This window comes from Pyrus communis, chromosome 15 (genome assembly GCF_041283825.1).
Source record: "Pyrus communis isolate YQ-2024b chromosome 15, ASM4128382v1, whole genome shotgun sequence".
NCBI classification, from domain to species: Eukaryota; Viridiplantae; Streptophyta; class Magnoliopsida; order Rosales; family Rosaceae; genus Pyrus; species Pyrus communis.
Genome location: NC_142579.1, coordinates 9,983,565 through 10,055,653, shown reverse-complemented (window position 1 = coordinate 10,055,653; position 72,089 = coordinate 9,983,565). Strand labels below are relative to the sequence as shown.

The window sequence follows — 72,089 nt, the reverse complement described above, 5'->3', positions numbered from 1 at the left end:
AGTTATTACTTAATTTCGTCCAACATTGGGTTTAAGGTCAGAAACTGCCTAGTTAGTGTTTTTAGGCAGTTTTGAGTCTTTTGAACTTGTTTTGAGTCCTTTGAGTCTTTGTGAACATTTTTAACTTTGTTTTTACGTTTTTGAGTCAAATCCAAGTGGTTAACAATCCCTCCTAATCCCCGGTCTAGAACGATCCCTACTTATACTTATACTACAATTGACAAAAAGAGGGTTTAATTTGTGTGCGTATAAATCTCGCATCACTTTACTTGCTAATTTTCAAGTTAGGCCAATTTTAGTTGATCGTGTGCTTGAAGCTAAGGTAGCTGATGAGGAAACTCAAGAAATAATCCAAGCAAGGAATCAGGGGAAGAGGAAAGACCTTAGAGTTCGTGAATCGGATGGCATGCTTATGCAGGAAGGTAGGATGTTTGTGCCTAATAATTTGGATTTAAAGAAAGCAATTCTCGATTAAGCACATATCTCAGCTTATGCTATGCATCCAGGAGCTACTAGAATGTATCATACCATTCGACCATTTTATTATTGGCCAGGTATGAAGAGGGAGATAGCTGAGTATGTGAGTAGATGTGCCGTGTGCCAGCAAGTTAAAGCTGAGAGGAAGAAGTCGTTTAGGTTATTGCAGCCGCTTCCCGTTCCAGAGTGGAAATGGAAAACATTACTATGGATTTTGTGTACAAGCTTCCATGTACGCATAATGGTTTTGACGGCATTTGGGTGATTGTTGATCGGCTTACTAAGTCAGCACATTTCATTCCAGTGAAGGAGAAGTATTCTTTGGGCCGATTAGCTGAGTTGTTCATTTCGAAGATCGTGAAGTACCATGGTGTTCCTGTGAGTATTGTTTCGGATCGTGACCCAAGATTTACTTCTAAATTTTGGGTGGCTTATCATGAAGCTTTGGGTACGAGCTTACTCTATAGTACGGCATATCATCCTTAGACAAACGGATAGTCAGAGAGAACTATTTAGACGTTGGAGGATATGTTGAGATCTTCGGTGTTACAGTTTGGCGATGCTTGGCACAAGCGGTTGGATTTAATAGAATTTGCCTACAACAACAACTTTCATTCAAGTATCGGCATGACACTATTCGAGGCGTTGTATGGTAGATCTTGTCGCACACCCTTGTGTTGGTCAGAGGTCGGAGAAAGAGTTTTGGTGCGCCCGGAGATTGTTGAGGAGACTACTCAAAATGTTTAGGTAATTAAGTCTAACCTGAAGGTGGCCCAGGATCAACAAAAGAGCTTAGCAGACCAGCATGTTACAGACATAGTGTATGACGTTGGCGATTGGGTATTTCTGAAGCTTTCATCGTGGAGAGGTGTTGTGCGGTTTGGAAAGAAAGGTAAGTTGAGTCCTAGGTATATCGGACCGTACATGATCACTAAGCGAGTTGGTGAGGTGGCTTACAGGCTGGAGTTGCCTTCTGAGCTAGCTAAAGTACATAATGTTTTTCATGTGTTTATGCTTCGACATTATGTTACGGATCTGTCTCATGTGATACCCCATCAACCCTTGGAAATTAATCCGGATTTGACTTATGATGAGGAACCAGTGATGATTCTGGATTGGAAGGAAAAGGTTTTGAGGAACAAAACTGTGAATTTGGTGAAAGTTTTGTGGAGGAATCATTCAGTGGATGAGGCTACTTAGGAGACTGAAGATCGGATGAGAGATTTGTATCCTCGGTTGTTCTTTAATCGCTAATGGTTGCTGTGAGTGGTTGTTATGAATTTCGGGACGAAATTTTTTTAAGTTAGGTAGGTTGTGACAGCCCGTCCCAGATTTTTCGTACTGTAGGGGTAAAATGACGGTTTTGCCCCTAGTATTTTTGTTTCGTTGTGTGGTTATTTTTGGTTAGTTGTTTTGGACCACACACACACACACACCCACACTCATCCTCATCATTTCCCTGTCCCGTATCTGTCTCTCTCTCCCTTTCCTTTCTTCCTTGTACGGACAAGAACCAAAGTGTTCGAAAACGTGGTAGATCGAGGAAGCAAACTACATATTTGTGCTCGTGAGGTCCTTAGGAGTTCAACCATACCCATTTCAGGTAAGGGACCCTTTATTTTCACGTCGAACCCGAGATGTTCAAATCAGGGTACCGTTCATGCACACGTAAATTCATGTGTTTTTGGGAATTTCAAGTTTGTAGGAAGCTTGGTGAGGTCCTTAGGAGGCTCGGGGTGGTTCGTTTTAAGGTTTTGGACGTCGAGATCGTGAGTTGCAGGTTTGGCCGGTTTTGGTGGACTTTTCCCGGAAAGATTCCGTTGGTTTTAGTGCTTGAAAGTGGTAAGGATTTGTTCCTCTAGTTGTAAGCTTCATTTTGGTACCAATTTCGTGAAATTTGGGTGAAAAACGAGTGAGTGATTAAGTTTAGGAATTTTCCCGATTTTCCGGCGACGGCGACGGCGCCGGAGGTTGGCCAGAGAAGACGACGGAATATTCCTAACGGCGTTAACGGAATCTGTCAAACTTAACGAAATATTCCTGACGGCGTTAACTGACGTTGTCAGTGTGCCAGGCACGTGCTTGCGCATGGGCGGCGCTTGTGGCTGTGCCTTGGCCGGCGCATGTGGTGTCAGAAAATTATTTTAAAAATATAAGGATGTTCGTGAGATTGAGTAGATCACGTTGGTTATTCACACACCCCATTTGAGCATTGTATGAGAAGTTTTTACCTAGTTTGGGTTATGTGCTTTAAAATTAACGTTTTTATAGTTGTTTCGCATATAGGTGAGACCTATCCCGAGGACGAGTGCAGTCACTCGAGGTAAGGGGGTTAGGACCCTTCTACATACCAGTGAGTGGGCTTTTTGTTTTACGTATATACCTATATACTTGTGATTTTCCCAGAAAATGAAATTAAAAGTTTACATGTTTTATATGCCATGCATTATGTTTGCCCATTTCATTATGCATTATTAGTTGCATATATATATGTTTGGTGCTGCGGACGCACAGGTAAGTGCCAGGTAAGTTATGGTTTATGTTTTATGTTTAGTAGTGATTTGAGATGCATAGAGAGCTCATAATCTGCACCCACAGTGTTAGTGCTCCCGCCCAGAGTAGGGCACAGTCCTTCACGTGATGTTCACCTCCCGCACCACATGCTCATCTTGGATCCAGGTTAGGTGCACAGTCCTGTCGTACAGACCACTATAGGTGGTTCCGACTGGTAGGTGACCTGCGATTATTCGCCCAGTCTTCACGTGATCGTAGCACTTGAGCGTATTTATTTACACCTAGTCCTGTCGTATAGACCACTTTAGGTGGTTCCGACTCGTGTACAAGTATAGTTAGTGAGTTGGGGATTTGAGCTCTAGATTTAGCCGTACAGGTCACGTTAGGTGACTCTGGTTGACAGATTACATGGCATTGATTAACATTACCTGAGTACTTGCATTTTGTTTAGAGGCATTCGACATGGCATATTTCTGAGCATGTTTATATATATATGTGCATACTCTATTTTCTGGGAAACTATACGGGTTTTACGACGAGAGGTTAGTACTATTGAAATTAAAATGATTTCGAAAAGCTTTGTTTTTGCCCACTCACGTTTTCTGTTTTGCGCCCCTCCAGGTTCTAATTTGAATAGCTCTGTTGGTGGCTCTCGAGGGAATTTCGGCATATCTGACAGATTATCACCAAAGTAGGACCACCTTTGGGTGTGTTTATTTAGTGTTTGTTTCCTCCCGGACTGCACTAGGTCTTCTGTGCTCTGAATATTGTTTTTCACACTTACGCTTGCACATGTATGTTATTTACGCAGTGTATAGCTTGATTTTTATTTATTCATACTTGTATTATTATTTCTTAGCTTCCGCACTGTGCACATGGTTACGTCACTTCCACGTGACGGCCAGCATGCCTTGATCTCGGTCGGAGTGTGTCATAAATTATTTTGCATGTATCATTACATAATTTAGTAGGAACTTATATTGTTATTGTATATATGTTGTGCAAAATAATTCACCTATGTTATATTTAAAATATTGATAATTTTGAATAAAATAACTTTTTTATATTTGTAGGATATACTAATTTACCTGTTAGCATCATGTGAAAACAACTATATAAGGAACATTGGTATCATGTAAATTTTTGTTATTAAATGCATAGGAATCATGACATTTAATTTTTTATTTTTTTTTCCAAATCCCCATTAGGTATTTGAAGACATTTAATTGAATGAAATAATGTAAAATAAATGTAGATAATGAGTGAGAGACCCAAAGTAAGTGTTATTAGAGGTAATTTGGACATCCAAAAATACAAATTTTGCCAAGTTAAACTAATTATGGATATTCCTTAGTTGGAGTCTCGTCATTGGGTTTTTGTTAGAGAAATTTACCATGATGGGTTTTAGTTAAAGAAAATTGAATTCTAAAAGGTGTACTCATAATTTTAAAATAATATATCTCACTTACAACTAAAGAAGTTTACTATTAAACTGTGATATTAGACGGCAAATACTCAACATTGCTTTGAATCTCATCAATGGAGTAACGTACAACCATGGTGCTCCTCTTCACCAAATTTCATTCATCAACTCACTTTGAATCTCAATTACTATTATTTTTTAATAAGTAAAATTTTAACATGTCATAAATATGTCATTTTGTGAATAAAATTATTGCATGTATTAATCAACAAATGTACGCCATTATTTTATGTGTAACAAAAATGATTTGACATTATGTGATTTATTCTTCTCTATATATTCCATGTAACAACTACAGAATAGATGAAAAAGAGTTAACAAATAAAAAATCGAAAAGAGTGCATTATAAGAAAAAGAAAGTGAGAATATTAATCTCCTTTAATTTATATCTCTCTTAATCTCATTATATTACTACCATATGAATATTTTTCATTTTTGCTTTTAAAATGGAAAGGAAAGGAGAGAGCACGTGGGAATGAGAGTGGGAAGAGAGGTTTTGTTTTTTATTTTTTATTTTTAAATATTAAATATATGTTAAAATCACATGTACATGGTACTTAATAAAAAATAGTAAACTTTAGTTTTATAAAATTATATTATTACCCATCATTTTTTTTTCTGTGATAGAAGACTAAATAGTCTTTTTACTATTTTTTTTATTGACAAAGAGCTCTATTAGTAAATAGTTTAAATTAAAATGACTGAAAACGTTTTTGGTGAGAATATATTTGGATTCTAAAAGCATTTGAAATGCTTCTTGCAAGAAACACTAGTTAGATACTTCTTGAAGGAAACACTTCAAATGCATTTTTACTAAAAGCTGATTCCAAAAATAGTTTCCTGACAAATACTTTCCTGACAAATGCTTTCAATCGTTTTAGAAGCATAAGAAGCATTTGAATTGATTTTGTAGATTTCGTTTGCACATTTATTAATAATTAGGTTAAAAAATAATTCACTCAAAAGCGTTTTTAATTATTTAAAAAATAGCGGTAAAATGGTGATGTAAAATATGAAATTGAAGAAAAGGGACCAAACTGATACTACAACTACCTTTCAAAACTCAATTCATCGGATCGAAGAGATAGAGTGATCCTCTGTCAGCGTCTTCGGCCACCTCTCTTTGTGAAGCATTTTTAGCTCATGGCTTCAACAATTGTTAACGTGGGACCCATCCAGGGTCTGGATTACGTTGGTCTCAGACCCGCCAAACCTCTGAAACTCAATTCGGGTCTGATCCAAATCAAGACCACCCGCCCACAGCGCCTTTTCACCATAAGAGCCAGCGACGGCGATGGATCAATCGGTAAGACCCGGCTCAGCGACGCCGAGTGCGAGGCTGCCGTTGTCGCAGGAAACCCGCCGCAAGCGCCGCCGGCGCCGCCTAAGGCCGCCGCCCCAGCTGGAACTCCAGTAGTGTCTTCGCTTGTGAGTTCCCGACTCTCTAAACAATTTTTTTGTGTTCGAAATGCGAAATTGTGTTCTGGGTTTTGATGTGTTTTCGTTTTGCATCAAATTTCACATTTTAAAAATTTGGGTTGTGGGTTTTGATGGGGATCGATTTTTATGCCAGCCGATCAGTCGGAGACCTCGCCGGAACCGAAGGTCGCCGTCGCTGAGAGCTGCGTTTCAGGAAACAAGTTTGTCTCCTGCCAATTTTGTGTATCCACTTTTTATCCATGAAGGTTGGTGCTTCCTTGCAACTCAATTTGGTGCTAAAAAGTTTTGCGTTTTACAATGTTTTCATGCTTAAGCCTCTGTCAATTCTGCATTTCTGTGTAAATCTTGCAGGTCAGGACGACGCCCCTATTGGGGCAATGCCGGGATGTTATAGGCTTGGGTGGAGACATGGACTTGTGGAAGAGGTGAGGTACCTCTAACTCATTAGCTCTTATCTGTTCTGTTTAAGCTTATTGTTACTGGTTCCGAGTAAGATTTGGTGTGGAGCAGGTTGCAAAGGCTCGAGATGTTGGTGTCAATAGTATTGTGCTTTTCCCCAAAGTTCCAGATGCTTTGAAGGTTTTACAATTACTCTCGTGCTTTTGCTCAACTGTTCTGTTGAATGTTGTAGTATAATTGGATTCGTTTCTGCCTTTTAGAATCCAACAGGTGATGAAGCGTACAACGATAATGGATTAGTGCCTCGAACAATACGGTTGCTCAAAGACAAATACCCTGATCTTGTAAGTTTACATAGTTTGTTGAGTCTTTTAAATCAAGTTGGCCTTATGTATTGACGTGTTCTCATGTGTGGGAGAATGTCATGTTGTTTAATTGTTGTGTGCGTCAGGTTATATACACAGATGTTGCTTTAGATCCATATTCCTCTGATGGGCATGACGGTATTGTCAGAGAAGATGGTAAGTCACATATGCCATGACCCATGAGAACTGATCTTTCTAGAAGAGGTATATATTTCGTTCATACATGCATTTTGTTATTGATTACAAAGCTCTTTTTTGATGCTGTAGGAGTTATTCTGAATGATGAGACAGTACATCAATTATGTAAGCAAGCTGTTTCCCAGGTAACTGTGGCAGATTAAGTCCTATATGTGTAATTTCTTAGTTGTGAATTATGTTGAATTGAGATATGTCAGTAACCTACTGTTTAACGTGTTTACCTCTTATCAATAGGCCCGAGCTGGAGCAGATGTTGTGAGTCCCAGTGACATGATGGATGGTCGTGTGGGAGCTATTCGAACTGCTCTTGATGCTGAAGGTTTTCAGCATGTTTCTATCATGTCTTATACAGCAAAGTAATTCGACTTGTCATTACAATATTTCTTTTGTTGATCATTTAAGGAAATTTCATTATTTTTTAAGAACATGTCATGCACTTTTAGCCATTTCTTACATGAACTTTCTGGAGTTGCACTTGCTGAGATTTATACTTGCATTGAAGAATGTACTTATGTTTCAAACAGGTATGCAAGTTCATTTTACGGTCCATTTCGGGAAGCATTGGACTCGAATCCACGTTTTGGTGACAAGAAAACGTATGTAGTTCATTGGAGTTAAACCTTATGCTAGTTTCAAATATAATTTAGCTATTGCTGACTTGACATATAAAATGTGGTTTGAAAAACAAAAGTTATCAGATGAACCCCGCAAATTATAGAGAGGCTATGGTTGAGGCAGATGAAGATGAGTCTGAAGGAGCCGATATCCTCTTGGTTAGTGTTGCTTGCTTTAAATATTTTTCCGTATCTACCCAATGGCAGCTAGTTCTAAAACTATGAAATCGTTCACAGGTGAAGCCTGCTCTACCATATTTAGATATCATAAGATTACTCCGCAATAACTCTCCTCTGCCTATAGCTGCATATCAGGTGAGTCTTGTCATAAATGATCTCCTTTATTCCATTGTGCCTTTCCTAACAGGAAGTTTGTTCTTGCTTTATTCCATTTCAAGCTTCAAAAACACAATTTACACTTCTTGAATTGATACGTATGCGAGTCCTGGAAACATGTCTTGTTTATTTGAAGCTAGACGATAGAATAGTTGTAGTGAGTTTTAAAATGTTATTGTTTCCTATATTGTGTACTGATTGATTAGCTAGAATCTCCTTTCCTGGCCCGTGTCTGTAAAATTGTTCTTATTTTATGTAAAATCATCAATGCAGGTTTCTGGTGAGTATTCAATGATCAAGGCTGGTGGAGTTCTGAAAATGATTGACGAAGAAAAGGTTATGATGGAATCGCTCATGTGTCTCAGAAGGGCCGGTGCTGACGTAATCCTCACATATTTTGCCCTGCAAGCTGCCAGAACTTTATGCGGTGAGAAGAGGTGAGACTTGTAATCTAGGAGATTGTTTATCGAGGAAAACCATCGAAGATTTCTGGAGCTTGCATTGTAAGTTGTAGAATGAAGTTCGTTTGTAAAAGAATGTGATTGACACAGAGTTTGTTGTTCAGACAAGAAATAAATAATTGTAGCTTCGAACTTTGGGTGTTTTATACCTTGTTCATTGTGTCAAAGTTTAATGTGCGCCACCGATATCATTACTCTTTTAGGGTTTAGTGAAAAAGAAACAAAAAGAAATATTCTTTTAATTGGTACAATGATAGTATCTACACTAAGGGATGAAAAAGTAGGCCACAATGGGTTTGTGAGAGCAAGTCCACCCCTAAAAAATTGTGCCAGCATTCAGCCCATTTAATCCACTCTAGTGAACAGTGATAGACCTAATGAACAGTAATTGGCCAAAAGCATCTCCATTCCTAAAAAATGCATTGGCACAAATGATCCTCATCCTTACAAAATGCGCAAGCACTCAGCCTATTTAAAATATTATTAGTTTTTTTTTAATAAAATAATAAATTAAAAAATGTAGTTTTAATTTTGGATAGAATTTTTAACCAATCTTGTCACGCCACGTGTCATTATCCGAACATACTATTTGATGGATAGATGTCTAATAACATTTTCAACCAATTCCGACGTGCCACATGTCACAATTTGTTTACAATAATTTAGCTAAGATTTCAATAAGATTTTCAACCAATTTTGTCATGCCACGTGTCATTATCCGAACATACTATTTGATGGATAGATTTCTGATAAGATTTTCAACTAATCCAAACGTACCACGTGTCACTATCTGTTTATAATAATTTAGCCAAGATTTCAATAAGATTTTCAACCAATCACATAGTGTCATGTGGCATTGTCCAGAACATCATCCTTTCCTTTTTTTTTTTTTTTTTTTCCATATAAACCCTACATCTCTACATCCATTTTCATTCACACACCAAACTCAATCTTCTTTTTTAGCTCCGAATCCTTCGTCATTGTTTTTTAATCTTGAGTTCTTATAATGTGTTTGTCAAGGAGATTGTATGAGCAACAAAAACAAGTGTTGGCACAACAAGAAGAATTGTTCAATCTCGAGGAAGGTGAAGATAAGGCTTTCGCAATGGAAGAGGATGAGGATGATGAACATAAAAGGCTTTAGGCCTCACATTCCTGTCATGTCATGGAAGCTATGGCTCAGATAGCCAAACCCAGATGTGCCGCAAACTTCGATAAAAAAAAGGAAAGACGAGGTAAAGATTTCTTGGAAGATTATTTTATTCCCTGATCATATTTTTAAACGTAGTTTTAGAATGCAACGAAGTTTGCTCGACAAAATCATGAGTGCTATTTGCAACCATGATCCATACTTTGTGCAAAAAGATGATGCTTTTCATGTTCCAGGTCTTATTCATGAGCAAAAAATTATAGCTGCCTTGTGAATGCTTGCATATGGAGCATCTGCAGATCAAGTGGATGAGATTGCGAGGATGGGAAAAACAACTGTTCTGGAGTCCCTGATGCAGTTTTGCTTTGCAATTGAAACCCTCTACACCAATGAGTACCTCCGGAAACCCACGCCAAGGGACATGTGAAGGCTTCTGAGGAAGGGTGAGATGCTAGGCTTCCCTGACATGATTGGAAGCATTGACTGCATGCACTGGACTTGGAAAAACTATCGAAGTGCATGGCAAGGAGCTTATGGCAACAAAAAATGAACCAAAAGTATCATTTTGGAAGCGGTGGCTTCATTTGATACATGGATTTGGCATGCCTTTTTTGGTGTTCCAGGAGTTCTGAATGACCTAAATGTCCTTACCTAATCTCTAGTGTTCGACGAACTGCTGCAAGGAAAAGCGTAGAGATGCACATATTGGGTTAATGGCCATAAATACGACGGAGCATACTACCTTGCAAATAGCATTTACCCAAGGTGGACAACATTTGTCAAAACAATGCCACATCCACATAGTGAGAAAGAAAAACACTTCGCAAAATGTCAAGAGGGGTGTAGGAAGGATGTGGAGTGCTGTTTTGGTATCCTGCAAGCTCGTTGGGCGATTGTCAGGGCTGTTGCTCGAATGTTTGATGCTGAGGCTCTTCAATCCATCATAATGATGTGTATTATTCTCCACAACATGATTGTGGAAGATGAGTATGATTATGATGTTGTTGATGAATACGAACCGGACACGATGAACAACTCAAGAACATGCATCTACTATGCTTATGACCGGACTGAAGATCCCGTGCAACACGAGCTATTGGAACGGGATGGACGTTACAATCAATCGATCGTTGAGCGGTACACTTCAATGCAAGAGCCATACTGGCACATAAGATGCCAGAGTGACTTGATTGAGCACCAGTGGGGATTGCAACAAGGTGAAGATAATTAAAATGAGCTTGTGGTGGAGAATAAACTATGTTTTTTTAAGTTTATGTAATTTTATTTAGTGTGATTTTTTTTTAAGTTTATTTGGTGAGGTTATGTAATTTTATTTGGTGTTTTTTTTTTAAGTTTATTTAGTGAGTTTATGTAATCTTATTTGATGTGTTTAAATAAAGTACAAAAAATAAATTTGAAATTACAAGTACTAAAAATAAATAAGAAATTATACAAAGTACTAAAAATAAATAAGAAATTATATAAAGTACTACCAATAAATAAGAAATTACATAAAGTACTAAAAATAATTAAGAAATTACATAAAGTACCAAAAATAAATAAGAAATTACACAAAGTACTAAAAATAAACAAGAAATTAAATAAAGTACTACAAATAAATAAGAAATTAAATAAAGTACTACAAATAAATAAGAAATTATACAAAGTCTTAGGAGCTAGGAAATGTGGCGTTAGGATCTTCATTGCTACGATCTGTGTAGCTAGAACCCCCTCGACTTTATTCCTTATCTCTTACACACCTCATTCGCACCACGTCATTTTTTTCCAATGTCCAAAAATATTTAGAATTCGGAGACATACCTACTAGAGACTTATTCATAGTATCACGATCTGCTTGAGCTGTCATTTCTTCTCTAAGCATTTGATTTTCTCGATTAAGTATTTCTCTTTGTCTCTCATTAGCCGCATCACGTCTCTTAGTAGTTGTTAAGATTGCTGCCATAGTCGCAACTTTTGCCTCATCTCTAGCCGCTTCTCGTGCCATGTTTAGTTCACTATTGCGAGCAAGTTCGTCCATATATTTAGTGTAGTTATTTTTGGAAGAACTACCTTTGTTCTTTGATGCCTTTTTACCTTGAGGCCTGAGGGACTAATGAGTTGGCTAGGTCTCTAACACTTCTTCAGGCGTCCCTTCTGTCTCTTCAAATGTGCTGCCTTCTTGTTCGGTTGTGTCTGCTTCTGGCGAATTGTGTAGACCTATGCCGTGCATGACAACATCTGGATTGGTTGCCACAATTCTATATATGGGGCAATCTTTGACAATTTGCCAACATTCCCATTTGCTGAATGATTTGTTGTGGTTCTTCGCATTGTAGAATGCTTGTGCTTATAGTGTCTATAAATGTGGGATAAGACAGTATTATAAAATGTGGGTGTAACACAAAAAAATAAATTATAATATTGATGTGGGTGGAATACATATAAATAAATAAAAATATTGTCACCTGATCCGCTAAACTTGTCCCATTACGCAGATTACCGGAAGCATGAGAGATAGCGTTTTTCCAACAAGTAAAGGACGCGTTGAGTTTTTTCCAACGACCTTGAAGACCTTGACTACTTCTGGCGCCTTTTCCATGTACATTGCAAAACGCTTACGTAATTTTACTCCACATTTCTCGTTTATCCATCTCATTACCTGTAATCAAGTCATGAGTAGTTTGAACACAGCATTCACACAACGTAACATCTTCGATGAGCTTCCACATAGTCATGTTTTTCCACAAAAAAAAAAATATATATATATATATATATGAAAGCTTTGGTTGAAAGTGTTGAAAATATTGAAATGTGGTGTAAGGTAGAAGATGATGGTTAGGTATTTTTGGAAATTTTTTTTTTTTTAATTTTTTAATTTTTTTCTGTACTTTAAAAAAAAATTAATTTTTTTTATTAATTTTTATTAACTTAATTAATTTGGACCGTTGGATTTGAAAAAGATTGAAATCCAACAACCCAAATGTTGACACGTAATATGATCGTTGTGCCTTTTTTTGTTTTTAAATTTTTGGGGTGAAAATTTTGGATCGTTGATCTATGGATCAAACAGTCCATATCACGCCACGTCACTAGCTGTTGGATTTTAAATTCAATTTTTTTTGATCGTTGGAAATCCAATGGTTTAGAAAACTAGCTGTTGGACATCCAACAGCCCATAAATAGCCATGTGGCCACTCACGAGCACAAATTGGTGCACTGCAACAGCGGGCCCCATGCACCTGACGCAAAAAAATTTCAGTGGGCTTTGACGTCAGGCTGATGTAAGCCTGACGTCAGATGGCCTGGCTCTTGGGTTTGTTGATTTTGGGTTGGCTTATTGCTTGGCTTGGGCTGGTGTGGGGCACAAAAAGGCAGACTGGTCCATTTTTTGAGCCGGGTGCCAGCCTAAAAAGTCCCATGTGGACTTGCTCATAATAATGCGGTTCAACTTTGCATTTGACGAGAATCGAACCTAAGACCTCTCACTTACAGTGAAGTAGACCGCAGTTCTAAGTGACACTTTTAGTTTTATTATTAAATTAGACTGCTCCTTGTGTGGCTTAGCTGAACTTCGTCTCTTCTTAGTGTAAAAATATGGATGTACTCATAGAAAAAAAAAGAACAACCTATTTCTAGAAAGAAAAAGAAAAAGTGCAAGGGAGAAACACGGAGTGCAAAAATTACCGTTAGACTTTGGTAAGTAGTTCGGGCATGTTTACTTGGTATGGGAATAAAAATGAATGAGTATGGGATAAACATACTCTGTATTTATCCTATACCTTCATTTTCAGGTATGCGGTATCTAAAATCAATGAGATTCACCTAGTTTTTCATTTTATTGGTTGTTAATAAACACATGAATAGAAATAATTCATTTCTCGTCGATCCATTTTTTATAAGTGAACATGCTTTCCTTATATTTGTGGACATTTGAGTCCTTTGAACGGTTGGTTGTTTGAGTAACACTCATTACACTGGTGAGAAGTGACATTTGATCAACTTTGTGGTAGTCGAGTGTTAGTGGGGTTTGGTATAATAAAAAGATGGTTTAACTGGAAGAATGATGACTTTATAATTAATATGGAGATTGGCAAACCTAAACATAAAAATTAAAAAAAGTAATGCTATTCTTACTATGATTTTATACTATATTTTTTTTTATCATTTTAGGTGGCAGATGAGTTAGACAAGTTGCATCATTTAATTTCAATATTTTTATTAATTAAAACACTTAAATAATCTTAGGTGGAAGATGAAAACTCCTCGTATACCACAATTATCATTTAATCAATAATCTTTTTATTAATTATTGATTAACATTTTGATTAAATGCTAATTAATTTAGATGATGTGGCTGTTCAACTCATTTGCCACCTAAGATGGTAAAAAAATGTAGTATAAAATTATAGTAAGAATAACATTATTGAATTAAAAATATTACAACTTACAAACAACATTCTAATACGCAGAAAATGCTGCTGCTTCTACTAGATGATACCTTTGCATCAAAGAAAAGAGGGACAAATCTTACCCTATACTTAGTCCCCTGATCCTAATTAATTAAGCACCCAAAATTTAAGGAGCACATCATCCTTGATTCCTTGTGCCCATCTGAGACAACATCATTACCAATAGCATTTGACCTAGCTGCTGGGTTTATTTAAAATAACCCGTCTGTGGTCACCCGCGACCGCTCGTTGAGGTACCTTTCTGCAATTGTCGCATGAGTTGCAGCCCCAATTGGCAAAACATCTTCGTCGATGAAAAAATAAGGAGAGTGGCCCGTGTGTGTGGAGCCCAAGGTCTCGTTCCTGATCCCGATGTAGAAGAAGCCAGCAGGGATGACCTCCGAGTAGAACGAGAAGTCCTCCGCCCCCATCATGGGTGGCACCACCCTGAAGTTGGTGGGGCCCAGCAAATCGATGGCCACTTTGCTCACATGCTCATGCATTTTCTCATCGTTCACTGTTGGAGGATAGATGGTGTTCTGGTTTTTGAAGAAGTCCACTGTTGCTGAGCATCTGTAAACACTTGCTTGCTCCACAATTACCTGCTTGCCAAAAATGCAGATTAACTGCGTCAACTTAGGATGGCAATGATTAACGTTATATAAAAGCAAGTATCTACCAAATAGAATTGAAGAACCTACTTAGATTGCGTTTACTAACATAAAAGAGCTTCATGCAACTGAAACATCGTGATTGTGATATTTCAAGTTCATTTTACATTTTTATACGAGACATTTAAACATATGATATTTGTATGATAGAATCAAGATACCATCACTGTGACGTCTTAAGTGTAAGTACGTTATTCTCTTACGTAAGTACACAAAAGCTGGAGATGAATCGTTATATCAAGTTATCCTTCTAATTTTTATAAGATAAATATAAATACTTTCATGTCGCGGGTTTAATGCACGCTTGTCCTTTATCTCTATTGTTCCCGTCCGCGAGGAGAGGGAGAAATAGGTCACGGGTTATTTTCCTATGTGTGATGTGGTCAGCAATGATAATTTGAGCTAGCCCCCCTAGAACCAAAGGTGGAGAAGATATAAAAAGTTACAAACCTCTTCAATTCTTTGAAGAATTCTGTAGAAGTTTGTGTTGGAGAAAGCCCTGAAAGTACCACCAAGTACCACAGTGTTGGGTATCATCCCAAGATCTTCGCCTCCATTGAATGCAGTTACGGAAACAACCTGAGTGCATGGTAAAACAACATGTTAGGGTTTATCTCAGTAACTTCTTCTCAAATTACAATTTTGCCATGTCGAGAGATAACCTAACGAACCTGCGAGTCCAAAGGGTTTGATTCACGGGATACGATGCCCTGCAAGCTGATGACGGTCGTGGCGGCCGCCAAAACAGGGTCAGTAGAGCCGGTGGTTCCACTGATAACAGCTCTGAAGAAGCCACAGCCAGCTAGCAAAGGACCAGGCCTTGACCCGATGACGCCAGTAGGGTGCTCATGGGATACATGAGCTGCAAATATGGCCTCCACATCCTCCAAAGCATCATCTCCGATCATTTGCTTTGCACCATTACCGGCTTCCTCCGCTGGCTGAAACAGCAATATTACAGTTCCCTGTGCATGCAGAGATGTATATTGTCAAGCGATATGTCAAGTCGAATCAACTTAAGACTTCCGGTATAATTCAAAGCATTGCTTATAGATGATGTAAACAACGAAAACTGAATATGTTGGGTAGAACTTGACGATAGGACGACTAAAAGTCTAGTTAAAAAATGACATGTGACTGGAAAATTAATCTTCAAATTTCAGGATATGTCATCTTTTTAATTGATTTTTTTTTTTTTTTATGTTAATCATCATTGTAGCATAACTAAAACAGCCCACCGAAATTTTTCTTGGTCGAGAAAAACTAATGTGATGAGAAAATGTCATTTCACTCTCCACAGAGTTAATGGCATCCGAGGCTAACGTATACATAGACTGTGCTAACGACTAATTTATTCTCCATTAGAGCTTAAGAACAAGCATCTTAACCTCAAATTGGCAATCATGTTATTAACTTATTGTATTGAGCAGTTTTTTTAAGCCAACGCCAAATGCAAAAACTTGAACAGTCTAACATGTATACTCATAGCTGACCTACCAAGCCCCTAAGATTCACACACCATTTTTAACCTTTCTCACATACTTTTTAATTTCCGATTATCAAATAAAAAAAATAAACGAGAATAAAAAAATATAAATTAACAAATTTTTAACATAAATTATTAAAATATAAAAAATAATGTGTGCATAACTCCATGCATGAGAAATGGTCCATAGAAATCTATGTGGTCCTTTACCAGTCCAAGTCCAGTTCTAGTTAAAGGACGACTAATCAATTTAGCAATCAATTTATTACTACTCTTCTCGATGTAAGCAATTTATGTAAAGAAATTATATTCACACATTCTAAATTATTCTCTTACATCTTTTTAATTTTTTAATATTTTTCTATTAAGTATTAATAGTGTGTAGAAAATATTAAAAAAATAAAAAAAAAATGTGAAAAAGTAGTTTAAGTTATGTGAATATAATATCCCTTTATGTATAAGTTTTTCTTCATATTTTTATAAAAATAATAGAGAAATTTAATTACACGCGTATAGTTTGGGCGGGCAGGTGCACATAGCAATTAAAATCGTTTTATTAAGCCTACGACCAGCTACCATAGAGGACAGACAGGGAATCAATGTCATATTAAAAACCACTAGTCATGTAAAGCTACTTTACATACTTAAAAAGTCTAAAATACCCTCAAGTTTGATGAAATCTCTACTGATTAATAAAACACTTATTGTCAACCAAAATCTTATGAAATTACCAGTTTAGCTCTTTAATTAAAAAATAACATGAATAAGAATTATGGGACATAAATGTAATTTCACACAACCAAATTTTGTTTTTTTTTTTTTAAAACCTCACCTACATGTAATCCTAACATATATCCAATTAAAAAAAAAAAAAAAAATTTCCACTTCCACATTTTCTATCACTCTTTTCCTATCTCCTTCTATTTCAAAAAACAAAAATAAAAAATGTTCTCACACACTTTATGTATACCCATATACTAGTAATTATAAATAAAACTACAACACAAGGAAAAAGAAAAGAAAAAAGAAAAAGAAAAAGAAAAAGAAAAGGAAACCAGATTAGTTGACTACGTGTTTAATAATAATAGCATCAATTGAAAACTAGTAAAGCATCAATAATTATTCCACTAAGTGAAAGTTTGGGAATAACAGAAATAGAATACCCTTTGACACAATAAATTTCAAGTGTAGTCCTTTATTCTTTTTCTTAACAAAATGAAGTTATAGAGGCTGAAATGTAACTGTGAGTTTTTCTGGCTACTAACTAATCCTCTTTATAAGGGAAAAAAAAAGTACACCATCATATGATAAAAGTATCAAATAAAAAAGGAATACTTGTCTCAGCTCAAACATGGAAGTCAGGATACAAAAAACACAAGTCAATTAAAAGATATGCGTTACTTGATTAAAAATCAATTAGATTATGTTAACTAAAAATACAATAATAACTTGGATTCCAATAATGAGTTTCATTTCTATGCTACGTAGAACTAAATAACACGATTATTGGATGATTTGAATTTATTGAATTAAAATAAAAACAATAATTCAAATCTATCTAGGCCATCAAAACTTGTAGCACAGAAGAACCTTTTCATAAATTGAAGAGAAAATCAGCTTTCTCATTTTTTTTTTCAATTTAATTACTTATATGGAAGAACCAACAAAAAAAACTTTGAAATGAAGCACATGTGAAACATGACATTGGGAATCGTGTTCATGGCCACAGTTTCTAGGGCACCCCTATCCTCTTGGCCACGGTAACCGAAGTCAGGTATAACAAGACAAATTCATTCTGCCATATCTGGACAAAGTGAGTTTGGACAGTGTCCTTTAAATTAAAGGTCGATACCTTTAATTATCTTTTCTGCCGTAACTTGCAAATGCATAAAAAATTTAGAACTCTTTAATTTTTCATCTGATATAATTTGTTTTTTGTTTTTTAACTAATTAAGGATTATGTAACTAATTGCTGCAAGAAATTATTAATCATTTGTTAAACCAAATTACCTTCAGAAGGTGTTCACGGTTCTTCAGGATCTTGGCAGCGCCAATTAGCATAGTCACATGCGCATCGTGCCCACATGCGTGCATTTTGCCGGCTACTTTGCTCTTGTGCTCCCATTCAACAGCTTCCTATATATAATTAATATTCCCACATTAGAGCTTACTTTTACATATATATTTTTTTCACAATGTGTTAGGTCGGGCCGATATTTTAATTTGTTTCCCTGACGAATATCATTCATATTTTCTCTTTCTACCTTTTAATAGTACACATTCTTTGTTGTACATGTACTTCTCTGACTCAAGAATCTAAGATAAGTATGTTTGTATTCATTGTACAATCTACATCGAATAAAGGATGTATACAAGAACTAGAGTAAACGACATTTGTACAATCTCCTGAACTTTTATTTTTGTGTTAGCATTAAAAGAGGAAAATAAAAACTTGAAATACTTCAAGTTATATTCGATTTTTCGACCTATGATGTTTTATGAAATTGAAATTTGTTTCTCTTTGTCAAATATTAGAATTCAAATGCAAGTATATTGCACGCATAACCAATCTAAGATACTTTATCTCAAATTCTTCTCAAAATTTGAAATTAGAAAGGATTTTCAATTTTTTATTTTAAGGAAAAAAAAACAAGAGAGAGAGAGAGAGAAAGAAAGAACGGTTCAAGCTTCGTCTACACTGCAGACACCTGTATTCAACTTCAGGTGAAAAAAATAACAAGATAAAAAAATACCTGAATTGGAAGGGCGTCCATGTCAGCCCTGACGGCGACAAATGGCGGACCGCCGGTTCCGATCCAAGCTCGGATTCCGGTTTTAGCCAAAGGATACCGGTAACCGATATCCAACCGGTCCAACTCATCCCGAACCAGCCGGCTCGTCTCGAACTCCTCGAAAGCGAGCTCTGGATGTTCGTGGATCCTCCGCCTCACCGTCTTCAACCACTCCACGTTATCCGGTCGCTTCGCCAGGCTCAAAACCGCTACCGAGCACGCCTCCGTCCAAACCTCACAGCTCTGAGGAGACGACGACGGCGGTGATGTTGGCGGAGAGGTTAGCGCTTGGAGGCTCAGATTCTTTCGAGCTTCGGGGCTTGCCTTGCAGCTGGGGCAACAGTCATCGAGCTCGAAGAACGGGTGGCTGTGATCGCCGGACGGCGTCGTCTCGGCGGGTGAAATTATCGAACCGAGGACGAAGATGGAGATTATTAATAATGAATTTGTGTAGATTAGTTTTGTTTTGGTTTGATTAAAATTCATTTTGAGAAAGAGAGAGAGAGAGGGTTTGGGGATGGAGTTGTGTGGGAATTATGAGAGAGAGAGAGATGAGGGGAGTAGAAGTAATGGGATGGGGAAATTTGAGCACGTGGGGATAAAAGACGGTAATAGAAGAAGAGATTTTCAGTACGTTCGGAATACTAATTAGTGTATTAAATGTCTTTATAATTTTATATAATGAAATTGGCATATTGAAAATTTTTATCATTGACGGACGAGGGAATTTAAGCACGTGGGGGAAATAATATTTCTATTATATAATTGTTTTTTTCTTCAAGGAAGTAGCTGAGAAGGGCGTGTGGCGTCGAAATTCGAACGCCAATTGTGGGGACCAGCACTCTCGGGATGGGTTTTCGATGAGACTCATTCACGGGTAACCTCCTATCGTGTCCCTCTTTTCTACTGTAACTTCCGCCGTTGCGACTTTTCGTACCAAAACGTTTACGTTGCTAATTTTATTTTATTTTAAGTGAATTGTTATTGATATTTCAAAAATTTCATTTTATATTTTAAATTTTTTATATTTGGAAAGAAAAATACTACAAGTATAGAATGAGATTTTTGAAATGACAATAACACTTCCCTATTTTAATCCTAAATGTAAAGTTTTACTTACTCTTATACGACAAAAAAAAAAAAAAAAAAAAAAAAAAAACAAACAGGGGACGCTACTTGAAAACTGTGCAACCAATGATGTATTTTTTTAGTGTGTAGAAAACACAATTTAGTATACTAAATATAATATAATTAATTTAAAAAAATTAAAAAATTAAAAATGTCAATTCATTATACTACGACACTTAAAGTATCAAATCGTATTTTTAGCGCAATGAATAATTTTTTCCTAACAATCGAATAAGACATTATATGAATATATGACAATCATTAATGTCGTAAATGGTGCAACTAGAAACATACATTAGTTGCAAAATAGTTTTTCTCCACCTAGTGAGGGTGCGTGCTATGTAAACTTAAAATGAAACTTTAGGGAATATCAAATACTGATTTAGATGAAATATAAGAATTTCTCTAATATTTAACTAATATGTCGGTAATATATGAAGAAATATGTTGATTTTAGCTGCAATTTAAAGTTTCTCTGACATATGATGAAATCTAGAGTTCACCCTCTTTCCATATCTTTCTCTAATTTTTTTTTTTTTTTGATATTTTCAAAAAAATATCAATTGTAGGGCGGAAATTTCAAGCCCTTGTAACAAGATTAAGAAAAATAAGTAGTGGAAGTTTACCTCCACTGAAAAGCAAACTCTTTCTATTTACTTTGCTTCATGCTGCTTGGTTGAACCGTCAATGTCAACTTGTCACGTTATTGTATCAATGAAAAATAAATGTCTAGTTCGAGAGATAAAAAATTGCAATTATAAAATCAAAGAGCTAAAGTTCGTTTGGTTGATGGCCAAAAGAAAAGAAAAATGTTCCTTTTTAATTACAGATACTGATATAGTTGATGTATCGAGACACATGATCGTAGAACACAACATAAATCAAAGATACAATTTTGCTTTTATATTTTTTGGTAAATGACAAAAAAACTACCTTAATTATTGGTGACGACACTTTCATAACTCATTTTTTACAAGTGACAATGTCATACCTAATCTTACAAATTTGTGGTAATGTTAGACCTCTATCAATTTTTCTGTTAATTTATCTGTTAAGTACTGACATGGTTTGAGACGGGGGCCACTCACTAATCTAATTGGTTTAAAATATAATTAAATATATTTTTAATAATTCAATATTATAGAATTAAAAAATTAAAAATAAAAAAAACAATTTTTTATTTTTCAAAATGGCCTAGGGGTGCGGGCCTCCTCTTTCCTCCACCTGTACCAACCTTATTCTTCTTCTCTTTGACAGCCACCAAAACCCAAAAACCTTCCTCCACCCGTCCCCCTAACCTTCCCTAACCCACCCCCATCCCCCACCTCTTCCTTTCCCTTACCTCTTCCCGTCCCTTTCGAACCCAAACCCTAACCCTAATTCCCCATTTTTAAATAGAAGCCCTCGACCCCATCGCTCTGATTCTCTCACAGAACCCTAATCCAGATCAGCATCCAGTCCCCTTGAGGTTCACCACCGAGAGCTACTCTATGGAGAGAGGACCTAGATACAGAGCCTACACGGAACTCAGAGAATCGTGACTAAGGAGGAAGTACATGAGCCCAGAGGAGTCCGAAGAACCCGAATCGAAATTGACCCCATTGAAGAAACAAGTCAAATTTCAGACCCATCTGACCGATTCGTGAAAAGGGTATTCCGTTCTCGCTCAATCAATGCTTGATTTCTCAGCCGTGTTACGGAAAGAGAACCGCAAGCAGTCATTGAGGCTTCCGTCGATGCAGGAGATGACTCCGCCGGCAAAGAGTTGGGCGAAAGCCAGGGGAATGACAGTCTTCCACACAACACATATAACAGAGAGAAGTCGCCGCCGACGATTTCATTACGTTGCTCGCTGCCACTACTAATTCCGCCACATGTCCCTTAGCTCTCTCCCTGCTTTATTTGATCCCCAATCCTCGGGCCCCGCACCATTTCTTCGGCGACCTAACGGCACCGTATTGTCACAAGTTCCCAGGCGAGCTCCATCAGCTACACTCTTCGCGATCATGCTTTGGCTGAAACGATGCCGCTGTCGGGCACTCCGCAGCCGAGTAAGCTGTGGAAAGGGGTTTTTGCAATGGCCGGAATCATGACCACGCTTGTCACCTACGACGTTCTCCAGGTCCCTAATTCCCTAGCATTTCTCTAATTCTTCAAATCGATCTCCGTTTTAGCGGCGGAAATGTTGAATCTTTTGCTTCGATTTCTCGCAGGAGAAGATCATAAGAGTGCCGTACGGCGACGACAAGGCATTTTTCAAGTACTCGCTTTTCCTTGTCTTCTGTAACCGCATCACGACGTCGGCGGTATCAGTCGGAGTTTTGTGGGCCAGAAAGAAGGCTCTGGATCCTGTTGCTCCGGTTTACAAGTACGGCCTCGTATCGATTTCAAACATACTAACCATTACAGGTGGAGGAAGGTTTCTGGGTTTTGGTGGCTATCAAAGAGAAGAAGAAGGTTGGTGCGGGTGGAGGAAAGGGGAGGCCCGCACCCCTAGGCCATTTTAATTTTTTTTGTTTTTTTTATTCTTAAATTTTTTAATTTTTTAATATTTAATTATTTTTTAATCCAGTTGGATTAGTAAGTAAACCCCGTCTCTAGCCACGTCAGCACTTAACAAAGAAATTAACAGAAAAACTAACGGAGGTCTGACATTGTCACAAATTCGTAAGATAAGGTATGATATTGTCATTTTAAAAAGATGATGTATGAAAGTGTCGTTCGACCCATAATTGAAGTAGTTTTATGTAATTTACCCTATATTTTTAGTCTACAAGTAGACAGCTTGAAGACGAAATAAAGAAACCCAATTACCAGAAACTCACAGAAACATAGAAAAATGGTGATCTTAATACCATGGACAAATTGAAAGCTTTGAAATTTAAAATGAAATGATGCAAAAAGAGAGAAGCTTTTGGTTTTGGGTTGGATTTGATTTGCGTATACTACCAACTAATGCTGGATAGCATGAAAATAACAGAAAAATGGAACCTGGAGTTGGGTTTGGTATTTTTCTGACCAGGTAGCCATGCCAATGCTGGATAGATGATTGAAGTTGATGATGGCGATGATGATGATGTTACAGCCCATCCTTTTCTTTTGCTTTTTTTTTTTTTTTTAATTAAAAAAAAAAAGATATATGTGTGTGTATGTCTATATATATGATGTTAGACTGTTCATTAATATGTGTGATTTGATTAAAATATGTGTAATTTGTATTGGAATGAAAAAATAAAAAAAAATTGTTAAAGGGTGTTAATTGATGACTTATTAGACTAACGGGTTGGATTTGGATAACTCGTTAACTAAACAGTTTGAGTTTAATGGGTCGGATTGAAACCAACCCAAATCCAATAAACCCGACCTGTTTACAGGTGTACTTACACGCGCATGACTTGTAAGAATATCTTCTCAGGAAAAAAAAAAAAAAAAAACTTCTAAGAATATAAAGAGAGCAAAATGATGAACAAATTTAATTTGGGTTGGGGGTAAATATAATAGTACAAACGTATTATTTTCTATACATGTACCTCAAAACACCTCACCTTTAATTTTATGAGGGAAAAAAAAGTTTTTTTTTTAATTTTTTTAATTTTTATTTTTTGAGAAAAGATTTGACCTTTAATTTAAAGTTTTGAACAAATGATATTTTCTATACTAAAAAGGAGGGGGAGGAGCTTAGCCTTATAATGAGCTAGTAATAATGTAGTTCAAATTTGCATTTGGTGATAATCGAATCTAAGACCTCTCACTTCCAAGTGAAGATGAATATCACTAGATCGTAATACTAAGTGAAAAAAAAGTAAAAATATAAACAACATATTAATAATATTTAGGGTAAAGTACAAAAAACTACCTCAACTATTGAGGTCACGACACTTTTATACCTCATCTTTTAAAATTGACAATGTCATACCTTATCTTACGAATTTGTGGCTGTCACATCCCGGCTCGGGGCGGATCACTTTCCGGGCCCGCTCCACCACCGTAGCACGATATTGTCCACTTTGGGCTTACCATTCCCTCACGGTTTTGTTTTTGGGAACTCACGAGCAACTTCCCAGTGGGTCACCCATCATGGGATTGCTCTAGCCCCCTTCTCGCTTAACTTCGGAGTTCCTACGGAACCCGAAGCCAGTGAGCTCCCAAAAGGCCTCGTGCTAGGTAGGGATGAGAATATACATATAAGGATCACTTCCCTGGGCGATGTGGGATGTCAGAATCCACCCCCCTTAGGGGCCCGACATCCTCGTCGGCACACCACGACCAGGATTAGGCTCTGATACCAAACTGTCACATCCCGGCTCGGGGCGGATCACTTCCCGGGCCCGCTCCACCACCGTAGCACGATATTGTCCGCTTTGGGCTTACCATTCCCTCACGGTTTTGTTTTTGGGAACTCACGAGCAACTTCCCAGTGGGTCACCCATCATGGGATTGCTCTAGCCCCCTTCTCGCTTAACTTCGGAGTTCCTACGGAACCCGAAGCCAGTGAGCTCTCAAAAGACCTCGTGCTAGGTAGGGATGAGAATATACATATAAGGATCACTTCCCTGGGCGATGTAGGATGTCAGAGTGGCAATGTTATACCTTCCATTAGCTTGACATGAAATTCTCAGTTAAGTGCTGACGTGGCTTGATTCAGGGCCCACTTTTTATTAAAAAATTATTAAAAACTAAAACAAAATCATTTAATATTTTTTAAATATTAAAATAATAAAGAAAAGTCAAAAAAAAAAAAAAAACAAAAAAAAAAACAAAACCAAACCTTTCGTCCCTCCCTCCCTCCCTCCCTCATCTACCTGCTGCAACCCAGAAAACAAAAGAAGGGAAAAAAAAAAAAAAAAAACTTCATCCCTTCCCCTTCCCCCCCCCCCCCACGTTCTTCTCTCTTCTCCCCCACCCCCTCTTCTCCCCACCCGAGCCTCTACCTGCAACCCAAAAAAAAAAAAAAAAAAAAAAAAAAAATCCCAGTTCGTCTTCCCCTCGCATCCACCCTCCGCACCCACCTTTGCATCCACCCCTCGCGGAATTGGCTTGGCGAACGGGATCTGGGTTTTCTTCTTCTTCTTCTTCTTTTTCTTTTTGGGTTGCAGGGGGTTGGATTTGTTTTGGGGGGAGGGGGGACAAATTGTGTTGGGGTTTTTGTTTTCTTCTTCTTCGGGGGGTTGGGGGTTAATGGGTTTTCAATTTTTTTTTTCTTTTTTTTTGGTTGAAGAGTAAGCAGGGAAGAAGATGAAGATGAAGATGGGGAGAGAGAGAAAGGGGGGGGGGGGCGGGGAAGGGGGTAGAAGGGACGAAAGGTTTTGATTTTTGTTTTTTAACTTTTTTTATTATTTTAATATTTAAAAATATTAAATGATTTATTTTTAGTTTTTTTAATATTATTTTAATTTTTTTTTATAGAAAGTGGGGTTTGGATCAAGCCACATCAGCATTTAATTGACAAATTAACGGCAGACTAACAGAAGGTATAACATTGGCACAAATTCGTAAGATGAGGTATGACACTGTCAATTTTAAAAAATGAGGTATGAAAGTGTTGTGACACCAATAGTTAAGGTAGTTTTTTGTATTTTACCCTAATATTTATGTTAAGTATAAATGTATTGTGACACCTAAATGCATTTAAAATAAACAAAAATTATAAATTCTACCACTACAGCTGGCACCCACTTCAAGTACCACCCAATTTCTCATTTCTCAAAATTTTTTATTTGTTTATTTTTATGTTTTGGAATAGGTCAATATGAATTTATGATGCGTGATTTATACGCACACAAATTAAACCCTCTTTTTATCAATTGTAGTAAGTATGTAAGTAGGGATCGTTCTGGACCGGGGATTAGGAGGGATTGTTAATCACTTGGATTTGACTCAAAAACATAAAAACAAAGTTAAAAACGTTCACAAAGACTCAAAGGACTCAAAACAAGTTCAAAAGACTCAAAACTGCCTAAAAACACTAACTAGGCAGTTTCTGACCTTAAACCCAATGTTGGACGAATTTAAGATTATGGCTTGATTCAAACGTAAAATAACAATATAAAACACTATACTAGACTCAAAGAATGCAAAACTAAACTTTTAAAACACTAAAACAAACCAAAAGACTCAAAACAACACAAACACACTCAAATCTGCCTAAAAACCACTTTCTGGGCAGATTTGAGCACAAACACAAATTTGGACGAATTTGTGTAACAAAATGACTCAAAACTCTTATAAACACAAACTAAGACACTTTCTAACTAAATTAGACAATAAAGTAAAGGGGGATTTTAATTTGACGAAAATTGAAATAACGAAACAAGTTTAATAAACTAGACAAAATGTAAATATGAATGCGATGAAAATGAATGGATGAATGCTAGCTAGAAGGTTCTTCTCCACACATGTTACACTTGCATAATAAAATGATTTCCAATTGCATTTCAATAAACCATGAATTCTCAACACCCCAAGTTAACCGTGATGCACTAATTAACCTTCAAATCTTCCTAACGTTATTGAATTGGATGGGTTAGCGCATACAACAATTCAAAACATTCCCCACAAGTCCCCTACATGATTGCATAATAGAGATACAAGCAAGAATCATTACGCTCTATGAAAATTATAAGTGTTGACGAGGCATTCGTTACTATGGAATACGCATGAAACTTATGCCAAGAATTCGTTTAACGCGATTGTTTATAAGCAACCTCCACTACTTGTGAATATAAGTTCGTAACTATTAGGTGAAACTCACTTATATTCTAGCGTCATATTCATGCATGAAAATTAAGCGTGCACTCTCAATAAACATACATAAATAAGTTATCAATCAAACGGTTAAACAAATTGAATCACAACTTATGAAACGCAATTAGAAGTAATCAAATCAAAATGCAAGCATAAACATATATTTCGAATTTCCTCATAACTTTGAAATCAAAGAAACACCTAAACATTCCAACAACTCAAACTTGAATTGTATGAACGTTTAGGCACTCTTCTCTTCCATTCCTCATACGTACAAAACAAAGAGTATTGAAATTAACATTGAAATCAAAGAAACACCTAAACATTCCAACAACTCAAACTTGAATTGTATGAACGTTTAGGCACTCTTCTCTTCCTCTTCGTTGTAGCACAAGGTCTAAGGATAGTTTGATGGTGTGAATGGTTTGGGGAGTGGTGAAAATGGAAGGATGGTGTTTGGATTGTAAGGGAAACTCACGGCACAAAGGGGGAAGTGTTGGTGGTATGTACAATGGAATGGAAGTGTTTATGGAATGGATGAATTTCTGGCACAAAGGCCTTATTTCTGTGGTGAATGGATCCCCCCCTTTGTGGCTGCAATGAAGGTTTATTTATAGGTGAAATGGGGGGAACATGACAGCTAGGAACTTGGTGGAAATCTGGAATGGTGATGGGAGATGCATGTGGCTGATTTATGCATGTGATTAAAGGGTGGAAATGCATGTGCAATGTTGGAAATCAGATGGGAGAAAGGTGGATGCATGTGTTGGCTGATTTAAAGAATGTGAGGGAATGATGAAAGGGGAAACATGACAGCTAGTATGAATGCATGTGAATATGCTAGAAATCTGATGGGAATGAATGATTAAATGTGAATGGCTGATTAGAATCTAGGGTGCATGTGGGTTAGAAATGCATGTGGGTGAATGTTTGAATGATTAAAGGGGAAACATGACAGCTAGGTTGGTTGGTGGCTGCCATGGAGGTGTGGAATGATGGAATTGCACAAGGGGAATGCATGTGCACGGTTTTGGTGTGGAGAAATGATTATGGATGCATGTGTTGAATGATTTCTTGGTGAGGGATGTGGAGTGGCTGGAATGATGAAAGAATAAAGGGTGCATGTGGGTTAATTAATTAAAGGGAGTGCATGTGCAATGTTGTTGTTGGTGCAATGATGGAGGAACAAGTGCATGTGGCTGAAATGTGGAAGGTGTGTGGCTACTTCAAGTAGGAATCCTTGTGACATCAACTCTTCAATTTCGTCCATTCCTTTTGCTCCAAGTATAAGTTATCCCTTCCAAGTCCAATTTTGCTCCAAAATGCTCCAAAATGCATCTTTTTGCTTCCTTAGCCACATGAACCTAAAAACACACGAAAATGGCTTAAACGCCAAAAACAACTATGAATTAACAATATAAATGCATGAAAACAAGCTAAGTAAGTCGCCTAAATATGCTCCTATCAATTTATACACTGCAATCCAATGTTTGTTTCATGATTCTAATTTTTACATTTGGATCCAGATGTTACATTGTCGTGTTAGTTTTCTGTTTTCGTTTTTCCATCACTCACACGCCTCCTACACTTCACACCTTGTGCGACTCTTTATTTTCACATTTGGGTTCAGATACTGCAATGCAGTGTTTGTTTCCTAATTTTTTTTTTTGTTTTTGTTTTTGTTTTACATTTGGATTCAGACATTATTACAATGCAGTGTCTATTTTCTTGTTTTGTTTTTTTACATTTTGATTCAGATGCTGCGTTTTAGTGTTTGTTTCATGGTTCCCTTTTTTTCCATCACTCACATGTTTCCTATGCTTCAGACCTCACGTGACTTTTGATTTTGACATTTGGATTCAGACACTGCAATGTAGTGTCCATTTCCTAATTCGGTTTTTTTACATTATTTTTACGTTTAGGTTCTGACACTGCAATACAACATCATTTTCCTGGTTCTGTTTTTCTACATTTTGATTCAGACCCTGCGTTGGAGTGTCCGTTTTCTTGTTCTTAAATGCATACCATTGAACTTTGTGCTCTCTCATCTCATCGTTACTCTCTTGGCAAGCTCTTCTACTTAACTGGACTAGCTCTCCTCTGCTTAATCTTCTATAAAATATTTATTCGCCGAATTAATCAAATCAAACCCCATCATCGTGGGCACCCCCCTCCCCCCACCCCTAAAATTCATCGTGGGCATGTGAGGCTCTTGGCCTTGACCTAAGGTGTTATTTGTTTTGTAGGTGCAATTTTGTTCAAGAACAAGAAGGAAAAAAATTTGCATCCACAAATTGTTGCTTTCATTGAGAGTTGAGTCACACACTCGTAGAAGACTCTTGCATCTAAGGTCTTTTGTTTTCTTGTTCATTTGAGGATTTTTCGTATGTTCTTATTCTTAGAATTTTTATTTCTAAAAATTATTTGGTAAAATGTAAAAGAAAAGTACAATGGCAAGGGATTCGAAAACCTCGACGAATGGAAATTCCAACGTTCAAGGATTAGGACTGCGACGATCTACAAGGCTTAACACAACGATGAGTGGAGCGGCACCACCCCCACGAGGCACCACCATGGTAACCATCATAGTGGTCACCATTGTAGCTACTTATGACTCGAAGGCCATGACCCAACCTGTGCCACTTCAACCTTCAAGGACCCAAGCCCTAGTCGAGTCAGCCCGTGCCGTCCAAACCTAATGCATTGCCAAGTCGAGCCCAAGCCTTGCACCCACGTTCACCACATGCCGAGCAGCCCACTCCCATGGCCCAACCTGCTCTCGAGGCTTTCCAAGTAGCCCTAATCGGTCCAAGATTAGTCCAACCATCCAGACTTCAAATTTCTGGACCCACGATTGAACCCAGAGCATTCTTACCACAATTCTCCGCGGATCTGACATTCTTCAATTCAAATCTCGCGCTCGGAGCCTACCACACTTCCACTGCTCAAGGTGATGCATTCCTTCCAACCTTTTCCAATCCAAATGGCGAATAACACTTGTCTTGACAAGTCATAGAGTTGACGAGCGCCCTTGCACAATAGACGACCTTGGTGAACAACATAAGCAGCACCCTTCACGAACGAGATTGAGCAGGTAGAACCTCCGCGCAAGTTTAGCATGCCACATTTCACATCTTTCAAAGGAGATGAAGATCTGGAAAGGCATTTGAAGCATTACCGAAGCGCAATGATCCTTTAATGGAACAACGATGCTGTTATGTGCAAGATATTCGCCATTATTTTGCAAGGCGAGGCACGAGATTGGTTCCGCACCTTGCCGCTGCAATCCATCCGTAGTTTTGATGATCTTTCCTTGGTTTTCACCAAAGAATACTTATTATACCGCTCAATCAAGAAAAAGTCCGACCATTTGTTCAATGTGAAGAAGAACCCAAAAGAGTCACTTCGTGACTACATGAAGAGGTTCAAAGCAGAAAAGGCGAAGATAGTCGGATGTGACAACTCGATAGCAAGTGCAACTTTCCAAAAAAGACTTCCAGCAGACCACTTACTGTTCGGAGAGTTGATTATGAAAGAAGATTTAACTCTGGCAGATTCTTTCGCTCTGGCAGAGAAGCATACATTATGGGACGAGGCTCGATGAGCAAATAAGGCGCCAGAGCAGCCTAAAAAAGAGTCGGCAGTGGCTTAAAAGAAGGTGGATGGGAAGCAGTCCGACAAAAGCAGGCTAGAGGCCAAGTGCAGGGACCAACCCACAACCAAGGAAGGCCTGACGACTAAGAACTACTCTAAGTTCTCAATCCCAATCCACCAAATCCTTCGCGACGTCAAGAATAAACCGTGGTTTAACCTACCAAAATAATCAAAGAGAGATACTTCCAAGTGAGATCACACCAAGTATTGCGCATTCCACTGAGGTCATGGTCACACAACCGACGACTGCTACACTTGGAAGAACTACCTAGAAAAACTCGTAAAAGAAGGCAAGGTTGATAGATACTTGGACAAGCCAGCTGTGCAGCCTAGAAGGAATACAAATGACGACCAATAACCACCAACCAAAACGATTCAGATCAATGGCATCTTCACCGAATCTGAGCACTTGGGGGCCACCAACAACTGCAAAAAGAGAAAGATCCAGCAGGCTCTACTAGTCTCACAGATCCAAGCAGTCGATACCTAACCTAGACCCATCATTGGCTTCACCGAGAAGGATGCAGAAGACGTTGACTTTCCACACGACGATGCACTAGTATTATCTGTCCAACTAGCCTATGCTATAGTCGACAGAATGATGGTTGACAATGGAAGTGCAGTTAACCTACTTCAGCTCTCAGTAATTTAGAAGATGGGCCTGGAAAGCACAATCATACGCCAAGAGGTGGTACTCATCAGATTCAACATGCACACCTCGACTGTTATCGGCCACATCACACTTGACGTGAAAACATCGTCAGTTGTCTCAAAGCAGAAATTCACGATCTTAAGCGACCCATCTCCCTACAATGAGATTCTTCGGAGACCTTGGTTGATCAAGTTGGATGCCGTCATTTCTGTTAAGTATAAAAAAAATTCGATTTCGTATCCCGGGAGGAAGAGTCAGAGAAATCAAGTTTGATTAGGCTGCATCTCGACGATGCACTATGTAACTATTGAAGGAATCAAAGAAGAGAACCTTTACCCTCGTAGACGCTACTGAGGTCCAAAGGGACGAAAAAGCTACCAAATAGCAATTACAGCAAGTAGATAAAGAAATTGGTGCTCAAACAGATGAGATAGGATGGAAACCCAAAGAGGATGCCAATGACATCATTTTTGATCCCCAGTAACCGAAAAAGATGGCTAGAATCGACTCACATCTAAGCCCAGTTGAGAAGGAAGAGCTCATGACTTTCCTTAGGGAAAATCGTGACGTCTTTGCATGGTCACCTTCTGACATGCCTAACATCGACCCCAAGATAGCTTGCCACAAGTTGCACGTTGACCCCGCTACCAAACCGATGATCTAAAAGAGAAGACATTTCGCACTTGAGTGAGTAGCGATCATCGAAGTGGAAATTGACAGGCTACTAGAGGCCAACCGAGAAGGAAGAGTTCACGACTTTCCTTAGGGAAAATCATGACGTTTTTGCATGGGCACCTTCCGACATGCACGTCATCAACTCTAAGATAGCTTGCCACAAGTTGCACGTCGACCCCGCTGCCAAACCGATGTTCCAAAAGAGAAGACATTACACACCCGAGCGGTAGCGATCATCAATGCAGAAATTGACAAGCTACTGGAGGCCAAATTCATAGAAGAGGTAGCACACTTTGCATGGTTTGCCAACGTTATGCTAGTCGTGAAGAAAGAGAAGGAGAAATTGACAAGCTACTGGAGGCCATATCCTTATCCGCTTCCCCGAATCGATCTATTGGTAGAACTTCTGGGAACTAACTGCTAGGCTTTTTGGACGCGTACTCCGGCTATAACCAAATAGCCATGTACGATCCCGACAAGGAGAAAACCTCATTCGTGATCGAGCGAGGCACTTACTGCTACAAGGTCATGCCCTTTGGCCTTAAGAATGTGGGAGCCACTTACCAAAGGTTAGTAAACATGATGTTCAAGAAAAAAATTGGGGTAACCATGGAGGTTTATGTCGACGACATCATGATAAAGGGCAAGCAGCGGCAAGACCATATCGGCAACCTAGCGGAAACTTTCAGCATCCTCAGAAACTACAAGATGAAAGTTAACCTCACCAAATGCACATTCGAAGTATCGTCAGACAGATTCTTAAGGTACCTAGTAATCAAACGAGGAATCGAAGCACATCCTAAGCAAATCCGAGCTATCCTAGAGATGAAATCTCCCACTACCTTGAAGGAGATCCAAAGCTTGACTAGACGAGTAGCCAATTTCAACTACTTTTTTTCGCGGTCCACCGATTGATGCAAGCCGTTTTTTAAGGCTATTAAGAGGGCACAACAAGACAAATGGGATGAAGAGTGCCAAAGAGCTTTCTAAGACCTGAAGAAATATCTTACATTACCTTCCTTACTATCCAAGCCGGAAGCAACGGAGGACTTATACATCTACTTGGAAGTCTCAGAAGTAGTAGTAAGCTCTGCCCTTATACGGAAGAGCTGGGGGCCCAACTACAGGTGTTTTACACTTCTAAAACTCTTCTTGATGTGGAGATTAGATACCCAAAGATCAACAAAATTAATTTTGGCACTAGTTGTTGTGGCTCGGAAGCTTAGACTATACTTTCAAGCTCATACAGTCATCGTCATGACTCAATATCCTCTACGATCAATCCTACATGGTCTGGACGCTTCTCAACGAGTGATGAAATATGCATTGGAACTTGGCCAATATGGTTTAGTTTTCCTGCCCTGCACGGTGATAAAGGCCTAAGCCTTAGCAGACTTCATAGCAGAATTGACGCTTAGCCTAGGCGATGCAACAGAGAGGCCCAACGACGCCACAGAAGCAGCTGAGCATACCTTAGTCGTGTCTGCTCCCTCCAACGGAGACTTCTGGTATTTGCATGTCGACGACACATCCAATTACAAAGGCTTAGGAGCAGGTGCGGTCTTTGTCACCCCAAATGGTTCAATGATCGAGTAGGCGATCACTTTTGGCTTCAAAACATTTAACAATGAAGTAGAGTAGAAGGCCCTACTAGTAGGCCTGTGAATGGCAAAAGACTTGGCGGTGAAAAAGCTCGCAATTCATTCCGATTCTTAGCTAATCACCAGCCAGACTTCTGGGAAGTACATGGAAAAACATCTGAAGATGGCGCAATACTTAGAGAAGGTACGCAAACAACTTGAGACATTTCTGACTTACATTCTTACTCAAGTTCAGCGAGTGGATAACACCCACGCAGACGCGCTAGTTAACCTAGGCTTCGCCTTCGTTCACTATCTCAAACGCTTTATTTCGGAAGAGTATTTAGACAAGCCAAGCATAGAAGCAGAGTCGGCAGCCAAAGTGTCACAGGTTAATATAACTCCCAACTGGAAAATTTCTATTTTAGACTACCTGGTCAATGGCACACTCACCACAGAAGGATTGGAGTCTAGAAAGCTCCAAATAAAGGCAGCACACTACTACTTGTGGAACGACATTCTTGTTCGAAGATCCTACACCAAACCACATCTCTGTTGCCTAGTGCTTCCCGATGGCCTAAAGGTTCTAAGCTCAATCCACGAAGGCATTTGTAATCACTCCAGAGGCTGATCATTAGCACAGAATGCTCTTAATGCAAGCTACTACTGACTACTATGTACCAAGATGCTAAGGAGTTAGTATAAAAGTGCAACTGCTGCCAACACTACAAGTCAGTATCAACACTGCCTGCCAGCAAACTTCACTCGTAAACGAGTCCTTAGCCGTTTTTGTAGTGAGCAATCGACTTGGTAAGGCCAATGTTGCCCGTTACTGAAGGCAGATGCATGATGATCGTGGCAACCGATTACTTCACCAAATGGGTAGAAAAAGAGCCTATGACAACCATGACTCAGACGGACATAGAACGCTTCATATGGAGGAACATCATCTGCCAGTTCGCCATCCCTTAGTCCATTGTCACTGACAACGACCCACAATTCGTGGGTAAAGATTTGGCAAAGTTCTTCCAAAAGTATGGCATTAAGCGGCATATTGTTGGAAGTATGCCCACAAAGCCACTCATTTGATGTAATAGCTTTTTGGAATACTTAATGTATTAAACTTTTATATGTTTAATGGAAGGCAAAGCTTATTGTTAATCACTATTTATTGTATCTTGTGTTTAAGCAATAAGGGAATCCAAGGAATGTATTTGATCTAAGAGATAAGTAATCTAAGTAAGTTAGATTTTCGAGACCTTTCTCTTATGATCATTCCTAAAACGTTCCTAGCCATAGGGTTGCCAATTGGGCATTGACAATCTGCTAAGGTTAGTATGTGTTATGTCGACTCAAGTATGGATATGACAAGTCTTAAGTCATTTAGTGTTGGACACTAAGACAAACACATAGGTGCTCGAAAGAGTAATCGAGTACATTGAACTATGATCAAAAGAGAGTTCAAACATACATGTCATGTAAGAACTCGATGGTTACAATATGCAAAGTAGTCCTTTGACCTGAGGCATCATAGATGTCTAATGGTTAGGTCCTTGATCTTTGATCGTGTCAAATGGCATTCCTTTGGAGTGCCCACGGCATGGTTGGGGTCAAGCTATCTAGTCATGTAGGCATATGAATGCACAACAAGGGATCTCTAACCTTCCATGGTGGAAGGAGAATACTCTAAGATATGATTCGAGAGTCTTTGGCCAAAGCATATAAATATGACTTAGGAAGTTTGTTCCAAATCTTATTCAAGCGAATCATATAGGGAAGTATCACATTGGATAGTAGACATGAAACAAACTATCACTTCAACAATGTGATTAAGAGTATTGTATTAGAGAATGACCGTATTGCATTGTAGTTGTAACTGGATAGGTTCTCCAACCACTTCTACTTAGCTTGGGTAACCATAACATGCTGCTAGGTGTCACTCATGGTTTGTGGAAGCCCTAAAGATTAGCAAACACTAATCTTAAGGGAGAATTGAAATATGGTTTCAATTCACAATCGATAGTTAAGAGTAACATCGCCCACTGCCTCGCTAATTGGAACCTAATGGATCGTACACCGAGTAAGGATGAAAGTGAAGTAATTAAATGAAATGGATAAGCAATTAAATGGTTAATTGAAGTATGGTCAAAGTTAATTAATTAGTTAATTAATTATACGAAACGTTCGTATTGGACTTCTAAGTTGGTTTTGGGTTTAGGGGCCCAAAAGTGTTTTGGTCCACAAGGCCCATTATGTTTAAGTTGTATGACAACTAAAACAAAATGGGCAATTAGCCCAAACACTTAGAGAGGGCCAGCCATGAATAGTGAGGGATACCAAACTTGTGTTAATTACAAGTTTGCCACTCACAAGAAATGAAGTATAAATTCAAAATTATAACTTTATTTCATTTAGGGTTTTTCTTGATGAAATTGGGTGAAATTATTCTCTCTATTTCAACAAGGGAGGCCGGCCACTTAGGGAGGGATATCTAGCAATTTCCTCTCCCCTAAGTCATCCAATTTTATCTTCACAATTAATCTTTGGTGTAGAGACTTGGAGACATCAAGCTTTTGGTGTTTTGGAGAACATATCCTCAAATCCTCAAGGAAGCAAAGGAGGTGACTTGAAGGCCCTCCACTTGGGTGAATCCCTTGTGTAATCAAGGATGAGCTACAAGGGTAATGATTCTCTAAATCCTTTCTTCTCTTTAATGTTGTTAAAGAGTTATGGTTCACCATATACTAGGCTTTGAAAGTCATGGGTTTTATGAATTGTTTTTGGATGCATGCCTACTTTAATTTGTTAATAGTTTGCCTATGTATTCAAATGTTCTTTACATGTTCTTAGCTAGGACATAAATTTTCTTTCAAGTGGTATTAGAGCCTAGGCCTAGTTTATGGTGGATCCTTTTGGGTTTTGTGATTTTTCATAATATGTGATTTAAATGTTGTAAATGTTACAAGCTTTGTTCTTGCTTTGAATATAAATTTTGTTTGAAAATTTAGCATCTCAAATGTTGTAGATGTAGTTCATATAATCATGAATATTGGAACTAAAATTTGGTGCCAAGTATTTTGGGATTTTCGGCCAAATCCAAAGGGTGATTTTTTGGGTTCATGTTAGGCTTGTTAAAATGGTTTTAAAGTGCTTTTTGGAACCCCTAAGTACCCTAGGATATTAACCCTCTTTTGAGTTGTGAAAAATTGAGTTTTGGTAAGTGAAAACATTCATGGAGCTATTATGAGTTTTCATGAGTGTTCTTCAATGTTCTTGAAGTTCTTGCCAAGAACAAAAAATTTTGAAGTTTTGATTCAAAAGTTTTTTTGTTTTTCATAAAGTTTTGATTATTAGTTGATGGGTGATGATTATTGGTGAGAAATGATTAAGTGGCTTTAATTATGTCAAAGATATATTTTCTTTTCAAACCATCCCCACCATCTTTAATCTCACCCACCAAAATCCACTTACAATTTTTTTTTTTTTTATCAAAAATCTCAATGATGCTATCCTTGGCCGGCCACCCCTCTAGTGGGGTACTTTTGTGCAATTATATAAAGTTTTGATACTTTTGTGTATTTGTATTTTGGCCCAAAGTTTGTGTTTTTGCAAAATGGCCCAAATAAAATGAGAACAAAAATTGTTTTGTCTCTTTAATGAGAATTGGATTTTCATTATATTTAGTTCCATTTAAATCAATTCTATGGATCCAAAAACCAATTGTTTAAAGTTGCTTTCTTAGTTAATTTGATTGATTAAGAAAAGGGTGACTATGAACCAAATGCCTCGATAATTGAGCTATGTGATTGGCCGCTTAACATTATGAATGTTTGGGTTTAGTAGTATAGATTTGAATGTAATTTGATTAATTCAAGTTTGTTGTAAAGGGCATAAGTCCTCCAATGTGTTGCAAAAGGGCATAAGCCCTTCTCTTTATTTCATGTATTCCTATTTGTTTAATTGTATGCAAATTGGAATAGTTGGGTCCAACGCCCAATAGGAAATAACGGTTTAATTAGATTAAACGCGTAACTAAAATCAACAAACTATCTACCTAAAACCCAAGGTCCAACACAAGGCTCGTGTTGGATCAAATCAATCGGTTCATAATCATCCTAAAACCTAAAACGACTATATAGTCCATATGAGGATGCAATGCGTTCGTTAGTAGTTCCATATAGTCTCGCTTGTTTCAACGAAACAGTGGGAGTATTATATGCTACTAATTCATATTAACTTGGACCAATAGTTGTGATAGGCCCATGTTCTTTTAATATGATTAAAATGTTTTTGATGTAGCCCAACACTACTCCCTCAAATAAAATGGATATTAAGTTGATAAGCGAGAGATGCTTTGAACATCTCTTCGTAGGCCTTCCACCGTGGTGGACTCCAATCGTTTGTGACTCCTACACCGGCTTCACCCTATCATGGGGAAGTTCAAAGTATGTGCTTACATTCAGGAGGAGTCCATATGTACATACATGATGTGGTGAGGTAGGCAACGAGGATAGCCAACATCGTATCATCGTGAGGTTATTCTTGAACCCTTACATGAACTAAGCATGGTGGGAATAACTTAACTAAGTGCAATGGTGCCAACATCGTATCATCGTGAGGCAACATTCTCTAGAGGCCAAACAAGATGGGTAATTACAAACGTTGTAAATGAGTAAAACGTTATTCTCTCATCATTATTTTTGCTAACCAACATCGTATCATCGTGAGGTGGGCTTGGTAATGGTGAGTCTCCTATACCCCGCTAAGAGTTCAATATAACTCTCGGATTCTATTGAGGGATATGGAATTTGCCAAAAATAGTGGGTGGTACTATTTGATTCAAGACCCAATCAAGTAGTTTATCAACAATCTAATACGATTTCTGTTATGTTATGTAGTGAATGACATGCCTAAAATTATACCCACCATTATACTTGACAAAAGGGGCCTTAGGGGCCAACGTTTCCTTGCTTGGTATTGCCACATTGAGAATGTCTCAAAGGTGAAAGACATATTGTATGTGCTTAAGCAATCCCCTCCTCATGTACCTCCTAAGAAACTAGCTTCGAAGGAAGAGTGTCATGATTATGCAAGACGCTATGAGGATGACTTACAAGCCAAATGCTTAATCCTCACTTCACTTAGTGAGGAGCTTATGAAGCTACATAAGCACATGGATACTTCATGTGCCATGGTTGAAAGTTTGCATAAGATGCATGACATTGAGACTAGTAAAGTACGATTCTCAAATGTTTGTAGTCTATTAAATGCCAAAATGGCAAAAGGGGCATCGGTCCATAAACATGGACAAAAGATGGAAAGGATCTTTCAAGATCTTGAAAGTTTAGGAACTTCCATCGATGGGAAAATGGCCCAAGATTTTTTCCTTGCATCTCTCTCGGATGATTTCACTAAGTTTATTGTAAACTATAAAGTGAATAGATTCGATCATACTTTTAACGAGATGATTGACATGTGCTGTAAATTTGAAAAAGGTTTCAAAAGGGACAGTGGGAGTGAGAATGAAAACACAAGGAAAAGGTTAAATAAGAAGAAGGCAAGAAAATCCAAAGGAACATGCTTTCATTGTGGAAAGGATGGACGTTGGAAGAAGAAATACAGGGTGCGCATTGCGAGCCTTATGACACGAACTTTTGAAGAGACTATTTCTGTCACAAAGAGTGCTTTTACAGTGAGCTCTAATTCCTGGATATTTGATTCAGGTGCTAGTCAACATATCTGTAATACGATACAGGGACTAGCAGGGAGCAAGACACTGCGCAATGGGGAGATGGTTGTGCGAGTTGGGAACGGCGCTAAAATCTCTGCAAAAGCAATAGGCACCTACATGCTTAACCTACCTTCTGGGGAAGTCCTGGAACTTAAAAATTGTTTATATTTTCCTTTTTGTATAAAGAATTTGATTTCTATCTCTAAGCTTTTACGAGATGGGCACTCAGTATTGTTTGACAAAATGAGTTGCACTTTATACTTGAACGGTCGTATTATCTCTCATGGTAATATGATAGAGGGACTTTTTCACCTAGAGACGAATAGTGGGATGCACTGTATTGAAAGTGGGAATACCTCAAAACCCAAAAGGGCTAGAGAAGAAGTTAACCAAGAAAGGATGTGGCATCTTAAACTTGGACATGTGAACCTTGAAAAGATTCGCAAGATGTCGAAAGACGGATATTTCCGCCCATTAGGTAATGACCAGATGGGTACTTGTGAATGCTGTTTGAAAGGGAAGATGACCAAATCTCCATTCATTGGGAAAGGAGCGCGTGCCACTGAAATTCTAGGGTTAATCCACACTGACTTATGTGGACCTATGTCTACTACGTCGAGAGGAGGTTTCTCCTACTATATCACATTCACCGACGATCACTCTCGGTTTGGCTATGTGTATCTTATGAAGTACAAGTCAGAATCCTTTGAAAGGTTCAAAGAATTCAAGAATGAAGTTGAGAAGCAAACTGGGAAACAGATAAAAATCCTAAGATCAGATCGAGGGGTGAATATCTGAGTAATGAATTCCTAGATTATCTCAAAGAGTGTGGAATAATATCACAGTGGACTCCACCGGGAACTCCACAACTTAATGGAGTTTCTGAAAGGAGAAATCGAACCTTGATGAACATGGTTCGTTCTATGATGAGTTCCGTTGATCTGCCAGTAACATTCTGGGGATACGCTCTATATACAGCAGCTTACTTGCTTAATAGAGTACCTTCCAAATCAGTTTCACAAACGCCCTATGAGATATGGCATGGAAGAAAGCCAAGTCTTAATCACATTAAGATTTGGGGTTGTGAAGCATATGTCAAGAAGCTTGAAGCTACTAAGCTTGAAGCGAGATCAGTAAGGTGCTATTTTGTGGGATATCCTAGAGAAACTATGGGATATGAGTTCTACCATCCTGACGACCAGAAAGTCTTTGTCGCCAGAATTGCTAAGTTTCTAGAGGATGAATTTGTTCTCAAAGGAACTATAAGTAAAACGATGGAAATTAGTGAGATTAAAGATGAACCACAAACAAGCACAAGACATATTGACAACCCTGTTCCTGGACCCCAAGCTCCACGTAGATCTGAAAGGGTTAGTAAGCCACCTAAGAGGTATGGCTTAGACAATGACTTTGCGGAATTGTACCTTCTGGGTGACAATGACACAAAGGAGGACCCTAGGGACTACAAAGAAGCAATGTCCGACATTGATTCAAAGAGATGGCAAGAGGCCATGAAATCCGAGATGGATTCCATGTATCAAAATCAGGTCTGGACTCTTGTAGACCCTCCAGAAGGTATAGTACCTGTTGGAAACAAATGGGTCTTCAAGAGGAAGATAGGCGTTGATGGGAACGTGGAGATTTATAAGGCTAGACTTGTAGCCAAGGGTTACAGGCAACGAGAAGGGATTGACTATGAAGAAACTTTCTCTCCTGTAGCCATGATTAAGTCCATTCGGATTTTGCTTGCTATAGCTGCGTACCATGATTATGAAATCTGGCAAATGGACGTGAAGACGGCCTTTTCTGAACGGCTACCTAGAGGAAGAGCTTTATATGGCTCAACCCGAAGGTTTCGTGTCCAAGTTTGCAAAGACTAAGGTATGTAAGCTTCTGAGGTCCATTTATGGACTTAAGCAAGCCTCAAGGAGCTGGAACATTCGTTTTGATACTGAAATCAAATCGTTTGATTTTACTCAAAACAAAGACGACAATTGTGTTTATCAAAAGGTCGTAGGGGATGCAGTGGTATTTCTAGTGTTATATGTAGATGACATATTACTATTCGGGAATGACACTGCAGTACTTTCTTCTATAAAAGTGTGGTTGTCCAAAACCTTCCACATGAAAGATCTAGGAGATGCATCTTATGTACTTGGGATAAAGCTCTATCGTGATAGAACCAGAAGACTAATTGCATTATCCCAATCTATGTACATTGATAAGGTGCTAAGTAGGTTCCAGATGGAACAATCTAAGAAAGGTTTTCTTCCTGTGAGACATGGAATTCACCTTTCTAAGTCCATGGGACCTAAAACTCCTGAAGAGATACGGCAAATGAATACTATTCCTTATGCTTCCGCCATAGGAAGTCTCATGTATGCCATGATATGCACAAGGCCTGATATCGCATATGCTGTGAGCATTACTAGTCGATATCAATCTAACCCAGGATCAGAACATTGGGCAGCTGTCAAGACGGTCCTTAAGTACTTAAGAAGAACTAAGGACATGTTCCTCGTTTATGGAGGAGCGACAGAGTTGCGAGTGGAAGGCTATACAGACGCAGATTTCCAATCTGACGTCGATGATAGAAGTTCCAACTCCGGATATGTATTCACTTTGAATGGTGGGGCTGTCAGCTGGAAAAGCAAGAAACAAAGTGTAATTGCTGATTCCACGACAGAGGCTGAATATGTCGCTGCAGCTGAAGCCGACAAAGAAGCGTTCTGGATGAAGAAGTTCATCACTGAACTTGGAGTGGTTCCAACCATTACATCACCAGTAACTTTGTACTGTGATAATAGTGGGGTGATAGCTCAAGCCAAGGAACCCAGGGCACATCAAAAGAACAAGCATTTTGATAGGCGCTTTAATATCATTAGAAGATATGCTGCCGAGGGGAAAGTCAACATCCTCAAAGTTGCTTCAGCCGATAACGTAGCAGATCCACTAACGAAGCCAATGTTTCAAATCCAACTTGACCGCCATATGGAAAAGATGGGTATTAGATACATGGGAGGATGGCTTTGAGTGCAAGTGGGAGATTGTTGGAAGTATGCCCACAAAGCCACTCATTTGATGTAATAGCTTTTTGGAATACTTAATGTATTAAACTTTTATATGTTTAATGGAGGGCAAAGCTTATTGTTAATCACTATTTATTGTATCTTGTGTTTAAGCAATAAGGGAATCCAAGGAATGTATTTGATCTAAGAGATAAGTAATCTAAGTAAGTTAGATTTTCGAGACCTTTCTCTTATGATCATTCCTAAAACGTTCCTAGCCATAGGGTTGCCAATTGGGCATTGACAATCCGCTAAGGTTAGTATGTGTTATGTCGACTCAAGTATGGATATGACAAGTCTCAAGTCATTTAGTGTTGGACACTAAGACAAACACATAGGTGCTCGAAAGAGTAATCGAGTACACTGAACTATGATCAAAAGAGAGTTCAAACATACATGTCATGTAAGAACTCGATGGTTACAATATACAAAGTAGTCCTTTGACCTGAGGCATCATAGATGTCTAATGGTTAGGTCCTTGATCTTTGATCGTGTCAAATGGCATTCCTTTGGAGTGTTCACGGCATGGTTGGGGTCAAGCTATCTAGTCATGTAGGCATATGAATGCACAACAAGGGATCTCTAACCTTCCATGGTGGAAGGAGAATACTCTAAGATATGATTCGAGAGTCTTTGGCCAAAGCATATGAATATGACTTAGGAAGTTTTTTCCAAATCTTATTCAAGCGAATCATATAGGGAAGTATCACATTGGATAGTAGACATGAAACAAACTATCACTTCAACAATGTGATTAAGAGTATTGTATTAGAGAATGACCGTATTGCATTGTAGTTGTAACTGGATAGGTTCTCCAACCACTTCTACTTAGCTTGGGTAACCATGACATGCTGCTAGGTGTCACTCATGGTTTGTGGAAGCCCTAAAGATTAGCAAACACTAATCTTAAGGGAGAATTGAAATATGGTTTCAATTCACAATCGATAGTTAAGAGTAACATCGCCCACTGCCTCGCTAATTGGAACCTAATGGATCGTACACCGAGTAAGGATGAAAGTGAAGTAATTAAATGAAATGGATAAGCAATTAAATGGTTAATTGAAGTATGGTCAAAGTTAATTAATTAGTTAATTAATTATACGAAACGTTCGTATTGGACTTCTAAGTTGGTTTTGGGTTTAGGGGCCCAAAAGTGTTTTGGTCCACAAGGCCCATTATGTTTAAGTTGTATGACAACTAAAACAAAATGGGCAATTAGCCCAAACACTTAGAGAGGGCCGGCCATGAATAGTGAGGGATACCAAACTTGTGTTAATTACAAGTTTGCCACTCACAAGAAATGAAGTATAAATTCAAAATTATAACTTTATTTCATTTAGGGTTTTTCTTGATGAAATTGGGTGAAATTATTCTCTCTATTTCAACAAGGGAGGCCGGCCACTTAGGGAGGGATATCTAGCAATTTCCTCTCCCCTAAGTCATCCAATTTTATCTTCACAATTAATCTTTGGTGTAGAGACTTGGAGACATCAAGCTTTTGGTGTTTTGGAGAACATATCCTCAAATCCTCAAGGAAGCAAAGGAGGTGACTTGAAGGCCCTCCACTTGGGTGAATCCCTTGTGTAATCAAGGATGAGCTACAAGGGTAATGATTCTCTAAATCCTTTCTTCTCTTTAATGTTGTTAAAGAGTTATGGTTCACCATATACTAGGCTTTGAAAGTCATGGGTTTTATGAATTGTTTTTGGATGCATGCCTACTTTAATTTGTTAATAGTTTGCCTATGTATTCAAATGTTCTTTACATGTTCTTAGCTAGGACATAAATTTTCCTTCACATATGTCCATGCCAAGATATTTTCAAGGCAATGGGTATACCGAAGCATCTAACAGGACGATCCTCGACTGCCTCAAGAAATCCCTTTCCAATGAGAAGGGAAAATGGCCGGACGAACTCCTCGATTGTCTATAGACATATTACATTACCAAGAGATGAGCAACCAATGAGTCTCTTTTCTCTTTAGCGTTTGGTTCAGAAGCAATCGTTCATCCCAATGTTATTGTGCCAAGTATTAGCACTCTACTACCAAGCATTGAGCAGAACAGTAAGGAGATGGCTGCAAGCTTAGATCTAGTAGAGGAGAAGTGCGAGTAGACCATCACTAGCATCGCAGCCTATCAGCAGCAGCTCATTTCTAGCTACAACAAAAGGGCCAAGATCCGGCAATTCCAACCTGGAGATCTAGTCCTAAGAAAAACCTTCATCACTGCTCGTAGAGAAGGCTCCAAAAAGATGGATCTTATTTAGGAAAGTCCGTACAAGATCAACATAGTAGATGGTAAAGGTAATTACACTCTTGCCACCATGAACGACAAAGAGATCGAAAACCAGTGAAACCCCTTCAAAGCAGCAAGCTCATATTCCAACTTATTGACTTTCTCGGCCAATGAGTAAGCTTCGGCTACCACAAATCTTGCCACCTCTTTGGCAACCTTGGTATCTTCTTGATTAAGGAACATGGATTCGGCTACCAGAATCGTCGTTTTCTACATCATGGCCAGCAGGGCAATCCTTCTATACTCGGTCGTTTGCTTCATGAAGGAACTTGGGCTAACAACCTCTTTGATGCCATCGACAAAGTTGGCACACACATCTATGTCCTCAAGCAGATTTGGTCCCAAAAGCGCGCAAATCTCAGCAACTTCCCCGAAAATAAACTTGTGGATTTCTCACAGCTATATGCACGAGTAGTTTCATTCTTCTCAGCAGATGAGTCGATCTTAGCAGTAGAGGGAACGAGTTTTGGTGCCATTTTAGTAGGCGAAGGCACCTTGTCACTTTTCATAGTAGCAAGCCTCTCCAAAGGTGAACCAGACTTAGCATTAGACGGACGTTTTGGTATAAATTTCGGCATTGGAGGCACGGAGGAACTTTTACGCTGAGCAATCCTATTAATAATTGAACTAGTAGCCTTCGGAACAGTAGGCTTCGCCGGCACAGATCTAGCAACTTCCTTTTTCTCGCCCTTGGAGGAAGTTAAGTCAATCACGAGCTTGGGTGCCTATGATTTAAGAACAGCCGACGAACCTTTGGGAGCAGCGAAAGTTTTTTCTCAGCCAGTATCTTTTCGGTAGGCAGGGAATATCTCTTTTTCCCACCTTCATTTGCAGCAGGCTCCATAACGGTGATCTGGTGAGCCAACATTTCTAGCTTAATTCTTTTTACCTCCTTTCTCGGGGGCAGCCCACCTTTTTCCCAGCGAAGAGGACTGAGCAGTCAACGCTACTCACGGTACTCGGAAGGGATACCTAGAGTAACATGTACCTTCTTTATGTCCAGAGAAATTTTAGGAGTTGAGCCAAATTCTGAATCTAAAAAAGCAGCGGGAGACATTCAGAAAATTAGAAAGCAGCTTAACGCAAAATACAAAGCAGTCGGGAGATTAAGCAGTTTACTTACCGGATATGAAAACCATTGGAACACGCAACTCAAGGGAAAAATCAGACTCCCATTCTCCACTTATCTTCAAAGTCTCCTTAGCCCACTCACGATCTTCCTTGCTCGAATTGTTAAAAGCCTATGGCGGGATTGCAGTTGCCCAAATCCTTCAATGTGGCCTATGCCAAAGAAGTATCAAAACTCATTGACAGTCAGATCCAAGTCAAAGAACTGACTTTGGTTGTGAAACTCCACCATTACACAGACCACCTTCGGAGAACATTGAGAGGGAGCACACTTCATAGAGCAAAGTAATTCGTGGAAAAAATAAGGCATGGGAAAAGTAAATCCTAACACAAAGTAGTAGAGGTGGAACTTGATGGCCCTCTGAGCCCCACTGCACGGCTTACGTCTGCTACCATCCTTGACACGTTTTACACGCACTCTCGACGGAATGACATGCCAATATGCCTCAAGCAAGTCTCTAAACAAGTTATTGGAGCTAATTTTGAAATGAGCAGCCTTGAAATAGCCAACCTTGCTTAAAGACCTATCTTGCGGCCCGCTGCTCTCTTCTTCTCCTTTAAGCACAGGCCTGAGCCCAGCTTAAATAAAAAACAAAGAAAAAAAAGGCCCACACCTTACTTAGCTCGACACTAGCTTGGTTTACGCCAAACCCAGACCGTAGCATCCCATCCAGGTCAACTTTCAGCCCAAGCAGAGATAGGAGATGCCCCTAACCACAAGGTTACCCAATGACAGCCCTTGTGCTGCAACCTCTCCAAACTCTTTTCACACATCCTCAACCCCCGTCCAGCCAAATTCCAAGCCCCGAGGCTCCCAAAAATTGAGAAGACAAGGGAAATTAATTTTTTCTTACCTTGAAGCAGTGTGAAGTCGAATCAAGCAACGAAAGACGATCCTTTGCACATGCAAGATGTAGAAGATTGCTAGAGGAGGGGGAACAAATATCCTCTAAGCTTTCTCTCTCTTGTAGGAAAAATAAATCACTTTCCAAAGTTGATTTAACAATCCACTTAAGGTGGACTTAAATAGGCTTTGAGAAAAAATTATTTCCTTTTCCTAGAAGGATTTAATTTCCAATTGAAGAGGGAATCTACAACAAAATAGGAAACAATCCTATGTTTCCTAAAGCAAGAAAATCTTTACACCTGCTGCCCTTTCCTACGAGCAGCCTAACAGGTGTGGGGGCATTTGTGGAGCAAAAAAAAATTGAGAAAAATATGGAGGCAACACGTGGATTCTAGGGTGAAAAGGACAAAATTACCCTCGAGGAATACCGTAACTCTTACGTGCAAGTAGTGGACAATCATAACTCAATCAAGGTCAAAAGTGCTCAAAATAGGTAATCATTCAAAACCTATTTCATCCATCCTCATCAAATCTTCTCCACAAGGTAACCCCCAAATCATGCCTTTGAAATTATGTTAGTTAGCTAATTAATTGATTTATTACTCAATTTATTTATTGATTAGCTAACAAATTATGAATCACACCCAAAAAACCATCTAATTGGCCGGTCCCCATCCTCTCAAAAGGGCCATCCATACCCCTATAAATACCACTTCATTTTCTCCAAAACTGAATTCAAACTCTTTTGCAAAATTCTCTAAATTCTTGGGCTCTTGGCCTTGACCTAAGGTGTTATTTGTTTTGTAGGTGCAATTTTGTCTAAGAACAAGAAGGAAGAAATTTGCATCCACACTAAGTCCTAGAGGGGCAAAAAAAAAAAACAAAGGTAAAGAAGCAAAGCTTAGTAAATCGTTTTCGTAATAGTTGTAACCCCTCACTGTAAAACAAGTATAGTTTCCCAAGAAAAAGTTATCAATTATAAGTTTACTGTATAGTACCTAACAAATGTAGTAATAAAAGGATACAGGTACATAACAGTAAAAGCAATAACAATAAAAAATAATCATTGCTCATTAGATTATGTAATTGATAGGAGCATATTTATGCTACTTAGTTATGTTTTTTCCTTGCATTTAGTTAGTTAATTACTACTTATTATAGTCTTTTAAGCTATTTTCGTATGTTTGTAGGTCCTAATGGCAAAATGAGCAAGAAAGTGCATTTTGAAGCTATTTGGAGCACTTTTGGGCATGAATTGGATAGCTTAACTATGGAGCAAAGTGGATGGACGAAATTGAAGTAAAGAGAGGCTAGGAAAGGCTACAAATCTAGAGAAGGAAGTTCAAATGCAAAGAAGATAAGGAAATAGCAAGAAATAAGGAACCTTATCCAACCTTATCTTACCTTATCTTAACCAACCTTATCCTATCCTATCTTATCTTATCCAAATCAGTTTGTGCCATAGTTCTAGCTATTTAGAAGGGATTAGATGTACATTTAAACACATAATTCAAATTCTAGAAGCCTCATCCCTTTGTATGCCGCATAGACACCATTCCTTCAAAGTTTGGGAGTTGTAGTTCATATCCTACACCTATGCCGTGTGTTCTTGTCCCTTTAGGTCTAGGAATCTGCCCTAAATACTCTTTCTAGAACACCCTATTTGTTCCTAATTTGGTGCCGCACCCCTTATACCTTCTAGAAGTCCAATTTCTGCCACAAAACACATTGTTTTTAGAATCCCTACAAAAGTGGCGCCTCTCCCTCTTCTAGAAGCTTTAGAATCTGCAATCCTTTTCCCATTCTTCCTTGGCCTTTGCCGTGGAATCCTAGTCCTTTTCCCCTAGGATTGTGCAAACCTTTTCCCACCTAATTTCTACCACACCCAAATGTGATTTCCCTAGGGTTTAAGCCCTATAAATACAACCCTATGCCGCACCATTCAAATCATCCATTCACTCATTCATTCATTCACACATTCAACCATCAAACACCATAATTCATACCACATCACCCTAGTGCCACAAGCAAGGAAGGAAGGAGATAGGGACTTGTGCAATCTGCCACCCAAGGGAGTGCCGTGCATGCCATTGGAGTGTGGAGTGTTTCTTGGTTATTTCTATCCTTAGTTTTAGTTCAATGTTTATGTTAATTTGGTTTTCAATTATGATGAACATGTGGAACTAATTTCTTTTTAGTTAGAGGTGAATCCGAAGCCATGATTATATGTTGTATATGAATTGATTACATCCAGTTATTGTTTCTTAAGCCTTGACTGTGATTTGCTTATCTAAGTTATTAAAACTTGTTTATGTGTGTTGGTTGGGGGTCAACACTTAATTTGCATGCATGAATTTGATGCTAGAGTATAAGGGAGTTTCACATAATAGTTATTCACTTATATTCACAAGTAGTGGAGGTTGCTAGTCACAATCGTGTTAAGTAAATCCTTGGTATGAGTCTCATGCGTTTCATAGTGATGAATGCCCTGTCAATGCTTATGATTTTCACAAAACTTAATGACTTTTCATATGTATCTTTATTATGCGTTTCATATAAGGAACTTGAGAAAGATAATTTGATTGTAATGTGTATTCATTCAATTCAATGAAATAAGGAAAATCTAATGGTTGATTGTGTGATGCAATTAACTTGGGGCGTTGTCATTCATAGTCTAAAGGAATAATAACTGGAAATTGGTTTGTATACATATATCATGTGTGGAGAAGGACCCTCTAACTAGCCTTTCACCCATTTAATTCACCCAAATTCGTTTTTACAAAGTGTTTTATACAAAATTTCTGTTTTAAGTTTTAAATTTTGCAAAAACAATCCCCCTTTCATTTAGTCTTGTTATTTGAGTCAAAATCTGTTTTCTTTTAGTCTTTTGAGTCAAGTTAAGTTCTATTTTCGTCAAAATCACTTGTTAGGTCTAAAATTGAGTCTTTTTGAGTGTTTGTTGCTGTTTTAAGTGATTTAGGTTAGTTTTGAGTCTATAGAGTATAATTTAGTGTTTTTGAGTCTTAATTGTATTGATTAGCATCCCTAGTTATTCCCCAGTCTAGAACGATCCCTACTTGCATATATACTACAATTGTCACAAATAGGGTTTAATTTGTGTTAATTTTCACATCAAATTTTGGCGCCGTTGCCGAGGATTAGCAAATTTGCTAATCCCTTTTGTTTGTGTCGTGTTGATAGAAGCATATTTATGCGCCTTAGTTAGCTAGTTCTTATGCATTTATGTTGTGTTTTCTTACTTAATTTAGTGTTTAAAGTCATTTTCGTGTGTTTATAGGTTCATATGGCTAAGGATGCAAAAGGATGCCTTTCGGAGCCTTTTGGAGCAAATTAGAGATTGGAATGGATTGCATATGCTTAAAGCCAAGTAGATGGACGAAATTGAAGACCAAAGGAATGAAAATGAAGAACAAAGAGTTCACATTCATCACCAACACAACCATGCATCCACACATTCTTTCTCCATCATTGCCGTGCAAAACACCATCATTGCAGCCACATGCACTTGTTCCCCTTTCATCATTCCCTTTATTCTTTCATCATTCCATCCACTCATTCATCAAACCACTCCCATCCATTTCATCATTGCAAACATTCAAACAAACACCACACAATGCCGTGGCTCCTATCCCATTTCCAGATTTCCCCTTTGCATTTCCCCTTCATAAATCAGCCACATGCACTTTAATCATTCAATCACACCAACACACATTCAATCTCCAACCTTTCACATGCATTCCATCTTTTAATTTAATCACATGCACATTCACCTTGCCTTTGCAAAAAATCCACTTCATAACACATGCATCTTGGCAGATTTCACATGCACTCATGCACATTCACCTTAATCATTCACATAACTTTAATTCACATGCATTTCCACCTAGATTTCCACCTCACAACCACCAGAAATCAACCAAAACCGTGCATTCCCTTTCATTTCTGTCAAAGCACATGCATTTCCACCCTTTAATCACATGCACAAACAGCCACATGCATCTCCCATCACCATTTCAGCTTTCCACCTAATTCCTAGTCATCATGTTCCCCCCATTTCACCTATAAATAAGCATGCATTGCAGCCACAAACAACACACTCTTCCATTTCAGAAAACCATCTCTCATACACATTCATTCACGCCAGAAATTCCTCCCCTCTCTCTAGCACTACCATACTTCACCATTCTTCATATTTTCTGCCCAAAAACACTCCTTACCTTCCCCTACATCCATCCCTACCCTAAACACATCCTTCTACATCATCCATAACCCCCAAAACTCACCAAAACCCCTTGTGCCGCAGCAACTAGAGGAGAAGAGGCCTAAACGTTCATACAATTCAAGATTGAGTTGTTGGAATTTTTAGGTGTACTTCGATTCTTGTTTTCAATATTTACTTTGTTATTACTCTCTAAGTTTGTTGTAATCATGAGTGGCTAAACCCCTAATTAGTTAGGGGAAAGTTTGAAGCCATGAACATGTTTGAAATATGAATTGATTTCTTCCAATTGTGATTTGTTAATTTGTGATTGCAATTCAATTATCATGTTTATTAAAGACTTGTTTTTGTATGTTGATTAGGGATGCATACTTAGTCTTCATGCATAAACTCGATGCTAGTTTATAAACGAGTTTCACCTAATCGTCACAAGTTTATAAACATGAGTAGTGAAGGTTGCTAGTCACAACCGCGTTAATTGAATTCTTGGCAAAAGTATCATGCATTCATAGTTACAATTGCCTCGTCAACACTTATAATTTTCATAGAGCATAATGATCTCTCATTGTATCTCTTCTATGCATTCATGTTGAGAACCATTGGAGAATGATTTGAATTGTCGCATGCATCATCCAATTCAATAACTTAAGGAAAATTTGAGAGTTAATTAGTGCATCACGGTTAACTTGGGGTGTTGAGCATCATAGTTAATGAAAAACAATTGGAGAATCGATTCATATATAAATGTGTCATGTGTGGAGAATGGACCTCTAACTAATCCATCCATCATCTTGTTTCTCAAATCCGTTTATATAATCTGCCTAGTTTATTAACTTGTTTTATTTAATTTAATTTCGTCAAAACCTTAATCCCCCTTTACTTTAGTGTCCAACTTAGTTAGAAAGTGTCTTAGTTTGTGTTTTTAAGTGTTTTGATTCAATTTGTTACACAAATTCGTCCAAATTCACCAAAGTGCTCAAAACTGCCCAGAAAGTGTTTTTAAGGCAGTTTTGAGTGTTTTGGGTGATGTTTGAGTCTTTTGGTTTGTTTTAGTGTTTTAAAGTTTAGTTTTGCATTCTTTGAGTCTAGTAAGTGTTTTATATTGTGTTCTTACGTTTTTGAGTCAATTTCACATTGATTAGCATCCCTAGTTAATCCCCGGTCTAGAACGATCCCTATTTGCTCATTTACTACAATTGTCATCCATAGGGTTTAATTTGTGTGTTTAACTATTTTCGCATCAAATTTTGGCTCCGTTGCCGGGGATTAGCAAAATTGCTAATCCCTTGTGTTTTTGCCGTATGTTTTTAGTGTAATTTACCTAGTTTTCTCATTTTGTTTTGTTTTCTTGGTTTAGGTACTAGTGCATGACGCGGAGTTCTCAAACTGTGCATGCACATATCTTAGACTTTAACGACGATTTTGAACGTGATTTGAGAAGAAAGAGGAGGCATCCCGAACCTAGTGAACCTAGTTCAAGTTCAGAGGCCGAATCTGAGTTTGAAAGTGTGGAAGAAGAAGTTATGGCAGCAGACAATCGGACCATTAAAGAGCTTTCGGCCTCGGGGTTGGCCAATGCCGCACCATTATGCATTCAATACCCCGCGGCTGCCCAAGGCAAGACCGATGAATTCGAGTTGAAGTCAAGCTTGTTGCACCACATTCCGAAATACCATGGGCTTTCCATGGAAGATCCCAACAAGCATCTCAAGGAGTTCGAGGTTGTTTGTTCGAGCATGACACCCATAAATGTCGATGGGAACATTCTAATGATGAAAGCTTTTCCATTCTCTCTTGTGGAAAAGGCTAAGGATTGGCTTTATGAATTGGCACCCGGGACCGTTACTTCTTGGGAGAGCATGAAGAGAGCGTTCTTGGAGAAGTTCTTCCCTACTTCAAGAGTCATTCTCTTGAGGAAGAAAATTAGCGGAATCCAACAAAGTCAAGGAGAAACTTTTCCGGCATACTACGAGCGTTTTAAAGCCCTTGTTGCATCATGTCCTCAACATCAAATGAAGGAGGAGCTTCTCCTTCAATATTTCTATGAGGGCCTTCTTCCCATTGAAAGGCAAATGCTCGATGCTTCGGCGGGAGGTGCATTGGTGGACAAAACTCCTATGGCAGCCAAGACCCTAATCGCAAACCGTGCTCTAAATGCACAACAATATGAAGGACTTGGGCAAAGGGACCCCCCACGGCAACAAGTGAATGAGGTAAGTTCTCAATCCGACCTTCAAACTCAATTAGCTAATCTTACTTCTATTGTGTCTCAGATGGCCGAAGGAATGAAGATACAAGGACCGATTGTATGTGGTGTATGTTCTATCCAAGGACACCCTTCGGAAAAATGCCCACAATTGATTGAGAATGGGGGATGGGAGAGTGCAAATGCTATTGGATTTCCGAGCCACAATCAACCAAGGAATGATCCATATTCCAACACATACAATCCGGGTTGGAGAGACCATCCAAACTTCAAGTGGAGGGAACCTCAACAACCTCAACAACAAGGCGGCTTTAGACAACAACCCCCGGGGTTCTACACCAAGCCATTCGGCCCCAATCCAAACCAAGCACAACCTGCCCAAAACAATCAAGGTACGTCGTTGGGAAATGAAACACTTCTTAAATTACTTACCAATTTGTCTCAGGGGCAAGAGGATCAAACCAAAGCCATGCAAAACCAAGACAAAAGGGTGGATCACTTGGAGAAACAAATTGGGCAGATTGCGGAATTTGTAGGACAATTCCGAGACAAAGGCAAGCTCCCTAGCTCAACCATTGTCAATCCAAGGGGAGGATTCGAATCTGCCAAGGCAATCATGTTGAGAAGTGGTAAGGAGGTCGGAACCACCCCAAGCACGTCCAAAACAAGTCAAGAAGAGGATGTGTTGCTGCAAGAAGAGGAGGAACAAGGAATAAAGGCCACGGCAAGGGTGAAAGAATCTTTGCCGCAGCCCCCTATTGTGCCAAAACCGTCCAACATGCCTAAGGTAAGTCCAAATTCGACCTTGTCAAGTTCTATTCCACTAAACGTGCCCTTTCCTAGCAGGTTTAGGCAATCAAAGAAGGAGGAGAGTGAAAAGGACATTTTGGAAACCTTTAGGAAAGTTCAAGTCAACATTCCGCTCCTTGATGCAATCAAGCAAGTCCCTAAGTATGCCAAGTTCTTAAAAGAGCTTTGCATCACTAGGAAGAGGATTTCGACCAAGGAAGTGGTGAAGGTAGGTGAGAATGTGTCCGCCATCTTGCAACGCAAACTACCTCCCAAATGCAAAGATCCGGGTAGTTTTACCATTCCTTGTGTCATTGGTAACACTAGATTTGAATCTGCCATGCTTGATTTAGGTGCTTCTATAAATGTTATGCCATATTCCATTTATGCATCTATGAACCTAGGAGTGTTGAAAAATGATGGTGTTATCATACAATTGGCCGATAGATCTAATGCTTATCCAAAAGGAGTTTTGGAAGATGTTTTAGTGCAGGTTAATCATTTGATCTTTCCGGCGGATTTCTATGTTCTTGAGATGGATGAATCGGATCATGCACCCTCGCTGCCCATTCTACTTGGAAGGCCATTCATGAAGACGGCCCGGACTAAGATTGACGTGTTTAATGGAACTTTGTCCATGGAATTTGATGGGGAAGTGGTTAATTTCAATCTTTCTGATTCCATTAAGTATCCTAGTGAAGATCATTCATGTTTCTCTATTGATATTGTTGACTCTTTGGCGCAGGGATATCTTGAAGATTTGAATGACGATGCACTTGAAAAGGTCATTACAAGAGGTGTAGAAGTCAAAACCAAGGAGGCAAGCTATATGCAAACCCACGGCACACTTGAACAAACCTATGCCGTGCCTCCTAGTGAGGAATTCCTTGAAGTAGTTGCTGCCCTTGAGTCATTACCTAAACATGAGGGAAAGTTTCCTAACCGTGAGTCCATTCCCATTTCGACTAACAAATTGCTTCCATCCATAATTCAGGGACCTATTCTTGAACTCAAACCTTTACCAAGTCATTTGAAGTACATTTTCTTGGGGGAAAACGAGACACTACCTGCCATCATCTCTTCCTCCCTCACGGCACAAGAGGAGGAGAAATTAGTTCGTGTATTGAAGGAGTACAAATCTGCCCTAGGTTGGACATTGGCCGATATTAAAGGTATAAGCCCTACAACTTGTATGCATCACATATTTCTTGAGGAGGGGGCCAAACCAACTAGAGAGGCTCAACGCCGTCTTAACCCTCCGATGATGGAAGTTGTGAAAAAGGAGATAATTAAACTTCTAGATTGTGGACTTATTTATCCTATCTCCGATAGTCGTTGGGTTTCACCTATCCAATGTGTGCCTAAGAAATCTGGGGTAACGGTTGTGGAGAATTCCGAGAATGAGCTTGTGCCTATGAGAATTCAAACCGGTTGGCGGGTATGCATTGATTATAGGAAGATAAATTCCACCACAAGGAAGGACCACTTCCCATTGCCGTTCCTAGATCAAATGTTGGAAAGGTTAGCAGGTCATTCCTTTTATTGTTTTCTTGATGGTTATTCGGGTTATAACCAAATTGTCATTGCTCCGGATGATCAAGAAAAGACCACTTTTACTTGTCCCTTTGGAACGTTTGCATATCGACGCATGCCATTTGGCTTGTGTAATGCTCCTGCCACGTTTCAAAGGTGTATGGTAAGCATATTTTCTGATTATGTTGAGAAGATTATTGAGATATTCATGGATGACTTTAGTGTTTTTGGTGATTCATTTGATCATTGTTTGGATAATCTCACTTTAATCTTGAAACGTTGTGTTGAAACAAATCTTGTTTTAAATTGGGAAAAATGTCACTTTATGGTTAAACAAGGTATTGTTTTGGGTCATATAATCTCTGAAAAAGGAATTGAAGTTGATAAGTCTAAAGTAGATCTTGTACGCTACTTACCCTCTCCTACTTCGGTTAGAGAGGTTCGTTCTTTTCTTGGTCATGCAGGATTCTATAGACGATTTATCAAGGACTTTTCCAAGATTGCACAACCCCTATGCCGCCTCCTCCAAAAAGATGTGTCTTTTGAGTTCAACGAGGCATGCGAGAAGTCATTCAAGCATCTCAAAGAGCTCCTAACCACGGCACCCATCATAACTCCCCCGGATTGGTCCATTCCATTTGAATTGATGTGTGATGCCTCGGATTATGCACTTGGGGCTGTTTTGGGTCAAAGGAAAAATAAACAGTCACATGTTATTTATTATGCTTCCCGCACTTTAAATGATGCTCAATTGAATTATTCTACAACCGAAAAAGAACTCTTGGCGGTTGTATTTGCTTTAGATAAGTTTAGATCATATCTTCTTGGTACTAAAGTAATTGTTTTCACTGACCATGCAGCCTTGAAGTATCTTCTCACCAAAAAGGAGGCTAAGCCAAGACTCATTCGTTGGATGCTCCTACTTCAAGAGTTCGATCTTGAAATCCGAGACAAGAAAGGGTGTGAAAACGTGGTGGCTGACCACCTAAGTAGAATGGTGCGTGAGGAAGAGTCCACCCCCATTTTAGAAACGTTTCCGGATGAGCAACTTCTGTCCATTGAGGTAAGAACCCCTTGGTATGCCGATTTGGTCAATTTCTTGGTGTCTAAGCAAGTTCCTAGTACCCTAAACAAGTTCCAACGTGATAAACTTGTTCATGATGCACGTTTTTATGTTTGGGATGATCCATATTTATGGAAATTCTGCCCAGATCAGATTGTGCGTAGATGTGTGCCCGAATCTGAATTTAATTCCATTCTTACATTCTGCCATACTTATGCATGTGGGGGACATTTTGGCACCCAAAGGACAGCCCTAAAGGTGTTACAATCTGGATTTTATTGGCCTAATCTCTTTAAAGATGCTAAAATGTTTTGTTTAACATGCGATAAGTGTCAAAGAACAGGTAACATAGGGCCTAAGGACCAAATGCCACAACAATCTCTCTCATTTGTGGAAATTTTTGATGTGTGGGGTATTGATTTCATGGGCCCCTTCCCTCCATCTTTTGGTTTCACTTATATCTTGCTAGCTGTCGATTATGTTTCCAAATGGGTGGAAGCCAAAGCCACCCGTACTAACGATTCTAAGGTTGTTGCATATTTTGTGAAATCTAATATTTTTGCTAGGTTTGGGATGCCACGAGTTTTAATTAGTGATGGGGGTTCTCACTTTCGTAACCGCACCATTGAAGCTTTGCTCAAGAAGTACAACGTTACTCATAAGGTTTCCACACCTTATCACCCTCAAACTAATGGGCAAGCGGAGGTTTCAAATAGGGAGATCAAACAAGTCCTAGAGAAAACCGTGGGACCCTCAAGAAGAGATTGGAGTTTGCGCTTGGACGATGCATTGTGGGCCTATCGTACGGCTTACAAAACTCCCCTTGGCATGTCACCTTTTCGGCTTATATATGGTAAGCCATGTCATTTGCCCGTTGAGTTAGAGCACAAGGCACATTGGGCTGTGAAAACCTTCAATTTGGACATAGACGCTGCTGGAGTTCATAGGAAGCTCCAATTAGATGAACTTGAGGAGATTAGGAACGAGGCTTACGAGAATGCTCGCATCTACAAGGACAAGACAAAGGCTTATCATGATAAGATGCTTCGTACCAAAACGTTCTCCAAGGGGCAGAAAGTGTTGCTTTTTGATTCAAGACTTCGGTTATTCCCTGGTAAGTTACGTTCTAAATGGATTGGACCTCTTGTTGTTACTAATGTTTTTCCTCATGGTGCAGTCCAAGTCCAAAGCTTAAAAAGTGGCCACGAGTTCAAGGTGAACGGACATAGATTGAAGCCATACTATGAGAACTTTGTGGAGCATGTCGTGGAGGAGATCCCACTCCATGCCGTGGGCTCCAATGGAGCATGAACGTGTCTTCGTCCGGCTGCAAGACGTTAAAGAAAGCGCTACTTGGGAGGCAACCCATGCAATTCAACAAAGGAAGCTCAAGGAATCACTCCAATTCCAGATTTGCGTTCCTAAACCCTTCACTTTGTTGTTTATTTCGAATCTGCCTATTTAGTTGTTTTACTTGCTGTTTGTGTGTTTCTTTGTGTTTTGTGTGATTTTATGCTTGAAACATTGAGGACAATGTTTGATTTAAGTGTGGGGGGGGGTAACTAAGTGTTTTTGATGCAAATTCATGGGATTTTATCACCCTTTACTTATAGACTTGTTCCTTGCTGTTTTTAAGTGTTTTTAAGCAGTTTTGGTGTGTTTTAGTGTGTTTTGAAGTAAAAATCCGAAAATCACATAAAAATTTGAAAAATTTGTTTTAAAAACCCAAAAAGAGTTGTTTTCAAAGTGTTTTTGTGTGTTTGTTTTTGTTTTAGGGTACCTTCCAACACAATGATGAGGATTCGGTTTGTAATTACATGGCTGTTAAAGAGAGTGATTAACATGGATGAAAGTTTGATTTACTCTTTGTGTATGCTTGGTTGTGGTTATAACTTATGACTTCACATGCAATCATAAAAAAAAAAAAAAAAAAATAAATAAATAAAAAATCAGTTTTTGTAACATGCTTGAAGGAAGGAACTCAAATTAACGCTACAACCTTGTGAGACTTGAGCCTAAACGTTTATTTGGAGAGTTAGAATCTGTGCATTTTTGTTTTCTAAGTCGTTGCATGATCTCATTATTCTTTGCTTGGTTACTACTTAGAGGCGTTTCATCATTTAGTTCCAAATGCTAGAACTCATGCCCATTTCATTCAAAGCATGTTATTGATTTGCATAACACAGATTCAAGATGAAGTTGTGTAGTGACCACCACCTTAGCCATATTGCCGTGTATCCCATGTCATTTTATGTTTAAGTTAACCCACATTATCCTCACCTAGCCTAGATTAGGACCATCCACACCCTTGTTCTTAAAGCTTAGTAAAGCATGATTCAAATTGAATTTCTTTCGATTTATGTTGGCAGAAAACAAGTGTGGGGGAAGTGTTCTTGTGTGAGAATTTGTGTGCCATAGGCACGGCATGAAAGAAAAGAAAAAGAAAAAAAAAAAAAAAGGCGTGAAAAGTTGTGAAAAAGAATTCCAAAGTATTGTTTGTTGAAGTAAGGGTCCAAAACAATGAATTCGGCCCTAAGGAGTTGTCTAAGTCTTCCCCTTGTGTTTTAAAGTTAATTTCTGCAATCTAAATGAATTCTAAGTCTTAAGTACACTACTTTGCTTACTATTACTTGAAGAACGCTTGTTCTCCTTTTCTTTTCTTTGTTAACCACTACCCCAAGCCCCGTTACAACCCTTGACTTCATTCTTGAGTGTTATGTGTTTCAATTTGTGGAGTTTGAATTTGGTATGAGCATATGGTCATTGGTTCTCGCATCTAAGTAGTAGCATTCCATTCATGAGATCATTTCTAAACATGCTTATTAACTCCATAAATTGCGTTCTTTGTTATACGTATATGTGAGCATTCGTTTTCATATTTACATCAATCTTCTCACATATAACTAGTATAGGGTGTGTAGTTAGAAAATCTGAGTGAAAATTGAGTGCATATCTTGTAAGGATTGAGCAAATTCTCTAAGGCATGTTACTACATTCAAAACATTCTTTTAATCGATTAATTGTGAACTAGTAAGTGGTGACTATGATTAAGTATGTTCTCAATTGTAAAGATGACTCAAATCTGTGGGATAATGATTTTTAACATGTCATGTACCATTGGAAATCCCTGAGGTGAACGTTGGAAGGTTTAGGTTATGTTTTGTTTCTTTGTTTTGCTCGAGGACTAGCAAAAGCTAAGTGTGGGGGAACTTGATAGAAGCATATTTATGCGCCTTAGTTAGCTAGTTCTTATGCATTTATGTTGTGTTTTCTTACTTAATTTAGTGTTTAAAGTCATTTTCGTGTGTTTATAGGTTCATATGGCTAAGGATGCAAAAGGATGCCTTTCGGAGCCTTTTGGAGCAAATTAGAGATTGGAATGGATTGCATATGCTTAAAGCCAAGTAGATGGACGAAATTGAAGACCAAAGGAATGAAAATGAAGAACAAAGAGTTCACATTCATCACCAACACAACCATGCATCCACACATTCTTTCTCCATCATTGCCGTGCAAAACACCATCATTGCAGCCACATGCACTTGTTCCCCTTTCATCATTCCCTTTATTCTTTCATCATTCCATCCACTCATTCATCAAACCACTCCCATCCATTTCATCATTGCAAACATTCAAACAAACACCACACAATGCCGTGGCTCCTATCCCATTTCCAGATTTCCCCTTTGCATTTCCCCTTCATAAATCAGCCACATGCACTTTAATCATTCAATCACACCAACACACATTCAATCTCCAACCTTTCACATGCATTCCATCTTTTAATTTAATCACATGCACATTCACCTTGCCTTTGCAAAAAATCCACTTCATAACACATGCATCTTGGCAGATTTCACATGCACTCATGCACATTCACCTTAATCATTCACATAACTTTAATTCACATGCATTTCCACCTAGATTTCCACCTCACAACCACCAGAAATCAACCAAAACCGTGCATTCCCTTTCATTTCTGTCAAAGCACATGCATTTCCACCCTTTAATCACATGCACAAACAGCCACATGCATCTCCCATCACCATTTCAGCTTTCCACCTAATTCCTAGTCATCATGTTCCCCCCATTTCACCTATAAATAAGCATGCATTGCAGCCACAAACAACACACTCTTCCATTTCAGAAAACCATCTCTCATACACATTCATTCACGCCAGAAATTCCTCCCCTCTCTCTAGCACTACCATACTTCACCATTCTTCATATTTTCTGCCCAAAAACACTCCTTACCTTCCCCTACATCCATCCCTACCCTAAACACATCCTTCTACATCATCCATAACCCCCAAAACTCACCAAAACCCCTTGTGCCGCAGCAACTAGAGGAGAAGAAGCCTAAACGTTCATACAATTCAAGATTGAGTTGTTGGAATTTTTAGGTGTACTTCGATTCTTGTTTTCAATATTTACTTTGTTATTACTCTCTAAGTTTGTTGTAATCATGAGTGGCTAAACCCCTAATTAGTTAGGGGAAAGTTTGAAGCCATGAACATGTTTGAAATATGAATTGATTTCTTCCAATTGTGATTTGTTAATTTGTGATTGCAATTCAATTATCATGTTTATTAAAGACTTGTTTTTGTATGTTGATTAGGGATGCATACTTAGTCTTCATGCATAAACTCGATGCTAGTTTATAAACGAGTTTCACCTAATCGTCACAAGTTTATAAACATGAGTAGTGAAGGTTGCTAGTCACAACCGCGTTAATTGAATTCTTGGCAAAAGTATCATGCATTCATAGTTACAATTGCCTCGTCAACACTTATAATTTTCATAGAGCATAATGATCTCTCATTGTATCTCTTCTATGCATTCATGTTGAGAACCATTGGAGAATGATTTGAATTGTCGCATGCATCATCCAATTCAATAACTTAAGGAAAATTTGAGAGTTAATTAGTGCATCACGGTTAACTTGGGGTGTTGAGCATCATAGTTAATGAAAAACAATTGGAGAATCGATTCATATATAAATGTGTCATGTGTGGAGAATGGACCTCTAACTAATCCATCCATCATCTTGTTTCTCAAATCCGTTTATATAATCTGCCTAGTTTATTAACTTGTTTTATTTAATTTAATTTCGTCAAAACCTTAATCCCCCTTTACTTTAGTGTCCAACTTAGTTAGAAAGTGTCTTAGTTTGTGTTTTTAAGTGTTTTGATTCAATTTGTTACACAAATTCGTCCAAATTCACCAAAGTGCTCAAAACTGCCCAGAAAGTGTTTTTAAGGCAGTTTTGAGTGTTTTGGGTGATGTTTGAGTCTTTTGGTTTGTTTTAGTGTTTTAAAGTTTAGTTTTGCATTCTTTGAGTCTAGTAAGTGTTTTATATTGTGTTCTTACGTTTTTGAGTCAATTTCACATTGATTAGCATCCCTAGTTAATCCCCGGTCTAGAACGATCCCTATTTGCTCATTTACTACAATTGTCATCCATAGGGTTTAATTTGTGTGTTTAACTATTTTCGCATCACGTGTCAAAGTGTCTTTGGTGTGTCTTTGTATCTTTTAGTTTATGGTTGTCGTGCCCTTTAAAGTGGTTGCTGATTTATTTTTGTTTTAGGTACTAGTTTATGACTCGTCATTCTCAACCTATTCGTACAAACATATTGGATTTTGACAACGATTTTGAACGAACTTTGAGAAGAAAGAGGAAGCAACCGGAACCTAATCCGCCTAGTTCAAGTTCAGAGTCCGAATCTGAATTTGAAGAAGAAGAAAGCATGGCGGTGGACAATCGAACAATCAAAGAACTTCGGCCTCAGGATTAGACAATGTCGTGCCTTTATGCATTCAATATCCTATGGCAGCCCAAGGCAAGACTGATGAGTTCGAATTGAAGTTTAGCTTGTTGCATCACATTCCCAAATACCATGGGCTATCCATGGAAGATCCAAACAACCATCTTACGGAGTTTGAAGTGGTATGTTCAAGCATGACACCCATCAATGTCGATGGGAACATTTTGAAGATGAAGGCCTTTCCATTCTCTCTTTTGGAAAAGGCTAAAGATTGGCTATATGAATTGGCACCCAGAACCATCACTTCTTGGGAAAGCATGAAGCGGGCATTCTTAGAGAAATTCTTCCCAACTTCAAGAGTGATTCTTTTGAGGAAGAAAATTAGTGGCATTCAACAAAACCAAGGGGAGTTTTTTTCCAGCATATTATGAACATTTCAAGACTCTAGTTGCATCTTGCCCTCAACATCAAATGAAGGAAGAACTTTTAATTGAATATTTCTATAAAGGACTCCTTCCAATTGAGAGACAAATGCTAGATGCCTCGGCGGGAGGTGCTTTGGTTGACAAAACACCGGTGGCTGCCAAGGTCTTAATTGCAAATCGAGCCTTGAATGCACAACAATACGAAGGTGTTGGACAAAGAGACACCCCACGACAACAAGTGAATGAGTTAAGTGCAATTTCTGAAATTCAATCTCAATTAGCTAATCTCACTATGCTTGTGTCTCAGGTTGTTGAAGGATCCAAAGCGCAAGGAAGTACACCAAGTGTGTGTGGCGTGTGCTCTATGCAGGGGCACCTCAATGATCAATGTCCTCAATTGATAGAGAATGGAGGATGGGAAAGCACCAATGCCATAGGTTATCAAGGCCAAATATTGCAAAGGAATGATCCATACTCAAATACATACAACCTGGGATAGAGAGATTACCCAAATTTCAAGTGGTGGGAGCCTCAACAACCTCAAACTCACGGCAATGGAGGAGGATTTCGTCCACCACCTTCTGGGATATATCAAAAACCATTCGCACAATCTCAACCTCAATCACAACCAAATTTAGGTTTGTCAATGAATAATGATAATGTTCTTCAATTACTAACTGCCTTGTCGCAGGGCTATCAAAATCAAGCCAAGGAGATGGGAGAATTGAAGAAGCAAATGAGGCAAATGGCGGAATTCATAGGCCAATTCAGAGAGGAAGGTAAATTGCCTAGTTCAACAATTGCCTAGTTCATGCAAATATATTCTGATACGAAACTAGGGACATGCTGGTGTTTACTTTGGATTCAAAGTGAACGTAAATGGTGCATGTGAACGTATACATAAAGTTGATCCTTGGCTCGGAAAGTACAATTAAGGGTGACAACGTGTATGACATATGATTATTGAAGAAACTATATTTAAATAGTTGAGTTTTGAAAAAAGGAAGGCGGGTTTAGTAGAACAATATTTGGCTCCTCAAATATGAATAGGAATTCCTACTCAAAACTCTTAGTGTTTTAATCACAAAGCTTTGTGCTTATGATCGGAACCGTTCATACTATGAATCACACTGTAAATATCATCTCTGCAAAAAATAAATTAAAACTAAGGTCGTTTAGTCAATATATTGTAGCAAATACATAGACGGTTTATAATGCTTTTACCAATACGTCCATTTGTTTTTAAACAGTTTGATGACTAAATGACCTTAGTTTTAATTCATTTTTTGCAGAGGCGATCTTTATAGGGTGATTTATAATATGAACAATTATGATTATAAATATGAAGTTCTATAAATTGAGAATGAACAATTTTGAGAAATTTTGAGTAGGAGTTCCTATTCATCTTTGAGTAGCCATGTATTGTTCAGTTCGGCATGTTAAGAAGACCTTAGGTTCCCCAAGCACCATTGCACGCGTCATCCCATGCTGCCATGCATTACCTCGTGCTACCACGCGCCACTTCACACTCTGAGTTAGGTCGCCAAAAGTTGTGGATTTCATCGTGGTTGCTGCCAGCGTCGAAGCATAATACATATGATGAAGGAGCGTATGCCTACGTGCTGGCAACTGCAGCTCCACACTTAGTTCCATGCACGCGAGTGCCAGGCATACTTGCCTTCTTCGACAAGCCTTAGGACGTCTGAAAACTAGACAGTTGTTCCAGGGCTTATTCCGAGCCCAAAACATAACCAAAGTAAGCAATTTATATATGTATTTAAAGCTGGGAACAAGATGAACACGATTACATCTATTGGAAATTAGATTGGTGGCAGGTGATGCGAGAATTATACGCACACAAATTAAACCCTCTTTTTGACAATTGTAGTATAAGTATAAGTAGGGATCGTTCTGGACCGGGGATTAGGAGGGATTGTTAATCACTTGGATTTGACTCAAAAACGTAAAAACACAATATAAAACACTATACTAGACTCAAAGAATGCAAAACTAAAAGCTTGAAACACTAAAACAAACCAAAAGACTCAAAACAGCACCAAAACACTCAAAACTGCCTTAAAAACACAATCTGGGCAGTTTTGAGCACTTTAACTACTTTGGACGAAATTGGGTAATAAATTGATTCAAAACACTTAGAAACACAAACTAAGACACCTTCTAACTAAATTGGACACTAAAGTAAAGGGGGATTGAGGTTTTGACGAATTTGAAAACAAAACTTAAAACTTTGTAAAACGAACAGATTTTAAAACGAATTTGGATTTAATGAATGGATGGGAAGCTAGCTAAGGGGTTCATCTCCATACATGTTATACTTGCATAATAAAACGATTTCCAATTGCATTTCAATAAACCATGACTTCTCAATGCTCCAAGTTAATTAGGTCCGCTTAAATTAACTTTCAAATCTTCCTAACGTTATTGAATTGGATGATTGCATACGACAACCCAAAACATTCCCCACAAGTCCCCTACATGATTGCATAATAGAGATACAAGCAAGAATCATTACGCTCTATGAAAATTATAAGTGTTGACGAGGCATTCGTTACTATGGAATACGCATGAAACTTATGCCAAGAATTCGTTTAACGCGATTGTTTATAAGCAACCTCCACTACTTGTGAATATAAGTTCGTAACTATTAGGTGAAACTCACTTATATTCTAGCGTCATATTCATGCATGAAAATTAAGCGTGCACTCTCAATAAACATACATAAATAAGTTATCAATCAAACAGTTAAACAAATTGAATCCACAACTTATGAAACGCAATTAGAAGTAATCAAATCAAAATGCAAGCATAAACATATATTTCGAATCACCCCCTAGCTAAATGGGGGTTTAGTTGAATTTAAACATTGGAATCAAAGAAACACCTAAACATTCCAACAACTCAAACTTGAATTGTATGAACGTTTAGGCCCTCTTCTCTTCCATTCCTCATTCGTACAAAACAAAGAGTATTGAAATTAAACATTTGAAATCAAAGAAACACCTAAACATTCCAACAACTCAAACTTGAATTGTATGAACGTTTAGGCCCTCTTATCTTCCTCTTCGTTGTAGCACAATGTCTAAGGATAGTTTGATGGTGTGAATGGTTTGGGGAGTGGTGAAAATGGAAGGGGGAGGCCACGGCCAAGGGATGGATTTCTGGTGGTGTTTGGATTTGTAGGGAAACTCACGGCCAAGGGGATGTTTCTTGGTGTGAATGGATGATTTTCTGAAATGTGGAAGAATGAATGAGAATGAATGGAATGGATGCTTATTTATAGGTGAAATGGGGGGAACATGATAGCTAGGAGGGAATGTGGCTGCATGTTTGAATGATTAAAGGATGCATGTGGGTTGGAAATGCATGTGCAATGAATATGTGGCTGCATGTGCAAGGGGACAATCTGGAAATGAAAAGAGAAATGCATGTGGCTGCAATAGCATGTGGAATGGCTGAATTGAATGATTATTGCACGGCACAAAGGGGATGTGTTGGTGTGTGAATGGAAATGTGCTGAAAATGCATGTGAAAGCATGTGAATTAAAGCTATATGTGGCTGCAATGATGAAATGGATGGGAGTGCATGTGGCTTAAAGGGGGAATGCATGTGGCTGAAATGAATTAAAGAGTGGGAAGTGCATGTGCATGGCAAAGGATGTATTTTTTGAATGAATGAATGTGCATGTGAATTAAAGCTAAAGTGGAATGACAATGGCATGTGGAATGGCTGAATTGAATGATTAAAGTGCACGGCACAAAGGGATGTGTTGGTGTGTGAATGGAAATGCAATCTGAAATGGGAGAGCATGTGGGTGGAAATGCATGTGAGTGAATGTGTGGCTGCATGGATTAAAGAATGGGAGTGCATGTGTTGAATGATTAAAGTGCATGTGCAATGTTTTAAAGGATGGAATGATGGAGGAACAAGTGCATGTGAATGCATGGTGATAGCATGTGCACGGTTTTGGTTGGAATGCAAGGGAATGTGCTGAAATGATGGTTTCTTTGGTGATGAATGTGGCTGCAAGGTGTGAATGATTATGGGTATGATAAGTGATAAGTGTATGGTTATAAGTGATATGATATGTGGTTATGATAAGTGATAAGTGGTGATGATAAGTGTATGATATGATAAGTGAATGATATGATAAGTGAATGATATGTGGTGAATGATATGTTAAGTGAATGGTTTAAGTGTTTAAAATAGGGAACAAAGCCCTTCCTTGCATGGCAAGGAAGGGAGACACAAGGAAACACACGACAATGTCCTAAGGTTGCAAGGAATGTTGTTTTTGTGTTCTAAAATGCGTAGGAGTCTTCAATGATGCTCAAACATGAGGTCTTCAATTTCGTCCAACACTTTGGCTCCAAGCATAAGCTATCCATCCTTAGCCCAAAAGTGCTCCAAAAGTCTCCAAAATGCATCTTTTTGCTCCTTTAGCCCTTTTGACCTACAAACACACGAAAATAGCTTAAAGTACTAAAATAACTAAAGAAACATAACGTAAATGCACGAGAACAAGCCATTTAAGTCGCATGAATATGCTCCTATCAAATACCCCCACACTTATCTTTTGCTAGTCCTCGAGCAAAACAAAACAACAAAAGAACACGAAACTAGACAAAACGAACAAAACACAACCTACACCTTCCAACAATCGTCTCAGGGATTTCCAATGCACATGACAAGTTAAAAATCATTATTCCCACAGATTTTAGCCATCTTTACACTTAAGTACATTCTTACTCATAGTCACCACATACTAGTTCACAATTAAGCATTTAAAACCATGATTTGAATGTAGTAACATGCCTTAGAGAATTCCCTCAAATCCTTGCAAGATATGCACTCAATTTTCACACAGATTTTCTAACTCCAAACCCTAAACTAGTTATATGTGAGAAGATTGATGTAAACATGAAAACGAACACTCACATATATGTATCATAAAGAGAGCAATTTCTGGAGTTAATAAGCATCTTTAGGTATGATCTCATGAATGGAATGCTACTACTTAGAATCGAGAACCAGTGACACCATAAGCTCATACCAAGTTCAAATTCCACAAATTGAAACACATAACACTCAAGATAGAAGTCACGGGTTGTAATGGGGCTTGGGGTGTGTGGCTAACAAAGAAGAGATATGGAAAACAAAGGTTCTTAAAGAAATAGCGAGCAAAGCATTTGAATCATCTTAGAATTCACTTTTGAATGAAAACTCAACTTTTGAACAAAAAGGGAGAACAAGCTCTTTTTTTTCTTTCTTTCTTTCTTTCTTTTCTTTTCTGTTTTTCTTTCTCATATGTTTTTCACAATTTTTTTTTTCTTTTCTTTTGACTCTCAAAACATACAAACTTAAGAACAAACTTTCCCTCCCCCACACTCATTTTCTTGCAAAATTTAACTCAAAAGGAATTCAATTAAGTCATGCTCACTATCTTTTAAGAACAAGGGTGTGGATTGTCCTAAACTAGGCTAGGTAAGGGGTGATGTGGTTAACAAAGAAAATAGGCTAAACGAGGCTCAACAGGGTTAAAACTAATATATACGAAATATGGGAAGTAAGGCTATTTGGCTATGGTGGCAACTACACAACTTCATCTTGATATATGTTATGCAATTCAATGTCATGCTTTGAATGAAACGGATATAAGTTCTAGCATTTAGTTCTATCATGATACAATTGCATTCTAAGTAGCAACCAAGCAAGGAATAATGAGATCATGCAACAACTTTAGAAAACAAAGAATCACAGAAAATAACTCTCCAAAGAAGGTAATGGCTCGAGTCTCACAGGGGTGTAGCGTTTGTTTGAGTTCCTTCCTTCAAGCATGTTACAAAAACGAATTTTTCTTTTATGATTGCATGTGAAGTCATACATTATAACCATAACCAATTATATACCAAGAGTAAATCAAACTTTTCTCTATGTTTATAACTCTTTTTAACCGTCATGCAATTACAAACCAAATCCTTATCATTGTGTTGGAAGGTACCCTAAGACACAAACACACAAAAACGACTCAAAACACTCTTTTTAGGTTTTTTAAAACATGTTTTTCAAATTTTTATGTGATTTTCGGAGTTATAAAAACAAAACATACTAAAACACTCTAAAACAACTTAAAAACACCTTAAAACAGCAAGGAACAACATTTGAAGTTATGGGTGATAAAATCCCACGAATTTGCATCAAATATACTTAGTTACCCCCCCACACTTAAATCAAACATTGTCCTCAATGTTTTAAGCATAGATTCACACAAAACATAAGTAAACACACAAAAAGCACTTAAACATACTAAACATGGCAGAATGTAATTAACAAAGAGAAGAGTTTAGGGACGCAAATCTGGTTATGGAGTGTAAATTCCCTCTTCTCCTTGGTGATTGCATTGAGGCTTTGATCTTTGTGATTCCACAGGCTTACTCTTGAACTGGTTTCCGCCCATCGTTGATTTTCCTTTGTGCTACTCTTGAACTGGGCAGCAGGATTCTTTTGGTCTCCCCCGAAGGTCTGAGCTTACTCCTTTGGTCTGTTTCTTTGTTCAATCTTTCCAATTCGTATTGAAAAGGGTTGGAGGATAACTCAGCCTATGCTTGTCTCCACATGCTTCAATGTATCATTTTCCCTTGCCTTACTTGCTCCGTTGAAGATGACTACTCGAGAGCAACGCTAGGTAAGCAATCAGGAATAGATTCCAGGCAGTTGGCTCCAGATCGGAAGACTGACTCCAAGTGCCGGCTGATTGCTTCTTTCACTTTGCCATGCGAGTAAGAACAAGGACAAAGAAAAGGACAGGGAAAGAGCATGATATGAGATACTTTTGCTTTAGACCTTGATGATATGAGATACCTTTGCTTTTGAAGAAACGGCGAATGAAGCAGCACATGTATTTGTTGTGGTTGTCTCCACATGCTTCGATCGACCATTTCCTTCTGCCTCATTTGTACTCCAGGTTTCTGGTATCTTCTTTGGGGGAGAAAAAATTGAGTATTTCAAGAGGCTTTGCTGGGAGTGCGCCCTCAGAGGTGAGGGAGAGTTGGGCATTTTTCTTCAGGTTTGCCTTGCCATAAAAGACGAAGGTCGACATATATAGAGATAATATCAAGTGATGGTATTGTTCTTTTACCCTTGTCGACAAACGTTTTGATCCCGCAAATCCGGCTTTTTGAAATAGTGGCGCCTCTTCGATTTCTGAACGACGCCCCTTCGATTTCTGAGCAGGCGCCCCTTCGCTTTCTGAACGACGCGTAGTAGTGCGGATGCGGCTCCTTTTGACAAAGCTGCACGCGTTTTCTGAAAAGCAGAGAAAGCGTCGCCGAACTTTGCGCTTGTCGGCTAAAGATGTGTAGTTGCGATGATGGCCTCCACGTGTTGTCTGAAAATAAGAAATCTTTTGACAAAGTTGAACGCGTCTTCTGAAAAGCCGAGAAAGCGTCGCCTAAATTATGCCGGAAATTCCGGCTTCTTGAATCGGTGGACGTGTCGCCTTGGCTTTTTATAGAGTTATCGATCACCACAACAAACACACTCTGAAGAATTCCCATTCTTGAAAATCGACTCCGGCCCTTTGAGAATTAACTCCATCCACCCCATCTCTTTGAACACTTTTGAAAAATGGCAAACCCATCGAACCTTAGCTTAGAATTGAGTCTCAGCAGTGATACGGGCGCGCCGCGTCAAGGTAACGTATGGCGCCCTTCTTTCTTATCTTCTAACGGTCCTCTCACAGGTGAAGACTCCGTGATGCAGGACGCCACAACAGCTACAATAGTAGCTAGGAACCTCCTCACTCCAAAAGATAGTAGGCTGCTGTCAGGACGGTCCGATGAGTTGGCCGTTCATGAGTCCCTCGCACTTAGTGTTCAGTGTGCAAGTTCTGTGTCCAACATGGGCCAACGCCTGCTTGCCCGCTCCCGTCAGGTGGAATCATTGATGGCAGAGGTGGAAAGTCTCAAGCAGGAGATCCAGCAGCTTAAGTACGAGAATAGAAGTTTGCACGTGCTTGCAAACAACTATTCGACGGGCATGAAGAGGAAGCTTGATGAGCTGCAAGAGTCTGAAGGTCGGATTCAAAGTGACCGTCAAAGGTTTTCGTCTTTCCTCCAGAGACACCTTTTTCCTGGATCATCCAGCGTTTGGCCAAGTATTGAGGCCTGGAATGCTCTAGCTCCGATGCCTCCCGCTCCGATGCCTTCCGCTCCAATGCCTTCTGCTCCGATGCCTTCCGCTCCGATGCCTTCCGCTTCAATGCCTTCTGCTTCGACGCCTCGTAGTGGGGCTTCACGTAAACAACCTTTGTGAAGCACCATCTTTCTCCATGTTTAGTATTTTATTTAATATATGAAATTTTTTTTTTTTTTTTTTTTTTCAGTGCATTGGGTTGCCTCCCAAGTAGCGCTTTCTTTTACGTCTTGCAGCCGGACGAAGAACCCAATCACTCCAGGATATGTTCACGAATCGGATGAGAACTCCGAGTCATAAACTAGTACCTAAAACAAGAAACAAAACAAGATTAAGAATCTGGAATAAAAACACAATATAAAACACTATACTAGACTCAAAGAATGCAAAACTAAAAGCTTGAAACACTAAAACAAACCAAAAGACTCAAAACAGCACCCAAACACTCAAAACTGCCTTAAAAACACAATCTGGGCAGTTTTGAGCACTTTAACTACTTTGGACGAAATTGGGTAATAAATTGATTCAAAACACTTAGAAACACAAACTAAGACACCTTCTAACTAAATTGGACACTAAAGTAAAGGAGGATTGAGGTTTTGACGAATTTGAAAACAAAACTTAAAACTTTGTAAAACGAACAGATTTTAAAACGAATTTGGATTTAATGAATGGATGGGAAGCTAGCTAAGGGGTTCATCTCCATACATGTTATACTTGCATAATAAAACGATTTCCAATTGCATTTCAATAAACCATGACTTCTCAATGCTCCAAGTTAATTAGGTCCGCTTAAATTAACTTTCAAATTTTCCTAACGTTATTGAATTGGATGATTGCATACGACAACCCAAAACATTCCCCACAAGTCCCCTACATGATTGCATAATAGAGATACAAGCAAGAATCATTACGCTCTATGAAAATTATAAGTGTTGACGAGGCATTCGTTACTATGGAATACGCATGAAACTTATGCCAAGAATTCGTTTAACGCGATTGTTTATAAGCAACCTCCACTACTTGTGAATATAAGTTCGTAACTATTAGGTGAAACTCACTTATATTCTAGCGTCATATTCATGCATGAAAATTAAGCGTGCACTCTCAATAAACATACATAAATAAGTTATCAATCAAACAGTTAAACAAATTGAATCCACAACTTATGAAACGCAATTAGAAGTAATCAAATCAAAATGCAAGCATAAATATATATTTCGAATCACCCCCTAGCTAAATGGGGGTTTAGTTGAATTTAAACATTGGAATCAAAGAAACACCTAAACATTCCAACAACTCAAACTTGAATTGTATGAACGTTTAGGCCCTCTTCTCTTCCATTCCTCATTCGTACAAAACAAAGAGTATTGAAATTAAACATTTGAAATCAAAGAAACACCTAAACATTCCAACAACTCAAACTTGAATTGTATGAACGTTTAGGCCCTCTTATCTTCCTCTTCGTTGTAGCACAATGTCTAAGGATAGTTTGATGGTGTGAATGGTTTGGGGA

At 38.6% G+C, this 72,089-nt stretch overlaps 5 protein-coding genes across 5 annotated transcripts; 4 read left to right on the top strand and 1 right to left on the bottom strand.

The window, feature by feature from the left end:
• The first annotated feature begins 5,483 nt into the window (after positions 1–5,483).
• Positions 5,484–8,433, top strand: LOC137743600 (delta-aminolevulinic acid dehydratase, chloroplastic). Its single transcript, XM_068483529.2, has 12 exons — positions 5,484–5,902; positions 6,048–6,159; positions 6,266–6,339; positions 6,425–6,493; positions 6,574–6,657; positions 6,765–6,834; positions 6,946–7,001; positions 7,111–7,232; positions 7,401–7,472; positions 7,568–7,649; positions 7,728–7,805; positions 8,100–8,433. Exons 1-12 carry the CDS (start codon positions 5,618–5,620, stop codon positions 8,265–8,267), a joined length of 1,272 nt encoding a protein of 423 aa, XP_068339630.1. The 5' UTR covers positions 5,484–5,617; the 3' UTR covers positions 8,268–8,433.
• A 5,397-nt stretch (positions 8,434–13,830) lies between these two features.
• LOC137748334 (IAA-amino acid hydrolase ILR1-like 6) lies at positions 13,831–19,386 on the bottom strand. The gene is made up of 5 exons (XM_068488478.2): positions 18,796–19,386; positions 18,053–18,178; positions 15,228–15,521; positions 15,007–15,135; positions 13,831–14,487 (listed from the first exon to the last, which is right to left on the bottom strand). The coding sequence occupies exons 1-5, from the start codon at positions 19,318–19,320 to the stop codon at positions 14,098–14,100; spliced, it is 1,464 nt and encodes a 487-aa protein (XP_068344579.1). The 5' UTR covers positions 19,321–19,386; the 3' UTR covers positions 13,831–14,097.
• Positions 19,387–21,252: 1,866 nt separating this feature from the next.
• Positions 21,253–22,533, top strand: LOC148690510 (UDP-galactose/UDP-glucose transporter 5B-like). The gene is made up of 2 exons (XM_088686688.1): positions 21,253–22,084; positions 22,176–22,533. The coding sequence occupies exons 1-2, from the start codon at positions 21,986–21,988 to the stop codon at positions 22,467–22,469; spliced, it is 393 nt and encodes a 130-aa protein (XP_088542814.1). The 5' UTR covers positions 21,253–21,985; the 3' UTR covers positions 22,470–22,533.
• A 7,390-nt stretch (positions 22,534–29,923) lies between these two features.
• On the top strand, positions 29,924–30,310 carry LOC148690509 (uncharacterized). Its single transcript, XM_088684935.1, has one exon. The coding sequence runs from the start codon at positions 29,924–29,926 to the stop codon at positions 30,308–30,310; it is 387 nt and encodes a 128-aa protein (XP_088541061.1).
• Positions 30,311–33,451: 3,141 nt separating this feature from the next.
• On the top strand, positions 33,452–33,898 carry LOC137726048 (uncharacterized). Its single transcript, XM_068464911.2, has one exon. The coding sequence runs from the start codon at positions 33,452–33,454 to the stop codon at positions 33,896–33,898; it is 447 nt and encodes a 148-aa protein (XP_068321012.1).
• Positions 33,899–72,089: the final 38,191 nt, after the last annotated feature.

Bases quoted from the DNA above. Each gene is read 5' to 3' on its own strand.
- LOC137743600 (XM_068483529.2), top strand. From the start codon at position 5,618: ATGGCTTCAACAATTGTTAACGTGGGACCCATCCAGGGTCTGGATTAC. The intron at 6,835-6,945 runs GTAAGTCACATA...TTGATGCTGTAG, and splicing joins CGGTATTGTCAGAGAAGATG to GAGTTATTCTGAATGATGAG. The intron at 7,650-7,727 runs GTTAGTGTTGCT...AATCGTTCACAG, and splicing joins AAGGAGCCGATATCCTCTTG to GTGAAGCCTGCTCTACCATA.
- LOC137748334 (XM_068488478.2), bottom strand. From the start codon at position 19,320: ATGAATTTTAATCAAACCAAAACAAAACTAATCTACACAAATTCATTA. The intron at 15,522-18,052 runs GTAATTTGGTTT...CTGCATGCACAG, and splicing joins ACCGTGAACACCTTCTGAAG to GGAACTGTAATATTGCTGTT. The intron at 14,488-15,006 runs GTTTGTAACTTT...TTTGGCAAGCAG, and splicing joins TTCTTCAAAGAATTGAAGAG to GTAATTGTGGAGCAAGCAAG.
- LOC148690510 (XM_088686688.1), top strand. From the start codon at position 21,986: ATGCCGCTGTCGGGCACTCCGCAGCCGAGTAAGCTGTGGAAAGGGGTT. The intron at 22,085-22,175 runs GTCCCTAATTCC...GATTTCTCGCAG, and splicing joins TCACCTACGACGTTCTCCAG to GAGAAGATCATAAGAGTGCC.
- LOC148690509 (XM_088684935.1), top strand. From the start codon at position 29,924: ATGTGCAAGATATTCGCCATTATTTTGCAAGGCGAGGCACGAGATTGG.
- LOC137726048 (XM_068464911.2), top strand. From the start codon at position 33,452: ATGGCGCAATACTTAGAGAAGGTACGCAAACAACTTGAGACATTTCTG.